At 43.4% G+C, this 65,635-nt stretch overlaps 2 protein-coding genes across 7 annotated transcripts; both read left to right on the top strand.

Annotated features, from left to right (window-relative positions):
- Window positions 1–7,465: 7,465 nt before the first annotated feature.
- Window positions 7,466–19,156, top strand: LOC311104288 (histone acetyltransferase KAT8-like). Its single transcript, XM_084146088.1, has 11 exons — window positions 7,466–7,826; window positions 8,356–8,430; window positions 8,578–8,756; window positions 8,949–9,002; window positions 9,121–9,285; window positions 9,495–9,584; window positions 9,825–9,965; window positions 10,522–10,615; window positions 11,010–11,160; window positions 12,620–12,774; window positions 17,775–19,156. The coding sequence occupies exons 1-11, from the start codon at window positions 7,496–7,498 to the stop codon at window positions 17,837–17,839; spliced, it is 1,500 nt and encodes a 499-aa protein (XP_084002214.1). The 5' UTR covers window positions 7,466–7,495; the 3' UTR covers window positions 17,840–19,156.
- Window positions 19,157–34,502: 15,346 nt separating this feature from the next.
- Window positions 34,503–64,810, top strand: LOC311103635 (RNA-binding protein EWS-like). 6 transcript variants are annotated; one of them, XM_084145237.1, is made up of 15 exons: window positions 34,503–34,645; window positions 39,239–39,263; window positions 39,571–39,734; window positions 39,968–40,127; window positions 40,291–40,535; window positions 40,657–40,840; window positions 47,124–47,158; window positions 56,442–56,477; window positions 58,385–58,494; window positions 58,833–58,962; window positions 59,229–59,339; window positions 61,643–61,760; window positions 61,858–61,961; window positions 62,338–62,476; window positions 64,472–64,810. In XM_084145237.1, the coding sequence occupies exons 1-15, from the start codon at window positions 34,633–34,635 to the stop codon at window positions 64,509–64,511; spliced, it is 1,614 nt and encodes a 537-aa protein (XP_084001363.1). In that variant the 5' UTR covers window positions 34,503–34,632; the 3' UTR covers window positions 64,512–64,810. The 6 variants fall into 6 exon arrangements, with proteins under 6 accessions (XP_084001363.1, XP_084001361.1, XP_084001366.1 ...); XM_084145235.1 differs by having other exon boundaries at window positions 59,229–59,357; XM_084145236.1 differs by having other exon boundaries at window positions 34,537–34,645; window positions 40,294–40,535; window positions 59,229–59,357.
- The last annotated feature ends 825 nt before the right edge of the window (window positions 64,811–65,635 follow it).

The raw sequence follows: 65,635 nt of genomic DNA, 5'->3' as shown, positions 1-65,635 counted from the left end.
CAGCCTCCCCTTGAGTTACCAAAAAGTGAACTAACATCCCCAAACCGGCACTTAAATACATTTGGCCACACCTATTCTTGGCGCGCAGGCCAGGTATATCTATGCACGCTAAAGCGTGCGCGTTCACGCAAAATTAAACATGATGAAGAAACCAGACACATGCTCTCCAACCAAAGACAATGAAGAAATTGACAGTAAACTGGTAAATGCAATTAAATAAACCAAAAGTTATTTATCACAAGTGTTGCGCAGTTTGCAAGCGCTCTAAACAACGTTTCCACTTGGAGAATGAGAATGGTATGAATGTATATTATATTTAATGAATTATCATTTCCGTAACCAAGCATTTTAAATTAATGGGGGGGATATGTTGGGATTAACAGAAACTTCACTGATGAATATATATTTCACGGAGCATTTATAAACATTGACACAATGAAACAAATAGTGTGCACGAATTGGCGGGAGTCGTGCCTATAGCACGTCTTCGCCACACACCCCTCCCCTTATCCTGTTTTCGACATTTTAAATTATGCTCGAGACACGTTCCTCACACAAACAGTAACCTCAAACATTTTCGGGACGTAACAGTGTTCATTTTCCCTTCAACTGAAATCTTTACAGTTCAGTATTTCTAACCACCCTCCTTAAACGCAGACACTACCCAAACTAATGGACATGTGACAACAAGGCATAATGGCACATTCCAAAAGGGCACTGGGTACATGATACATATTGACCAATATGGGTATGTCCATTTGGTGAATGTAGATTGGCTGAGCAAATAAAGGAACATCATAGCAGTTGCCCCGAGGCAGATGAACACTTTTCCCTCAACTCCATTAACCTTTTGGCGATGAGGGGGCACAAACTTCCCTCCATGGGCCTTTGATGAAGCAGGTAAGGGAGTATTCTGGGGTTGTCTCCCCCCCCCCCCCCTTTCCCCCCAGCAGTGACACAACTTCCCTGCCACACCCAGGAACATTTTGTGGTGGAGTCAATTTCTCTCCAAGCCTGGGGAAAGGGTCAGAGCACACCCTCTCCTCTTCAGGCTCCAGCTAGGTCATAATCAATTCAGTGTCAGTCAATGTCGGGATGAAAGGCGTTTCATGTTATTCTCTTAGCCTCACAGAGATTTTATCCCGCTTTTTATGGAAACCCAAAGGAGTCATACCTAACTGCCCCAGTGACTTTCCATAGCCCCCCTACACACACCACCGGGCGCTCCGTCCATTGTGCTGACAAAAGCGCAGCGGAGATACAGATTTATTTTGTGCTACCTGTAACTCAATCATTTTAACTTTTTTGCTATTTTTATATAGCAACATAAAACTAAAACAGAGGGGGCACAAGTTTGAACTGAAGGGGCTAAGCCCCCTTTAGCCCTCTCGTGGAGCCGGGTACGCTCATGATCCTCAAACCAAAGACTTGCCAAACTCGTGTTTCTAAAAGTGAATGACTGTGTTATGGAAATGTTATTGTGTGTATGAACGTATGTTTAGCACAATGCTGCTTTTCTAATAACCAACTTGGTTGGGTTCATGCGAGTGACTGATTGATTGTACAAAGGAGGAATCCACACTTTCACTGATAAGCAATTTGGCAGTACACCCAGAACATCGCTCTGTGAACTAGAAGGAGTGACGATACAATATCTCAGTATCAAGGTAAGGCTATGGTATCAGTCAAACTCATGCAGGAACCAACCATGCTTATATGACTTGTTTGTGTAGCAGTATAAAAGGACTGAACAGGGAACGCCCCTTTTCAGCCTTTCATCAGGCTTGTATTGAGTTTGTGAACCTCTCCGGCCGTGATAATAAAGATTGCTTCATTTACTTTGAATTTGAGTCCTTAGTGGTGAATTTCCACGACAACTGTATAGCCTAATAAGGCATTTTTCGTTTCAATTTTTTTACATTTCAGTTTATACAGCCTAAATGCGAAATGTATAGGCATGTTGTTGATGTGTTGTTGAAATCCTGCCAGCCTGTAGCTGTCACAAATACATCACCATTTATTTCTTAAATGGCAGGCTATATATAATTAATCTATAATTAATTTCCTTCTACCAGACTTTTTTTTTTTTGGGGGGGGGGGGGGGGGGGTGGATCAGCTTAATATTGCAGATAGATTGTAACTTCCATCAATGTAACATGTTTTTTTTATATATATACATACACACACACACACACACACACACACATACATACATACATATCCTTTAAAAATATATATATATTCCCCTTTATTACTTTCCAACCCCGCCACCCTTTTCCTTCTACCAGACTTGCTCCTGACTGATTTAGAGTTCGTATGGTGTTTAATAGCATGTTGAATGTAAAGTGATAGTCACAGAATCACACAATACTGAACTTCCCAAGCAAAGTACATTTTTTTGTCTCCTCGGCTATAGATGTTTGTAGCTCAGCCTCTGAATATCATAGACACAAACCAAAGCTATCCCATATGTATCAGTCATGTCTTTCCCCTGCATTTTACAGCTTGTTTCTAGCATAAAGCATTGTGGACTAAAGCATTGTTACAGATCACTTTATATAATCAGGTCCATTTAATTAAAAACAAATCTTAACCTAACAAGGGGTAGGGCCTATGATTTTAGCCATTTATCCTCAAATACATACCCCCTCAATTCGAACCCTGGTTTTAACTTAACACACCAAGCCCTTCACTGACACTGAGCTATTTAAGAAGTGCATGGTAACTGAAGGAATTGGCTGACAAAATCTATAGATAGTAGACTATAATTTCATCTGTCAAACAGGTAGGCCTACCTCTTATTTCTTGAATAGGAAGAAATAGGCTCCAACACAAAGCCCTCTTGTTGCTAGTAGCCTAAAGTCTAATTTAAATGAAGACTGTTTAAATGAATTAGGCCTTCTTGAATTAGCCTACTTTCAGCACCGATGCGCTGGCCATCTCCGCGGCTGCCGCTTCCTAGTAATGTAAGTTATGTAATTACTCGAATTGGCTTATTGTGAGGTTAATAACTCTGATAAATAGCTTCATTATGGGCAATGAAACATAGTGTTTTTATTAAAATAAATTATAGCAGTAGCAAGCGAAACCCCGGTCGTCCCTTCTCATCTTCGCGCTCCCTCTCTCAAACTGAACAGGACATCAGTAGGCCTAGTCCGCACGCACAGATATTGAATTTTTTGGACAAATACTTTTTTTTAGCGGAAGAAGCCTTTGACTTGCTTCCTGAAGTGCCACCGTATACAGCACAGCCATTGGTTAAGCAGCACCCAGGAATTTACATCAGCAAGAGCAGGGCAGGCCAGGGGTAGCCTAGTTTTATATACACAATCCTGTTACAGGAGGGGGTCGCAGTTCCGTAGCGACCCACTAGGTGTCATCCTCCGACAACCTTAGGCACCTCCTCACTCACAGTCTGGACTAATCAGTATCCTATTGGTGTCACCTTTGTCTACCTGTTCACCTGTGTATTTATGCCCTCACTTCCCTGTGTTCCCTTGCTCAGTTTTCTCTGCTAGTTTCACTATGTCCAGCAGTACTACGCAGTGTCTGATCGGAGACCTATGAACAGGTACTTGAGAAGTGTTCTCCCTGTTTTGTTATTTGTTTCAGTCTTAGGTAGTATTTCGTATTTTGGCTGTCAGCCGGTTTTTGGACACTTATTTGCTCTGCCTTACACGCTGCTACCAGCTCTTTTCTTAGTTACGTTCATGGTTATGTTACGTATGACGAAAGCGCGTAAGTGCAAGCCCTCCCGGAACCCATAGAGATTGTATTGAAAGCTCTGATATTTGAAAAAAAAAGATTTTACATGAGAGTCTATGAGAGACTTCTGGGGCGATTTTCAACCTGACTGAAATCGCCCCAAAAGGGGCGGGGCCATTTGAAGCACGACTTTAGCCTGATTGGACATTTAGTGGCAGATCAGACATCTAGATTAGAACACTGATAACTACTGTTGCCGTGATATAATTGATTAGAAAAAAAATCCCTTCCTTTTCCCGTTTGGCAGTGCGTCGCCCATATCGCCCTAATGAACACACCGCCCCTGGATTGGACTAAATTGTTTTTGGTATCTTTTAGTTGTCACTGTATTAGACTAAGCAGATGTGATTTGATGATGTTGAAATGTTGAAGTTGAAATAGTGGAGGCAGCTCTTGTTTTCTTTGTGACTTGCAGTAACTCTCTGTGGTTTTAAATCAATAGTTGTTTAGTGGTCCGAAAATGTCGGAAACGTTAACTTGCTTGACCATGCTGTAGGTCATGTAACTGTCTGTTACTGTACCTGCAATATGCTTTGTGGACATCACTGGACAGAGGTTACTATCCGGATTTGTGATAAAACAAAGGTGTGGTTGAATTAATTCTGCCACTGTGTCTTCTTATTGTCTCGGCCTTTAGGCCTATATATCACGGTCGCAAGGCATATGAATTAACAGGCTATACAGCAAACAACGCAATTATCACAACACATAGGTTGTAATATGGCTTTTTGAGGGGGGAGCTTGGCTTCCCCAGTGATTTTCACACGCACCGCTACTGCACACACACTCTCTCTCTCCAAGTAAAGTATCTCACCTCCATAGGGTATCTGACTGAATCCACTGTGTGCTCAGAGCCTGGGTGGCAGAGTGAGTCGCCTCCCCAGTGGAAATGCATCATGCCAGCCGTGTAGGCATGAGAGAGCCCCCCTCCTCTCACCTCCATCAGGCCCTCCTCTAACACACAGCTCATTGGGAGGACGAAAATAAGTTGCGGTATTACCGTAGTATAAGTTAATATGGTATTGTGTATTCTCTAACAACTGTTAATGAGAAAATGATACCTGTGTCCTGAGCTACTGAGATTACTTTAAAGAAGGCTAGACAACACGTCCTACAGACACACTATAAGGACAGGACCAAGGAGATTCAACACAAGAGTACCTGTGTGTCCATTGTTGGTGAGGAACTTGATGCTGTGTGGATTAGTGATGTCACTGAAGGTGAGGTTGCGGAGACTGGGGTCAAAGGTCATCTGGTTAGTATCAATGTTGATCGGCGACTGCCTGGCCCCCCCATACTGAGAGTTGGGAAGGGAGGGCCAGAAAGAGGGGCTGTCCTCTAAAGGAGAGAAAAAATACAAATAAAGCCTCTGTCAGTTGAAATGTTTGCTGGTCTGAACTGTGTTTGTGTGGGACAGCACAGCTATGAGATGACTGAAGAGTAATGGACTGAGGTGAAGTCAGAACTAGGGAAGTCTTACCACAACCATTGTGGCACCAGGGCTGGTCTAAAAGAAACACATTTGAAAATACATATAATTCATATACAGTCGTGGTCAAAAGTTGGTCTCAGGATGCTTTACTGTTGGCATGACACAGGACTGATGGTAGCGCTCACCTTGTCTTCTCCGGACAAGCTTTTCTCAGGATGCCCCAAACAATCGGAAAGGGGATTAATCAGAGAAAAGGACTTTACACCAGTCCTCAGCAGTCCAATCCCTGTACCTTTTGCAGAATATCAGTCTGTCCCCTGATGTTTTTCATGGAGAGAAGTTGCTTCCTCGCTGCCCTTCTTGACACCATACCATCCTCCAAAAGTCTTCGCCTCACTGTGCCTAGAGGTAGGTAAATGGTGGTTTCTTCCCCGTCTTCTCTCTGGTCGTGGCTACATGTGTGCATTGCGGAGGCCCTTTGGAGGCTTGACAACTTTGGCAAATCAGAAGGTCTAAAAAAATATTCTAAATTCACAATGTCTGCCTTGCTGTTCATAAAACTTCACCGACTCCCTCTTGCGCAGTGGAACCTAAAACGATATGTGACAACTTGGTTACGGCGACGTTCTGCCGAGGACACCCAAGACAGAGTGGCCACCGCAATGCCCAAGAGCCTGACCCTCTCTGGAAGTTGCCTACAGTATATTGGCTATTGGTTGAGACCCAGGGCCCGTTAGCTTGGTATGTCAGGATGGGAAATTGGAAATGTGAATTGGGCCAAGTTGGAGGTAATAATGCATTTAGGTTATAGTTTATTGAGATGCATTAATAAACTAAAAGCTTGATTTTATGGCTGTTTTAAAACGAATTATGCAAATACATGAATTGATAGTATTATTATTATTACAAATGGAAGATTCACTTCTCACAATGGTGCTCGTTTAGTAAAGTTTGATCAAATCTGAAACAATGTCTCGCCACATCACATAACTATTAACCAGTATTTTACATAACAGAACCGAATATAATAGCATAGCATAGTAGGCCTATAACGTTACTGTTCAACACTACTGTTACGCCAAAAACACCTAATTTCTAATGAGATTTTAAGATGGCTAGCTGAAGCTTAATAGTAAAAAAAAAAAAAATGTATCATGCGCCAAAACTCAACAGAGCCACTACGCAAGATGCTTTGATTGAAACAAAATACAAGAAAGACTAATAGTTTGATAACACCATCTACTCTAATTCGCTCATGAAACAGTAATTCAAGAAGATCAAAATGCATAGGCTATTCCCATTAAATTGATTGACATCAATTAAATGATTGGCATGCAGATGCGGTTTCATCGGTAAAACGTGAATCGGCCTAATTATCATTCACGATTGACAGTGATGATGGCCTATTTTGTAATTAGGTATGCCTAACTTGGTATTTGAGGGTATTAAAAATAGAACATGTTCTTGAGACAATATATGTGGGCATAGGCAGGTAGCTTAGTGGTTAAGAGCGTTGTGCCAGTAACCGAAAGGTCGCTGGTTCTAATCCCCGAGCCGACTAGGTGAAAAATCTGTCGATGTGCCCTTGAGCAAGGCACTTAACCCTAATTGCTCCTGTAAATCGCTCTGGATAAGAGCGTCTGCTAAATGACAAAAATGTAAAAATGAGTATGCGCTTGCATATTCTATAACAGTGATATCCAACCCTGTTCCTGGAGAGCTAACATCCTGTAGGTTTTCATTCCAACCCTAATCCAGCGCACCTGATTCTAATAATTAACTGGTTTATGAAATGAGTCAGGTTAGTTACAACTGGGGTTGGAGGGTAGCGCGCCAGGAACAGGGTTGGAGAGCGCTGTGATGATAGGCTAATCAATAGGCTACATCTCTCGGTACAAACTTTGACTGAGGAAATGATTACGTCATTTAAAAAAAAATTGCGCTCCCTCACCTAAAAAAATAGTACTGCACCACTGGTTATTACGGTTTTCCGGAGAACGTTTCCCTCCTACACAAATAACACATGTTTGTTTGATTGATTGAATGGTGGACTGATTGATTGAATGAATCAAATTGTTTGGCAAATTTGCCAGCACAGTGCACTTTTCCTCAGTCTAAGCACTGATACAGGGTCAGATTACTCCCCACCCCCCCCCCAATGTACGGCGAATGGGGGAAGATAATCTGATCCTAGATCTGCTAGAAGAGCAACGTGTTTAGAAAAGTGGAGAATGCCCCCCTCTGCACTGCGCAAACTCATATCGTCCGGGGGCATGCAGTGTTTTGAAATAAGACAAGATGTCTGCCGGAACAGTGCTAACGACGAACGAGCGTCATATTCGAGATAATAACTACAACAACAATCTTCCAGAGGACCGAATGGACGATGAAATCGACCCAGGACACAACGTAACGGACCGGGAAGACTTGGACAACAGAATACAAGCCCCTTGTTCATCTAATGGCAGTGGCGGGGAGGAGGACGAGTCGGAGGCCATTGATCGGGAAAGAGAAGCCGGGGACTCGATTCCTCAGCGCAACGGGGAAGGAGTGTTGTTGGGTAGGGAACAAGAGGTGTCAGTCGAAATCGGAGAGACGTATTTATGTCAGCGAGCCGACAAGACATGGCGTAAGTATTTGTTTATAAGCCAATAATAGTTAACTACGTTTGATAAGGCTGTAATGTAGCGGCAGAACACTAGTGTATTTATCAGTGCGTTCCGACTGGTTCACCATAATAATATAATATAATATAATATGCCATTTAGCAGACGCTTTTATCCAAAGCGACTTACAGTCGTGCGTGCATACATTTTTTGTGTATGGGTGGTCCCGGGGATCGAACCCACTACCTTGGCGTTACAAGCGCCGTGCTCTACCAGCTGAGCTACAGAGGACCACCATCTTCAGACTGATAGAGAACTTAGTCACGAAATGTTTAACTGTGCAGGTATTTTATCGACTTATTGTTGGTGATCTCAAGTTCAAGTTTGCTTCTTGGACATTAGATTTGTGAAATTGTGGTTTTGTTTATAGTGTACATTGAAGGCCATCAAGTTCTATGAGCTGTAAACTAGCTAGCTAGCTAGATGTGTTTTTTTTTTTTTTTACTGAGATCGCTACAGTTAATTCAGTAAAACTCAACCTCTTTCTTTCAGATTCTGCTGAAGTTATCCAGTCCAGGCTGAACGAACAGGAGGGCAGAGAGGAGTTCTACGTACACTATGTTGGATGTGAGTGGGACACACACACACACACAGTACTTCCATGCTCCTCTATCTTTTCATACACCTCTCCTTCTACTTTCCTCTACCTCCCTTTATCATGTCTTCCTTCTCCTCCTCCACCCCTCTCTCTCTACCTCTCCCCTGGCCCTGTAGTTAACAGACGTCTGGATGAGTGGGTGGGCAAGGCTCGCCTGGCACTGACCAAGACGGCGAAGGACGCAGTGACAAAAATCGCTGAGGGGGGAGGAGGGGGCGAGCTGGGGGAACAGCCTGAGAGGAAGATCACCCGCAACCAGAAACGCAAACATGATGAGATCAACCACGTGCAGAAGGTAGGCTAGTGCAGGAGGTTCTAGTGGTGAACACAGCAGCCTGAGCCTCTGGACTACATACCCCCACGGTGGGGGATCAAATCCACTTTGTACATTTCTAAACTGTTCTTCTGTCAGTCAGATGAGTTAGATTCAGATATTAAATGGGCTCCCTCTGTTCGGTTTTCTAATGGAAGTCCTCTCACCCTCCAGACGTACGCAGAGATGGACCCCACCACAGCTGCCCTGGAGAAGGAGCATGAGGCTGTAAGCGTGTGTAGTTCTAATGTTAGACACCATTTTGATAAATGTAGTAGTAAAACAATACAATTCCTAGAGCGGGGAGAAGTATAAATGTGTCCTTGCCTCGCTCCCTCTCACCCAGATCACTAAAGTGAAGTACGTGGACAAGATCCAGATTGGTAACTTTGAGATTGACGCCTGGTACTTCTCCCCATTCCCAGAGGACTACGGCAAGCAGCCCAAGCTGTGGATCTGCGAGTACTGCCTCAAGTACATGAAGTACGAGAAGACCTTCAGATACCACCTGGTCAGTGACTTTCAGCTTCAACAGTTTAAAAGCACTGTTAGCTTCAGCATTGCTGTTGGCTTTCATTACCATCTAGCATTGGAGACTAGCACTTCTATTTTACCAATATATAGTTGAAAAGCTTTGAACCACATACTCATGTTTCATCCTTCTCCACCTCTACTTCCTCTCTACCTTTCCTCTCTTCCTCACTGAATCTGATCCTCCAGTCCCAATGTCAGTGGAGGCAGCCTCCTGGGAAAGAGATCTACAGGCGGAGCAACATCTCTGTTTACGAAGTGGATGGACGCGACCACAAGGTAAGAACACAGGAGGCAGGACCAGACCACAGAGAATGATCCCAAACTGTGGCCTGAAAGCAACTGGGAACAATAACAACCTAGACCTCTCAACTTAGGTCTCGGGGGTACCCCTGGTTTGCATATGTTTGTTCCAGCCCAGCACTAACACACCCGACTCTACTTCATTGAGCATCTGCAAAATGTATTAAAATGAACAAACCCACTGATGGTAATACTGACCCTTGTCTCTTTCTGTAGATCTACTGTCAGAACCTGTGTCTACTGGCCAAGCTCTTCCTGGACCACAAGACCCTGTACTTTGACGTGGAGCCTTTTGTCTTTTACATCCTAACTGAAGTCAACAGGCAGGGAGCACACATAGTGGGATACTTCTCCAAAGTAAACACTGGTCCCAGTACAGGGATGGGGTTATATGGGAGCACACATAGTGGGATACTTCTCCAAAGTAAACACTGGTCCCAGTACAGGGATGGGGTTATATGGGAGCACAAATAGTGGGATACTTCTCCAAAGTAAACACTGGTCCCAGTACTGGGATGGGGATATCTGTGGCTGCTTGTCCAAAGTAAAAACTGATATCTGTAATGTAGCTGTTTTTTTTGGGGGGAGATTAGTAACAGATTTTTTTATTTTATTTTTTTGTATTTAGCAGACGCTCTTATCCAGAGCGACTTACATGAGCAATTAGGGTTAAGTGACTTGCTCAAGGGCACGTCGACAGATTTTTCACCTAGTCGGCTCGGGGATTAGAACCAGCGACCTTTCGGTTACTGGCGCAACACTCTTAACCACTAAGCTACCTGATTGTTATTCAAATGTCTCATGTCTTGAGGAAAGTCCCAAATCTGAAGGAAATTGTTAATTGTTTTAGGTGAACAGGTAACTGGTATAGTATTGGCCTATAAAAGCTGAGCCTGTTATGTGTGATCCACAGGAGAAAGAGTCGCCAGATGGGAATAACGTGGCGTGTATCCTCACCCTCCCGCCCTACCAGCGCAGAGGTTACGGAAAGTTCCTCATAGCCTTCAGTGAGTGGGATATACACACACACACACACACACTCTAGAGCTGGGTAATATGGACAAAAATCCGATAAATTGACTGAATTATAAGGTTAACGATAAATTGTACGATAAGTTAATACAATTATTATGCACCAGTTATTTTATTTTACCCTTTAAACTACTACTGCTACTTTGAATGTTAGCAATTGTCCCGTTAGAAATAGCTCATATTAGCAGGCTTAGGCTTATTCCATTTCAAACTCCACATTGCTCCCGTAAAGGCTACTTATCGTTATTATCGATATCAGTAAAATGTTGTCGCTAAATGGTCGGTTTGGTTGGTGACGATCATTTTCGGTTTATCGTCCCAGCTATAACACACACTATCACGTGCTCTCTCTCCTCTCTCTCCCTCTAGGTTATGAGCTGTCTAAATTGGAGAGTACAGTGGGTTCTCCAGAGAAGCCCCTGTCAGACCTGGGCAAGCTAAGCTACAGGAGCTACTGGTCCTGGGTGCTGCTTGAGATCCTCAGGGACTTCAGGGGCACGCTCTCCATCAAAGACCTAAGGTAAACACACACACACACAACCTTTTTCATTTCACCATTTCGGAAAGTATTCAGACCCCTTGACTTTTTCCACATTTTGTTACGTTACAGCCTTATTCTAAAATGGATACAATTGTTTTTCCCCCCTCATCAATCTACACACAATAGCCCATAATGACAAAGCAAAAACAGGTTTGTAGAAACTTTAGCTAAAAAAAAGTATTCAGACCCTTTACTCAGTACTTTGTTGAAGCACCATTGGCAGCGATTACGGCCTCAAATCTTCTTGGGTATGATGCTACAATCTTGGCAGACCTGTATTTGGGGAGTTTCTCCCATTCTTCTCTGCAGATCCTCTCAAGATCTGTCAGGTTGGATGGGGAGCTATTTTCAGGTCTCTCCAGAGATGTTGGATCGGGTTCAAGTCCGGGCTCTGGCTGGGCCACTCAAGGACATTCAGAGACTTGTCATGAAGCCACTCCTGCGTTGTCCTGTTGGAAGGTGAACCTTCGCCCCAGTCTGAGGTCCTGAGCACTCTGGAGCAGGTTTTCATCAAGGGTCTCTCTGTACTTTGCTCCGTTCATCTTTCCCTTGATCCTGACAAGGCTCCCAGTCCCTGCCGCTGAAAAACATCCCCACAGCATGATGCTGCCACCACCGTGATTCACCATAGGGATGGTGCCAGGGTTCCTCCAGACATGATAGTTGTCCTTCTGGAAGGTTCTCCCATATCCACAGAGGAACTCTGAAGCTTTGTCTGAGTGACCATCGGGTTCTTGGTCACCTCCCTGACCAAGGCCCTTCTCCCCCGATTGCTCAGTTTGGCCGGGCGGCCAGCTCTAGGAAGAGTCTTGGTGGTTCCAAACTTCTTCCATTTAAGAGTGATGGAGGCCACTGTGTTCTTGGGGACCTTCAATGCTGCAGACATTTTTTGGTACCCTTCCCCAGATCTGTGCCTCGACACAATCCTGTCTTGGAGCTCTATGGATAATTCCTTTGACCTCATGGCTTGGTTTTTGCTCTGACATGCACTGTCAACTGTGGGACCTTATATAGACAGGTGTGTACCTTTCCAAATCATGTCCAGTCAAGGTGTAGTAAACAGGATGCACCTGAGCTCAATTTCGAGTCTCATCGCAAAGGGTCTGAACACTTATGTAAATAAGGTATTTCTGTTTTTGCATTTTTTATAAATTTGCAGACATTTCTAAAACACTGTTTTCGCTTTGCCATTATGGGGTATTGTGTGTAGATTGATTTAATCAATTTTAGAATAAGTCTGTAACGTAACAATGTGGAAATACTTTCCGAATGCACTGTACATCCTCATGGATGTGAATATCCATCCACTTGCACATACACATCATAGGTACACTTGCATTCACTTGTACATATGCCAAGTACTTCCACGTCATACCTGTACACATATGACCTCACACACACTCAGCCCCAGATTCTCAATGCTCTTCCCCCTCCACAGTCAGATGACCAGTATCACCCAGGGTGACATCATCAGTACGCTGCAGTCCCTCAACATGGTGAAATACTGGAAGGGCCAGCACGTCATCTGTGTCACGCCCAAACTGGTTGAAGAACACCTCAAGAGTGCCCAGTACAAGAAGCCGCCAATCACAGGTAGACACGTTACCTTTTCACTTCCTAAATGGTACCTTATTCCCTATATAGTGCACTATTGACCAGAGCCCGAATGCCCCCCCCAGGGTGGCAGGTAGCCTAGCGGTTAAGAACGTTGGGCCAGTAATTGAAAGGTCGTTGGTTCGAATGCATAGTCACTTTACCCCTACCTACATGTACAAATTACCTCGACTAACCTGTATCCCCGCACATTGACTCGGTACCGGTACCCCCTGTATATAGCCTCGTTATTGTTATTTTATTGTTACTTTTTATTTTATACTTTAGTTTATTTAGTAAATATTATCTTAACTCTATTTCTTGAACTGCATTGTTAGTTAAGGGCTTGTGAGTAAGCATTTCACGGTAAGGTTGTATTCGGGCGCATGTGACAAATCAAAATAGATTTGAATCCCTGAGCCGACAAGGTGAACAATCTGTTGATGTACCCTTGAGCAAGGCATTTAACCCTAATTGCTTCAGGGTCGCAGTCAATAATGGCTGATCCCCGGCTCTGACCCCACTCTCCGAGGGTGTCTCAGGGATATGCAAAAAAACAAATGTCCAATTCACACGCGTATATTACACACTTGTACATGTGTGAAATAGAACAAATCTAAGCACCCACCTAATTATTATTATTCCCTATATAGTGCACTATATAGGGAATAGGGTGCCATTTGAGACAAACCCCCAGTCCTCTCCTTAGTGAGTTCTTATCTGAAGGACTTGATAAGTGAAAGCAAGAAGGAAAACACAGAATTTAAAGACTTGTGGGTCCCACCACAGCCACATCTCTCCTTCTTTCTCCCAGTCCCACTCTCTCCTGTTTCTCACGGTTCTCTTTGACTTGGCACAGCTGAAAGAAGGGTGTGTGTTGTGTGCATTAATGTGTATAAAGTAGTGCTGAGCTAATTGACAGATGTCGGTTCAATTATTTGAATTTCATTTCGTTCGGTTTTTTGTCTGTGAGCTCAATGCGCAGTTTCTCTAGAGATAAATCAGATCAAGCCCGAACTGTGCGACGTAGTAGGGAGTTGTAGTTTCCAACAGGCCAATATTCTACATAGTTTAGCGCAGAAAATGGGGTAATTAACTACAATGACCATAATTCATTGCGCGCCTACTTGTCCGGTCTATGTGGGGCAGATACGGAGAGGGAGGGAAGAGACAGACGGTGTTTTCCATTTTCCACTTCATATTAGCTAGGCAACTTTTCATTTAAGTTTAAATTCGCTAGTCCGTCGAGCCCTCTCCTGCTAGAATGAACGATATGCATCTTCTAGCGATCTGTTGATAGGATAGGTGCTTGTCCAGTGACAAATCGAGCGACGACAGGGAAGTGAAAAGAGAGGAAGAGGCGAAGCGAGAGGTTTCACTCTTGCCAAAATCTGTCCAAAATAAGCCCAATGTGTTTCTATGGGCTTATTTTGGAGCTAAGCTTGTTGCCTGCTATTGTTAGGGCGAAGACATGAGCATCTCCTCATTATATACAGATCTGTGGTTGCAGTCAAATATCTTTACACGGAGGAGGGAGAGAGCATGATGCTCTTTAATTTGCCCGACCAATGTAATGTAAGTGGTAACGATGAGTTGAAATCCACGACTTAGCCGAACTATTGTTTTCTGACAGTCAGTTATTTTCTTTCGCGTGTTTCACATAGCCAGCCACACAGAGTCATGACACATAGTAGATTATTTATTTTGCGTTGCTTGACAACTTAAGAGCAAGTGTTGACTAGTTTATAAAAGGTGTGGAACTGACTGAATAGGTGATCTCCTATATCCTTTGCCCATAGATCATGCGAAATGGTTATATGTCCATGGTATCACATCGGGACAAGTAAACCAAAGGGTTTCCTTTCCTAGGATGTCGGGGCTTGCCAGACAGTGACGCTAAAGTGAGTGACTCTCGTCTCGTCAGTCACTGTAGCCTATCGAATCGCATCGGTGAGAAAGCCGTTCATTTGGCTCCCTAATTTGGATAGGCTATTGGGAGGCCTAGTCTTTTTGGCGATTATCTACAGATACATTATGAAAACATTCGATGAAGATGTTTTCATCGAATGTTTTGACCGCAGCAATGGGTAGTGGAGAGCCTAATTCTGGCCAGAATATGGAATCCAGGCATTAAAATGGGATTCAACAATATTAAAACATGTATTGCCTTAGTAGAGAATCAACTAAATGTATTAATTAATTGCCCAAGTTTATCATAAGACATGAACAGAATGCATCAGTGATTTGTATTTCTTGCAACTTTCTGAATAAACAACGAGAATTCCCCTGTATGTGCGGTGTACGCATCTAACACTTTGTGTAGCCGTTAGCAATGATGCTAATGAAAAGTATTCTGGTAGATGGAAAGGCTTTCCCAAAAACTAATTAAATGGTAACTAGAAAGTAGCCTATACTTACCTGGCAGAATGATATCATGATTATTTTCATAAATCCAGTGGGTATTTGTTTCTACCATCACGTGCCCTACAAAAACACAGCTAAACAACAGCCTCTTGCTAGGTGCACACTTGAATTAAAGGGTAACTACACCCAGAAATAAAAATGGATGAGATTTTTTCCCAGACCTTAGAAGTGGTCTCCTGATGTGGTTTAAGCTTTGTAACATACAATTTAGTTGTTTTTCTATTAACAAAGTGTGACGTTAAGAGCGAAAACCTGAGTGGCGCAGCGGTCTAAGGCACTGCATCGCAGTGCTAGAGGAGTCGCTACAGACCAGGGTTCGATCCCGGGCTGTATCACAACTGGCCGTGATCGGGTGTCCGATAGGGCAGCACACAATTGGCCCAGCGTTGTCCAGGTTAGGGGAGGGTTTGGCTGGGGTCATTGTAAAAAAGAATTTGTTCTTAACTGACTTGCCTATTTAAATAAAGGTTAAATAAAAAATAAAAATTGTGGAAAAACTCAAATCTGGAAAAACACCTTTTTATTTTTCAAGATAATGTGAGCTATTTACTTCATTTTTCTGTTTTAATAAAATACATAATTTGAAGAACAAACATCATTGTGGCAATTCATACAGTAAAACTGTAAATAACACTTTAATCTCGAGATGACAGGTAAAATGTTAAACGCTAAATGTTATCTTACTTAGAAAATAGTCCTGATCATATAGGCCAAAACCTAGGCAATATCCAAAACAACTAACAATACACTGCCCCCTAACCCCCCAATCCAATCTGGGAGGTAAAGTAATCAGTAATTTTGCTGTGTATTTCAGATGGAATCAAGGCATTAGAATGTGCCATAGGCAAAAAAAAGTCTTACCCAGAGGTGCAACCTTATTCACATAAGTATTCAGACCATTTGCTATGAGACTTGAAATTGAGCTCCGGTGCATCCTGTTTTCATTGATCATCCTAGAGATGTTTCTACAACTTGATTTTGAGTCAACCTGTGGTAAATTCAATTGATTGGACATGATTTGGAAAGGCACACACCTGTCTATATAAGGTCCCACAGTTGACAGTGCATGTCAGCGCATAAACCAAGCCATGAGGTCGAAGGAATTGTCCGTAGAGCTCCGAGACAGGATTGTGTCGAGGCACAGATCTGGGGAAGGGTACCAAAACATTTCTGCAGCATTGAAGGTTCCCAAGAACACATTGGCCTCCATCTTTCTTAAATGGAAGAAGTTTGGAACCACCAAGACTCTTCCTAGAGCTGGCCGCCTGGCCAAACTGAGCAATCGGGGGAGAAGGGCCGTGGTCAGGGAGGTGACCAAGAACCCGATGGTCACTCTGACGGGGCTCCAGATTTCCTCTGTGGAGACGAGATAACCTTCCGGAAGGACAACCATCTCTGCAGCACCACCAATCAGACATTTATCGTAGAGTGGCCAGACGGAAGCAACTCTTCAGTAAAAGGCACATGACAGCCCGCTTGGAGTTTGCCAAAAGGCAACTAAAGGACTCTCAGACCATGAGAAACAAGATTCTCTGGTCTAATGAAACCAAGATTGAACTCTTTGGCCTGAATGCTAAGTGTCACGTCTGGAGGAAACCTGGCACCATCCCTACGGTGAAGCATGGTGGTGGCAGCATCATGTTGTGGGGATGTCTTTCAGTGGCAGGGACTGGGAGACTAGTCAGGATCGAGGGAAAGATGAACGCCGCAAAGTAAAGAGAGACCCTTGATGAAAACCTGCTCCAGAGTGCTCACGACCTCAGACTGGGGCGAAGGTTCACCTTCCAACAGGACAACGACCCTGAGCACACAGGCAAGACAACGCAGGAGTGGGTTCGGGAAGAGTCTCTGAATGTTCTTGAGTGGCCCAGCCAGAGCCCGGACTTGAACCCGATCTAACATCTCTGGAGAGACCTGAAAACAGCTGTGCAGCGACGCTCCCCATCCAACCTGACAGAGCTTGAGAGGATCTGCAGAGAAGAATGGGAGAAACTCCCCAAATAAAGGTGTGCCACACTTGTAGCGTCATACCCAAGAAGACTCAAGGCTGTAATCGCTGCCAAAGGTGCTTCAACAAAGTACTGAGTAAAGGGTCTGAATACTTATGTAAATATTATATATATATATTTTTTTTTATATTAATTTTGCTGAAATTTCTAAAAACCTGTTTTTGCTTTGTCATTATGGGGTATTGTGTGTAGATTGATGAGGGGTAAAAACAACAATGTAATCAATTTTAGAATAAGGCTGTAATGTAACAAAATGTGGAAAAAGTGAAGGGGTCTGAACACTTTCCGAATGCACTGTGTGATAAGCAGTAATGGGCAGTCACTACCATCATGGGACTTTTTATTAATTGTTTTATTCTGTGTTACAATATTCAACCCACAAATGCATAGTGCATTTTAATGTAAAAAATGAAAACAGGATTATTTTTAAAATAATTGTACCGAACCGACCTCAAAGCCGTAATCGCTCAGCACTAGTATACAGTATGCTGTTGTCTCATGAGGATGACGTCATAGTACCACTCTGTGTGTGTGTAAGCCTGACTAGTGTTTCTCTTGTCTCCTCAGTTGACACAGTGTGTCTGAAATGGGCCCCACCCAAACATAAGCAAGCCAAGTTCTCCAAGAAGTGAGGGGAGGAGCTGCTGACATCATGCCAGACCACCCAACCAACCCACACACGCATGGTATTCATTCTCCAAATCCCTCCTTCCCTCCACTTGTTCTATTTTTCCCCAGTTTAAACTATTTGTTGTAAAGAGGAACCAACATTATATATAGTATATTACTAGCATCCTTCAGTCTTTTTTCAGTTTTTTTAATAAACAAGAATAGTGATATTCACTTGGATGGTCTTTTCTCTTTCATTGAACCTAGTGATTTGTACTGACATGATTTCTACTCGACTCAATAGCAGTGTTTCTCCTAGATATATTTTCCCCTTGGCGGGGTGCAAAGGCACCTGAAGCAACTACTATGAAGACTGAGTGAAGACTACTCCTATATGCTTTAAAAATACCGCTAATAACAATCAGGGGATGCAATAAAAAAATGGCAAAATTGTTAAATAACAATGGTATTATATGGCACACAGTTGTTACTCAATTGTGTGAAGTGATATGACATGAAGTGAGAGAAAGCAGTTGGTATTAGATTTCACATGGAGGCATTAGGTATTTTCTCAACAAATTCCCGTAAGACACTTGTCTTAACGACTTTGCCTATAAAGTCATGGTGGTGATAAGAAGTTAAAGGAATTGAATGGGACGGCAGGGGTGGACAACACTCCTCCTAGTGTTAGGTTTGCAGACTTTTGCTCTAACATACCTGAATACCGGTACACTTACTTTACCTGGCTACTCACCCACATCGCTCCGGCCAACTAACGCTTCTTCTCCACCATGAGTCTGGATTTGCCTCCTCGACAATTTCTAGAATGCGAACACATTCAGACCGTTCTGATTGGTCCCAGAAACCGATGGGTTGGGCCAAAGCCGGCCTACATGATGATGTTATCAACTTTGATACTCTGATTGGTTAGATTTGTTAGACGATCCAATAGCTGATGAATTTGTTTTGTACAACGCCCCTCATTTTGAAGTCACAGTTTCAGATTGACTAAATGTATGTAGCGATCTATAGAGCAGCAGAATTAAAGTCAGGGTGAGTCGTCAGGCAAACACTTACTAGTCAGCTGAGCTGCACTGTTTCAGGACCGTCTTAAAGGGATACTTGTGGATACCATTTATTATGTCTCTGTGTCCAGTATGAAGAGTAAGAGGCAGTTTTGCCCCTTGATTTATTCCACCTTTTGTTACAGGCCAAATATTTTTTTTTTTTTTTTTTTTACCCATTTACACACTACCCTTTAATGACAAAGTGAAAACATGATTTTTGAAATGTTTGTAAATGTATTGAAAATAAAATCCAGAAATATCTCATACAATACATGTTAGAATCACCATTGTCAATAAGTACAGCTGTGAGTCTTTCTGGGTAAGTCTCTAAGAGCTTTGCACACCTGGATTGTACAATATTTGCACATTATGATTTTTTTATTCTTCAAGCTCTGTCATGTTGGTTGTTGATCATTGCTAGACAGCCATTTTCAAGTCTTGCCATAGATATTCATGCTGATTTAAGTCAAAACTGTAACTACACCTCTCAGGAACATTCAATGTCTTCTTGGTAAGCAACCAGTGTATATTTGGTCTTGTGTTTTTAGGTTATTGTCCAGCTGAAAGGTGAATTTGTCTCCCAGTGTCTGTTGGAAAGCAGACTGAACCAGGTTTTCCTCTAGGATTTTGCCTGTGCTTAGCTCTATTCCGTTTATTTTTATCCCTACAAAAAACTCCCTAGTCCTTGCCGATGACAAGCATACCCATAACATGATGCAGCCACCACCATGCTTGAAAATATGAAGAGTGGTACTAAGTGATGTGTTGTGTTGGATTTGCCCCAGACAAGGCTTTGTATTCAGGACACAAAGTTAATTTCTTTGCCAAATTTTTTGCAGTTTTACTTTAGTGCCTTATTGCAAACAGGATGCATGTTTTGGAATATTTATGTTCTGTATGGGCTTCCTTCTTTTCACTGTCATTTAGGTTAGTATTGTGGAGTAACTACAATGTTGTTGATCCATTTTCTCCTATCACAGCCATTAAACTCTTTAACAGTTTTTTAAAGTCACCATTGGTCTCGTGAAATCCATGAGCGGTTTCCTTCCTCTCTGGCAACTGAGTTAGGAGGACGCCTGTATATTTTGTAGTGACTGGGTGTATTGATACACCATCCAAAGTGTAATTAATAACTTAACCATGCTTCACATATTCAGTCAGCTTTTTTTTTTTTTTTTACCCATCTACCAATAGGTGCCCTTCTTTGCGTGGCATTGGAAAACCTCCCTGGTCTTTGTGGTTGAATCTATGTTTGAAATTCACTGCTCAACTGAGGGACCTTACAGATACTTGTATGTGTGGGGTACAGAGATGAGGTAGTCATTCAAAAATAATGTTAAACACTATTATTGCACACAGAGTGAGTCCATGCGACTTATTATGTGACTTAAGGACATTTTTACTCCTGAACTTAAGGCTTGCCATAAAGGGTTGAAGACATATTGACTCATATATTGACATATTGCTCAGCTGGTAGAGCACGGCGCTTGTAACGCCAAGGTAGTGGGTTCGATCCCCGGGACCACCCATACACAAAAATGTATGCACGCATGACTGTAAGTCGCTTTGGATAAAAGCGTCTGCTAAATGGCATATTATTATTATTATTATTAATTCGTAAAAATTTCAAAAAATATAATTCTACTTTGACATTATGGGGTATTGTGTGTAGGCCAGTGACACAATCTCAATTAACCCATTTTAATTTCAGGCTGTAACACAACAAATGTGGAAAAAGTCTAGGGGTGTAAATATTTTCTGAAGGCAGTGTTACCCATAGACTTCCAGTCATTGCGCTATCCGAAGTATCCCTTCAACTGGGTGTGGGTTGCACACAACTCTCCTAGCCTATAGGAAATGCACATAATTTAGAAACCTCTAGCACAGAATCAAAGTCAATATGACACAGGGAGACTAGTTACATTTCATGACATGTTTCGTTATCCTTAGGCCTGTATTTTTGTGTGTTTTGTATCGATAACCTCTGCTCTTAGCTAAGAGCAGTTAGGAGAGGGAGCAGCAAGTTCTGATTGGCTAACTTCGCTCAGGTAGAATATGCAGGTAATTACACACGTTTCCACCTTATCCCCTATTCCCCCCTCCTTCCCTGCCTCCTGTACTGGTCGACCACGTTCTTCTGAGATTCACCCTGAAACGGACTCAACTAGCGGGCACGGATAGTGCTCAGTTATTCTGAAATAAAACAATGTTTTGGTATCAACGCATTCCCTTAACAGCTCTTCTCAGTCGGTGCTGGTTCTGACTACTGCATTAGTTAACAAGTAAAAAAAAAAAAAAAAAAGTGTGTTTTGCAGCAGATTTTTCCTTTTATACAGTGGACACTACCTTCACCCAGGTAAGGACCAACGATTCCGTTCCGCTCGCTTTGACTCCCGAGTGGCGCAGTGCTAGCTGTGCCACTAGAGATCCTGGTTCGAGTCCAGGCTCTGTCGCAGCCGGCCGCGACCGGGAGACCCATGGGCGGCGCACAATTGGTCCAGCGTCATCCAAGGTAGGGGAGGGTTTGGCCGGCAGGGACGTGGGTTCGTTTCCCACGGGGCACCAGTATGAAAAAAACAACAAAAAACATGTATGCATTCACTAACTGTAAGTAGCTCTGGATAAGAGCGTCTGCTAAATGACTAAAATGTAAATGTAAGAACAATGGCTTGATTGTTCATGGCAACAACACTGAGTTGGAAATTTGAATAGGCTTTTACTCTATTCTATTTTACCTTGAACGTTTTTTCCTGATAATGTAATGACTATGAAACAGGATGGTGAATCCTGGCAACCAGTTCTTCATTGTTTTGTCAGCCACCAGTAAGGCTATTTTCTTTTCACTGCCTTTTAAGCTTGTAGATGCTAATAGGCGATTATAATAGGCTAAAACAGGGTTTCCCAAACGTTTCTTGTGTGTGACCCCAGTTTGACAAGGGAAAAAAAGTGATAACCCCATTTTCAAATCAGACGACCCCTAGTTTGGGAAACGCTGGGCTAATACCTTTTGTAACACATTGATTTGATGTACAATAGCAAGGTTGATCCGCTATACAGTGCCTTGCAAAAGTGTTCTTCCCCCTTGGCATTTTCCCTATTATATTATATCAAAATAGTCCAAATTGGTGAAGTGAAACTTAGTTTTAAAAATTTCAAAAAAATAAATAACGGAAAAGTGGTGCGTGCATATGTATTCACCCCCTTTGCTATGAAGCCCCTAAATAAGATCTGGTGCAACCAATTACATTCAGAAGTCACATAATTAGTTAAATAAAGTCCACCTGTGTGCAATCTAAGTGTCACATGATCTGTCACATGATTTCAGTATATATACACCTGTTCTGAAAGGCCCCAGAGTCTGCAACACCACTAAGCAAGCGGCACCATGAAGACCAAGGAGCTCTCCAAACAGGTCAGGGACAAAGTTGTGGAGAAGTACAGATCAGGGTTGGGTTATAAAAAAATATCAGAAACTTTGAACATCCCACGGAGCACCATTTCAATCCATTATTAAAAAATGGAAAGAATATGGCACCACAATAAACCTGCCAAGAGAGGGCCGCCCACCAAAACTCACAGACCAGGCAAGGAGGGCATTAATCAGAGAGGCAACAAAGAGACCAAAGATAACCCTGAAGGAGCTGCAAAGCTCCACAGCGGAGATTGGAGTATCTGTCCATAGGACCACTTTAAGCCGTATACTCCACAGAGCTGGGCTTTATGGAAGATTGGCCAGAAAAAAAGCCATTGCTTAAAGAAAAAAATAAGCAAACACGTTTGGTGTTCGTCAAAAGGCATGTGGGAGACTCCCCAAACATTTGGAAGAAGGTACTCTGGTCAGATGAGACTGAAATTGAGCTTTTTGGCCATCAAGGAAAACGCTATGTCTGGCACAAACCCAACACCTCTCATCATCCCGAGAACACCATCCCCACAGTGAAGCATGGTGGTGGCAGCGTCATGTTGTGGGGATGTTTTTCATCGGCAGGTACTGTGAATAGTTATGCACGCTCAAGGTCTTATTTCTTGTTTGTTTCACACAAAAAAATATTTTGCATCTTCAAAGTGGTAGGCACCTTGTGTAAATCAAATGATACAAACCCCCCCAAAAATCAATTTTAATTCCAGGTTTTAAGGCATCAAAATAGGAAAAATGCCAAGGGGGGGTGAATACTTTCGCAAGCCACTGTATATCCCCTCACCTTCAACTCTAAAACCACCTTAAAAAAAAGTTATAAAAATATTATACTTTTTCAATATCTCTTGGTAAAGAAACCCTTTTACTACAGAGCTGAACATCAAGAAATTCACATTTGCTTTCTTTCAATTCTCTTCCACAGGTTTGAGGACAGGTGAAGCTCAAGGTAAACATGTTACCATATGCTTAATGCTGTCTGGGCTTTGCTCTGTTATTATTGTAGAATAAAATATGCAGACGGAGCCATGACTGCCACTGGTATGTTGTGAGGAGAGAAGTATACCCTCAGCTGGCCCTGATCCGTTTGTAAATTATAGGCTCCTCTTAGCATTTGTATAAACTGTGTTGAAGGAATATTGGTGTTTTGTGTGTGACAAAAGGGGGACAAGCGGGGAGAGGTATGTTACCCCTAATCCCACCATACCCCACCTTCCCCTTGTACCAAAGTTCTGTCCCTTTCTGTCAGCGTGTGGACAGCCTCCCCTGAGGAAGTGCAGCTCGAGAAGGAGCATGGCCGTGGCAGGTGGACATTCAGATTGGGGCCAGTGGACATGTATGTGGGGGCTCCCTCATCACCAGGGACTGGGTGCTGTCCGCCGCTCACTGCTTCCCCAAGTAAGACTACTTACTGCCCGTGGGATCGGCAGAGGATCCAACCAGGGTTGTCTCTGAGCAGTTTGTCCTGGTTGAATCGCCTATTTTAGAAATATTGTCAGAATTATACAAAATAGTTACCTGTTATACTTCACATACTTCTGGTCATCTCATTCCAAAATCATGGGCATTAATATGGAGTTGGTCCCCCCTTTGCTGCTAGAACAGCCTCCACTCTTCTCTGAAGGCTTTCCACTAGATGTTGGAACATTGCTGCGGGGACTTGCTTCCATTCAGCCACGAGCATTAGTGAGGTCGGGCACTGATGTTGGGCGATTAGGCCTGGCTCGCAGTCGGCGTTCTAATTCATCCCAAAGGTGTTCGATGGGGTTGAGGTCAGGGCTCTGTGCAGGCCAGTCAAGTTCTTCCACACCGATCTCAACAAACAATTTCTGTATGGACCTCGGTTTGTGCACGGGGGGCATTGTCATACTGAAACCGGAAAGGGCCTTCCATAAACTGTTGACACAAAGTTGGTGATTTCTGGGCCAGTTGGGAGAGAAGAGGGTGATTTATATTTTAAATCATTTTAGTCATTAAGCAGACTCTCTTATCCAGAGAGACAAAGCCCCTATCAACTTTCACAGTAAATACTTTTGTTTATATGGTACATTTTATGCCAATGAATTATAGTTGAACATTGCCAAATGCGTCAATTTACTTAAATGTGCAATAAAAAAGTATTGTGCCTAGGCATAGTCCTATTTAATTCAACCCTGGCTGTTGATGTAGGCAATAGATCACAAAGCAGGGCTGTTATATCTATCTTAGCTGTTGAAGAACGCACGTCTGCATGGTTTCACATTGTACATCACACTGCCGTTTAATGACGTGCCACTCATTCTGACAACCCATTCATACCTAAAGCGGCACACTGTCGTAAACCATAACAACCACACAGTACGACGTACAGGACATCCCCCCCCCCCCTTCCCCCTTTTCAAAACCAGGGACTGGTACCATATAGAAAAAAGTCCATAGGGAAACAATGCAGAGTGATACCTGTAATAAGAAACATTAACCCTTAAACAGCAGAGGAGTAAACAACAACTCTCCAAAACTAAACAGTTCAGTCCATGAACCTGTTGGGTTAGCTAAGACGCCTAAGTGTGAAAGGAGGTTATGTAGTCGTCCAGATGAGCAGGGTGAGTCCGTTCCCGCACAGGCCGATCTTCAGCCGCCACCGCTTGTGGCTTTGGCCCTTGGGGTGCCCACAAAGGCTGGGGCTCGGGTGGTAGTGGTGGAGGAGGTCCATCAGGTGGTGTCTCTGGCCTGTATGTCCGTGTTGTACTGGCCTGTGAGAGAAGAGTGGGCATTTATATTCCATGAGGGGCAGGGACTTTCCTTAGGTGGCTGGCATGCCAGCATGATCGATTGCTCAGAATGAATGTGGTGGGCCTCAGTTGTCGAACAACCTGGAACCAGAATAAGGCCATTTTGTTGCACCGCTGAGGCCGACGGGCTCGGACCTAGTCTGACACTTGGATGATCGGCTTCTTCACACTGTGTGCCTTGTCGAAGCGCTGTTTCATTGCTCTTTGGTGCCTGGTGACTGCCTGCTTTGATTGGTTGCGCCTAGTCGCCAGTGTTACCACACCCTGTGTTTTGAGTCTGTCCAATGGCAGTTCCATCTCACGTCCTAGGATGAGAGATGCCGCTGAAACCTGTATTGTGTGTTTGCTTGCTCTGTAGTGCATTAGCGTTTGGTTCAGGGCGGTTTGGAACATGCACCCCTGGACCAGGTGTGCTCTGATGCCGTTCTTCAGCGTTTGGTTGAAGCATTCCACTCCTCCGTTAGCTTGTTGGTTGTAGTAGGCCGTGCAGATGTGTTTGATTCCCTTGTTGCTGAGGAAGGAGGAGAACTTGGCAGAGGTTAGCTGGAGCCCAGTCTGTGGTGAGGGGCAGACCCCACCTTGCAAACAGGCTGTCTAGGATGTCCACGGTGGTCGTATGCCACCACCAGGAAGCGCTGATGCTGAAGGACTGCTTGCCCATGGATCTCGCCACAGATGTCCAAATAGATCCCAGGGGCGGGACAGCCATGCGAGAGGCTGCAGGGGAGGGTGGGGAGGCACGCAGCCCAATCCCTGACCAGGGCTTCAATGTCGTGGTCGATGCCTACTCTCTCCTTCTCGTTCAATTCCCGGAATCCCGCTTAAGAGACAGGTTGAAGCCTGCTTGACAGAGACGCTAAGCTGCTAGCCATCAAGCTAACGAAGTTGGTACCAGATGAGTTTTGCAATGGAGCCCTCTTTGTCTGGAGAACTAAATGAACGGTTCCAGCGCTGTAGGAGCTGTATCTATTACGCTTTGTTTCGGGACAAACCGGATCACTCTGAGTTCCAATGCGGCAATTGTTTACTTGCCGAGGATTATAGGCCTGAGGTGGCTTCCTTGATCACGCAAGTCACCAGCCTACGTAAGAAACTGGGGAAAACGCAGAGTGGAATGTTTACATTTTCTACGCCGGTGGCTGGACGGCGTTCACGCTTGTTGGATGCATCTCTGCTTTGTAATTTGTCGTTATCCGACTGGCCGGTGTTGCACGGAGCTCCCCCAACTGATAGCGCCATCGAAGGAGCACAGCATGAGGAGAAAGGCAATCAACGATGGTCGCATGTCACAACCTGTGGAAGCCGAAGACAGCGACCTCCCGCAAAGCAGTCTACACTCCCAACGAGAGGCCCGGAGCGGATACAAACAACAAATAGTTTTGCCGTCCTGGAGCCTGATCTTCCTGCACCTTCGTCGCTGGGGGTGCCTGTGTCTGCAGCCGCAGTGCCTACTACTACGAATTCGAAGTCGACGTCGGCAACCTTCCGTCCCTGCACTGGATCGAGCAGGGCTTCTCCATCTGTTGGTGGCCTGCATCCTGTGAAGCGTGGGGGTGGGCGAATTTCCTCGTCCTTCTCGCCAGCCATGATTTTGGGCAGCTCCATGGTAAGAAATGTGACCGTTCCTGGTGCAAAAACAAATGTCCTATCCCGGAACTCAAGTAAATTACATTACTAAGCTGCTCCCGAATGTACTACGTCAGGACATGGAAATAATTTATATCATAGTCCATGTGGGTTTAAATGACATTATGAAGGGCAGCTCTAAACAGTTGAAACTGGATTTTAAAGAGCTGATTGACTCTCTGCTAGACACTAACAAAAAACCAATCATATCTAGCCCTGTGCCCTCTCTGAATCTTGGCAGGATTCTTGCTCTTCACAACTGACTACGTGATTATTGCAGCTCAATGGGTGTAACTTTTGGTGACAATTTCGATACCTTTTGGAAACAAAACACATTTTATAAGGAGGATGGGATCCACCCAAATCATCTGGGTTCCTGGATCCTTTCACAGCATTATAAGGCTGCGTTGAGACAATGACTTAGCAATGACCCAAGCCCAGCTTAGCTAATCCCTGCCATTGTGACGCAGAGTTGTCAAAATGCTTCAGCAAATGTACATTACATCAGGGGCGTCGGTAGGCACAATATAAGTAACCTAATTTATGTCCCACTAACTGCCCTGAATGCCTCTGCTGATCCTACAGCTATTGTGTGCAGTAATCATGTGCCTAAGAACCAGATGTATACTGTTAGCACTGAGCCGGTGTGCCCGAGGAGGCAGTCCACTGTGTGCAGCTCACCCTGCACTAACATAAAGAACATGAGCATATCTACTGCTGCTAAGCTTCCCAGTAAAGTAATAAAAACAAGTAAGCATCCCAGAAGAAAAGTGCTCAAACGTTAACATATGTAGCTTAAGAAACAAGGTTCATGAAATCAATAATTTGCTAGTAACAGATGACATTCATATTCTGACTATCTGTGAAACTCACTTAGATAATACCTTTGATGATACAGTGGTAGCAATACAAGGTTATAACATTTACAGAAAAGATAGAAATGCCAATGGTGGAGGTGTTGCTGTTTATATTCAGAACCACATTCCTGTGAAGATTAGAGAGGATCTCATGTTAAATACTGTTGAAGTAATATGGCTACAGGTTCATCTGCCTCACCTAAAGCCAATTCTGGTGGGAAGCTGCTATAGACCACCAAGTGCTAACAGTCAGTATCTGGATAACATGTGTGAAATGCTTGATAATGTATGTGATATCAATAGAGAGGTATACTTTCTGGGTGATTTAAATATTGACTGGCTTTCATCAGGCTGCCCACTCAAGAGAAAGCTTCAAACTGTAACCAGTGCCTGCAACCTGGTTCAGGTTATCAGTCAACCTACCAGGGTGGTTACAAACAGTATAGGAATTAAATCATCAACATGTATTGATCATATCTTTACTAATCCTGCAGAGATTTGTTTGAAAGCAGTATCCAAATCCATTGGATGTAGTGATCACAATACACACTGCTCAAAAAAATAAAGGGAACACTTAAACAACACAATGTAACTCCAAATCAATCACACTTCTGTGAAATCAAACTGTCCACTTAGGAAGCAACACTGATTGACAATACATTTCACATGCTGTTGTGCAAATGGAATAGACAACAGGTGGAAATTATAGGCAATTAGCAAGACACCCCCAATAAAGGACTGGTTTTGCAGGTGGTGACCACAGACCACTTCTCAGTTCCTATGCTTCCTGGCTGATGTTTTGGTCACTTTTGAATGCTGGCGGTACTTTCACTCTAGTGGTAGCATGAGACGGAGTCTACAACCCACACAAGTGGCTCAGGTAGTGCAGCTCATCCAGGATGGCACATCAATGCGAGCTGTGGCAAGAAGGTTTGCTGTGTCTGTCAGCGTAGTGTCCAGAGCATGGAGGCGCTACCAGGAGACAGGCCAGTACATCAGGAGGCCGTAGGAGGGCAACAACCCAGCAGCAGGACTGCTACCTCCGCCTTTGTGCAAGGAGGAGCAGGAGGAGCACTGCCAGAGCCCTGCAAAATGACCTCCAGCAGGCCACAAATGTGCATGTGTCTGCTCAAACGGTCAGAAACAGACTCCATGAGGGTGGTATGAGGGCCCGACGTCCACAGGTGGGGGTTGTGCTTACAGCCCAACACTGTGCAGGACGTTTGGCATTTGCCACTGGCGCCCTGTGCTCTTCACAGATGAAAGCAGGTTCACACTGAGCACGTGACAGATGTGACAGAGTCTGGAGACGCCGTGGAGAACGTTCTGCTGCCTGCAACATCCTCCAGCATGACCGGTTTGGCGGTGGGTCAGTCATGGTGTGGGGTGGCATTTCTTTGGGGGGCCGCACAGCCCTCCATGTGCTCGCCAGAGGTAGCCTGACTGCCATTAGGTACCGAGATGAGATCCTCAGACCCCTTGTGAGACCATATGCTGGTGCGGTTGGCCCTGGGTTCCTCCTAATGCAAGACAATGCTAGACCTCATGTGGCTGTAGTGTGTCAGCAGTTCCTGCAAGAGGAAGGCATTGATGCTATGGACTGGCCCGCCCGTTCCCCAGACCTGAATCCAATTGAGCACATCTGGGACATCATGTCTCGCTCCATCCACCAACGCCACGTTGCACCACAGACTGTCCAGGAGTTGGCGGATGCTTTAGTCCAGGTCTGGGAGGAGATCCCTCAGGAGACCATCCGCCACCTCATCAGGAGCATGCCCAGGCGTTGTAGGGAGGTCATACAGGCACGTGGAGGCCACACACACTACTGAGCCTCATTTTGACTTGTTTTAAGGACATTACATCAAAGTTGGATCAGCCTGTAGTGTGGTTTTCCACTTTAATTTTGAGGGTGACTCCAAATCCAGACCTCCATGGGTTGATAAATTTGATTTCCATTGATAATTTTTGTGTGATTTTGTTGTCAGCACATTCAACTATGTAAAGAAAAAAGTATTTAATAAGATTATTTCATTCATTCAGATCTAGGATGTGTTATTTTAGTGTTCCCTTTATTTTTTTGAGCAGTGTAGTAGCCATATCTAGGAAAAACAAAGTTCCAAAGGATGGGCCTAATATTGTGTATAAGAGGTCATACTAGAAGTTTTGTAGTGATTCCTGTGTTGTTGATGTAAAGAATATATGTTGGTCTGTGGTGTGTAATGAGGAGCAAACAGACACTGCACTTGACACATTAATGAAATTGCTTATTCCAGTTACTAATAAGCATGCACCCAATAAGAAAATGACTGTAAAAACTGTTAAATCCCTGTGGCTTGATGAGGAATTGAAAAATGGTATGGTTGAGAGGGATGAGGCAAAAGGAATGGCAAATAAGTCTGGCTGCACAACCGATTGGCAAATGTATTGCAAATTGAGAAATCACGGGAATAAACTTAATAAAAATAAGAAGAAACAACAATAAGAAACAAGGATAAATTATATAAAGAATGATAGTAAAAAGCTTTGGAGCACCTTAAATGAAATTTTGGGAAAAAAGGCAAACTCGGCTCCATCATTCATTGAATCAGATGGCTCATTCATCACAAAACCAACTGATATTGCCAACTACTTAAATACTTTTTTCATTGGCAAGATTAGCAAACTTAGACGACATGCCAGCAACAATTGTATATCTGACCAAATTATGAAAGACAAGCATTGTAATTTTGAATTCCGTAAAGTGAGTGTTGAATAGGTGAAAAAATGATTGTTGTCTATTAACAATGACAAGCCACCGGGGTCTGACAACTTGGATAGAAAATTGCTGAGGATAATAGCGGACGATATTGCCACTCCTATTTGCCATATTTTCAATTTAAGCCTACTAGAATGTGTGTGCCCCCAGGCTTGGAGGGAAGCAAAAGTAATTCCGCTACTTAAGAATAGTAAAGCCTCCTTTACTGGCTCAAATAGCCGACCAATTAGCCTGTTACCAACCCTTAGTAAACTATTGGAAAAAATTGTGTTTGACCAGATACAATACTATTTTACTGTAAACAAATTGACAACAAACTTTCAGCATGCTTATAGAAAAGGACATTCAACAAGCACAGCACTTACACAAATGACTGATGATTGGCTGAGAGAAATGGATGATAAAAAGATTGTGGGGGCTGTTTTGTTAGACTTATGTGCGGCTTTTGACATTATCGATCATAGTCTGCTGCTGGAAAAAACGAATGCGTTATGGCTTTACACCCCTTGCTATAATGTGGATAAAGAGTTACTTGTCTAACAGAACACAGAGGGTGTTCTTTAATGGAAGCCTCTCCAACATAATCCAGGTAGAATCAGGAATTCCCCAGGGCAGCTGTCTAGGCCCATTACTTTCTTCAATCTCTACTAATGACATGCCACTTGCTTTGAGTAGCTACGTCAGCTACTACAGCAACTGAAATAACTGCAACACTTAACAAAGAGTTGCAGTTAGTTTCGGAATGGGTGGCAAGGAATAAATTAGTACTGAATATTTCCAAAACTAAAAGCATTGTATTCGGGTCAAATCATTCACTAAACCCTAAACCTCAACTACATCTTGTAATGAATAATGTGGAAATTGAGCAAGTTGAGGTGACTAAACTGCTTGGAGTAACCCTGGATTGTAGACTGTCATGGTCAAAGCATATTGATACAACAGTAGCTAAGATGGGGAGAAGTATGTCCATAATTAAGCGCTGCTCTGCCTTCTTAACAACACTATCAACAAGGCAGGTCCTACAGGCCTTGTTTTGTTGCACCTAGACTACTGTTCAGTAGTGTGGTCAGGTGCCACAAAGAGGGACTTGGGAAAATTGCAGTTGGCTCAGAACAGGGCAGCACGGCTGGCCCTTAAAAGTACACGGAGCGCTAACATTAATGACATGCATGTCAGTCTCTCCTGGCTCAGAATGGAAGAGGTGTCGACAAGCTGAATGTACCGAGCTGTCTGTTTGGAATACTGGCACACAGCTCGGACACTCATGCATACCCCACAAGACATGCCACCAGAGGTCTCTTCACAGTCCCCAAGTCCAGAACAGACTATGGGAGGCGCACAGTACTACATAGGGCCATGACTACATGGAACTCTATTCCACATCAGGTAACTGCAAGCAGCAGAATCAGATTTTTTTTTTTAACAGGTAAAAATACACCTTATGGAACAACGGGGACTGTGAAGAGACACACACAAGGGTATAGACACATGCATACGCACACATTGTGATATTGTTGTATGGTGGTATTAAACATTTTGTATTGTAGATAGGTAGTGGTGTAATAATGTCATGATGTACTGTTTTATATTTTGTTTTATATGTATTGTAAATGCTTTAATATATGTTTGGACCCCAGGAAGAGCCTTGGCAGCAGCTAATGGGGATCCCTAATAAATACAAATACTCACCACACGAGGTCTCGACATCGCTGCTTGACCTTCCCAAGTGACCTTTGTGTGCCATGAATAGAACACGCGCACGCAGGCCACGAGACCACAGTGCAAAGCAAGAAAGTTAATGCTTCACCCTGGTGAAAGGCGCCAGCTCTTCCAGCACACGTGCTGGCCATCCAGTATATATGTAAATTAGGTGCGCAGGGTAGACAGTGTGGGGTCCTGTTCAGATGCTTGCTTCAGCTCCTCCAGTGAGGTGGCTGGCTGAAGGAGAGCGTGGAGCATTTGTACGAACTCTGTTTCATTGTCGTCTGGTGAGACGGTTGGAGTAGGAGCGTTGATGGAACGTGAGAGGAGGTCTGCTACCACGTTGTCCCTCCTCAGAGTGAACTTGAGCTGGTAGTCATACTGTCTGAGGTGGTCGGCCCATCGGTCAGGGCCCTCGAGGTGAATGCGACGGGCCTCAATGCCATTCTGCAGCTGTGCCCAGTGCTCCAGCTGAGGCATCACAGGTGACGATGGTGCGGCAGGCGGGGTCAAAGTGAGCCAAGATTGGGGCTGTGGTGAGCTGGCTCTTCAGTGAGGATGCGGTGGACAGGATGCGGTGGACAGCTTCGATGTTCGACATGAGTTGGGCAATGCCTTTGGCTGACAGGTGGAACCCCACAAACGACGACTGGAGCTGCAAAGGTGCACTTTTCTCCGTTCAGTGTCAGGTTGTTCTGCAGTAGAGCACTGAATACTCTGTGGAGTCGCTGGAAATGGATGTGGAGGTCTGGGCCGTGTACCACGATGTCGTCCAGATAGACCGCCACTCCGTGTATTCCAGCGAGTGTAACCGGTGTGAAATGGCTAGCTAGTTAGCGGTGCGCGCTAGTAGCGTTTCAATCGGTGACATCACTCGTTCTGAGACCTTGAAGTAGTTGTTTCCCTTGCTCTGCAAGGGCCGAGGCTTTTGTGGAGCGACGGGTAACAGTGCTTCGATAGACAGCCCATCCACCTGCACAAACACTTTCACACAAGTGTATATGCATACCTGTGGACAAACATCCAGACACACCTACCTAAGCATTCCAATTCCCTTGGCAAACACAGTCACACACATTTTGAGTCTCTAAACATGTTTTTGTTCTCCTCGGGTCTCAGGGGGACTCTGGAGGACCCTTGGTCTGCCCCATAGAAAACGGGACATGGATCCAAGCTGGGGTGGTGAGTTTTGGACTAGACTGTGCTCAGCGCAACCAGCCTGGAGTCTACGCCAAGGTGTCTGCCTTCGCTGATTTCATAAGAGCCATAGTCCCAGAGGCCCAGCTCATAGGTGGGGCCACACAGAGAGCAGCCGGTGGGGCCACACAGAGAGCAGCCAGTGGGGCTCTGGTACTAGGATACACCCTGGCTTCACTACTGCTGGCAAAACATCCCAGCCTACAGAAACCTGCAAAGATGCAGTAAATATGTAGATGTCTAGTGTATGTGCATACAACGGTGTTTGACAACCATAAGAATCACCTGTACAAGCACTAAACATCCACATTGATATAAACAAGATGCATGACATGTAGGCATAAGTATAAAACATGACATGTTTGAAGTAGTATGTAATTTAGCCTTAGTCTACTGTGTCATTATTGTGTCAAACAGCTCATAATATGAAAATGATTACATGAAGAAGCCATGAAGAAGCGCTCCATGTTCTGATTCAGTGCCAATAGCCTAAATGTTGGTCTTGTTAAACTACAATACCTGTTTAAACATACCTGACAAACAATAACTAAAAGGCCAATACCTAAAATGGCAATTAGACTTGACCGACACACTGAAAATCCACCTGAAACATAACGTGAGAATAAATTTTTATCTGGATGTGTAAAACTTGTTTGTTTTGACTGAGATAATTTCAAACTCCTGGGGATCCTTTGACACCCCTCCATTCAGCAATGTGCATGACTCAAGAAAAACACTGTATTACACTCCACCACAGCTATGGGCCTGCTCATCTCGACTGAAATATTTTGTATGTTACATGGTGGCGGTCAGTGATTGTGTGAGTCTTTCGAGTGTGTAAATGATTTTTCCTTGTTACCAAATCCATAGCATACACATATTGCCATTTCAAATAAAGGAGAAAATGTGTTTAATATGATTAGTGTTCTATAAAAAAAAAAAAAATTCTAACTGTCTACTTTTGTGGCACCTCAAGTATTTGACACATGGACTACTGAGCAGATGGAAATCCTAATTTCTTGCTTAATTAATAGGTGAGAATTAAATCAGACAAACCTTTGGCTATGGATAAATGTGGTCCTTGATGACGCTTGTATTACTTTATGATGGAGTCGTCATCTGACATATGACCAGTGCAATATTGCTGCATTCACGTACTAGTCGGAACTAGGAAACTCGGACATTTCCGACTTAATAACTGGTTGAACGCGGAACGTGTATAACTACAATCAGTTAGCAAGTCTGACATTCCCGAGTTTCAAATTTCCGAATAGTATGTGAACGCGGCATAAGACTGGAGGCTGAGAGAACCATTTTCTACCATTAGCAGCTGGTGCGACCTGCTGTGTTGAAGAATAGGCTAACGTTAGCTAACTAATCAACATCTGACAAGTTTGAACTCAGACTCGAAGGTTTTAAACGAGAAGATGGCGTCGAATGGTAAGAATACACTGGACAAGACAACGTTATATCTGAAATGGCCATTAAAAACAAAAAGCTAGCTAACGTCAGATGAAAAGTAGCTAGCTTGCAAGCTAACGTCAGTCAGCTAACTGTGTAACGTTATACATATGTTGTTTTAGATAGCTAGCTAGCAAAGGAAACATTTAAAATATTTGTAACTGTTGGCAAGTGAACTTGTCAAGTCAAACAAAAGTTAGCCAAAATAAAAGACTTAACTAGTTAGATAGGCAAATTCGACAACCACCATTTTGTTTAGCTGCAAGCTAATGCGTTACAGCAACCAACTGAACCAAGCAAGGAGACCGGTCTGTGCTAGCTACTGACCTAGTTTTGTAGATGTCATCTTATTAGCTTGGTCGCTTAGCTAACATATTCTAAATAGTCGGAATAAGATTACTTTTAGGCAGGGGTGAAAGTAGATTTAATTTATTATCGGTACGGGACACCCAAGTGCGCGCACGCATATATTTTTTTATAGCTTACACATAGAAGCCATATTCATTAAATACAGTGCATTCGGAAAGTATTCAGACCCCTTTACTTTTTCCACATTGTTACGTTACAGCCTTATTCTAAAATGGATTAAATAGTCCCCCCCCCCCCCCCCCCCAAAAAGAAAAAGGGTACAGGTCTGAATACTTTCCAAATGCACTGTATATGATGTCTGTGTGCCTAGGCCTAGTAGATATTTGCCATATCACTTTTAACATGCAATACCTTTTAACATAGGCGGCGCAAAGCTACATTTCACCATAAACATGGACCCTTATAATAAAGCATTCCATGCATCCTCGCATTTACAGACTTATATAAGATAGCCTACTATTACTAATGTGTTGATTAGATTGGATATTCATAATTTAGGCTAATATTATAACTCAATCACTGTTCGCAAAAATACTAAAATGCTGGAACCAATAAGATACTAGGCTACTGTTCACTCAATTAAGTTGAGAATTTTGATGACTAAAAGACAGATTGGATTATTTTCATTGTAATCTCTTTACAGCAACAGCCATTTGCTTTCCAAACTGTTTTTCCGTGATTGTATTTTTAAATATTGCGATATGTCTGGCTCGCTGCTTTTCAATGAGTCGCAACTCCACAATCTAGGCCTATTTGGAATTTGCCTGGCGCGCTGTCCAAATTGCAGGCCCTTCCGACTGTAGGCTATGCGATTTAAAATAATAATAAAAAAGAGGGAAAAAAAGAAGCTAATGATCCTCTGCTGCCAAATCATGCTTTCTGGTGTAGTAGCCTATTTTGAATGATTGTATTTATTTCTGTATAGACAGGAGTAAGCTACTTAGACTATCATTTTGGCAATTTAATTCAATTGACCTGCAATTTGATGAATGGAAAGAGACACCTACGTGTATTGTAGTGACATTCTGCGACTGTCATTAGGCTAACACTTGTAGCGTGAATTTATCCATCAACTTTTTTCTGCACGCGCTTCGTTCTCGGCCACTCATCTCTGTGTGTCTGGTGCATGTCTCCGCCACTCATCTCCACCTTGACAAAATGTAAGTGTTCTCATTGAACCACAATGCAATTTGGGGAGTGTATACCCCCTGTTTTCCAGTCAATTCATACATTTTTCATGCGGCTGACATGCAGTAGTGTTAAATAATGCTGTAATAGCCAATCGTTTTTTGGGCATGTTGTATTAATTGTGATAGGCTCACGTTTTACCAGTACGGCGTACCCCCACTATTTATTTTGCCGGAACGCCATTATCGCCTTACTTTCACCCCTGCTTTTAGGGAACAAATAGCTAGCTCCTAGGAACATACAGAGAAGGAACTGCCAGATGTGTCGTCATAGCCTGGAAGAAATGCTGCATTCAAAACCACTGGGAACTTGGAAAAATAGAAGGTCAAATCATGACGTCAGTGATCTTCAGGTCATCCGTTGAAATCGATTTTTCCCAGTCAGAGCTCGTTTTTTTTCAGAGTTCCCATTTGTTTTGAACACGGCATAAAGCTGCACTGGAAGCCACATTTGAAATGGAATACATTGAATACATGGAGCAGGGTGGAAGAAATTGCAGTAAAACACAATTTAAATGTATTTTCCGAAGGGCACCATTCAATTAATAGATGAAATGTACATTTTTAAAATGTTTAGTCATTTAGCAGACTCTTATTCAGAGCGATTTACAGGAGCAATTAGGGTTAATTGCCTTGCTCAAAGGCACATCGACAGATTTTTCACCTAGTCGGCTCGGAGATTAGAACCAGCGACCTTTCGGTTACTGGCACAACGCTCTTAACCACTAAGCTACCTGCCACCCCCTAACAGAGTGCATTTAAGTGTGTTCAGGGCCCTTCCCCTTTTCCAAATTTTGTTACATTACAGCCTTATTCTAAAATGGATTAAATAAATACAAATCCTCATCAATCTACACACTATACCCCATAATGACAAAGCAAAAAAAAAAGGTTTTTTAGAACATTTAGCAAATTTATAAAAAATTAAAAAACATACCTTATTTACATAAGTATTCAGACCCTTTGCTATAAGTCAATTGAGCTCAGGTGCATCCTGTTTCCATTGATCATCCTTGAGATGTTTCTACAACTTGATTGGGCCTCTGTAGCTCAGCTGTTAGAGCACGGCGCTTGTAACGCCAAGGTAGTGGGTTCAATCCCCGGGACCACCCATACACAAAAAATAAAATAAATGTATGCACGCATGACTGTAAGTCGCTTTGGATAAAAGCGTCTGCTAAATGGCATATTATATTATTGGAGTCCACCTGTGGTAAATTCAATTGATTGGACTTGATTTGGAAAGGCACACACCTGTCTATATAAGGTTCCACAATTGACAGTGCATGTCAAACCCAAGCCATGAGATCGAAGGAATTGTCCGTCAGGGAGGTGACCAAGAACCCGATGGGCACTCTGACAGAGCTCTAGAGTTCATCTGTGGAGATGGGAGAACCTTCCGGAAGGACAACCATCACTGCAGCACTCCACCAATCAGGCCTTTATGGTAGAGTAGCCAGACGGAAGCCACTCCTCAGTAAAAGGCACATGACAGCCTGTTTGGAGTTTGCCAAAAGGCACCTAAAGGACTCTCAGACCATGAGAAACAAGATTATCTGGTCTGATGAAACCAAGATTGAACTCTTTGGCCTGAATACCAATGGTCACGTCTGGAGGAAAGCTGGCACCATCCCTATGGTGAAGCATGGTGGTGGCAGCATCATGCTGGGGGGATGTTTTTCAGCGGCAGGGACTGGGAGACTAGTCAGGATCGAGGGGAAAGATGAACGGAGCAAAGTACAGAGAGACCCTTGATGAAAACCTGCTCCAAAGCGCTCAGTACCTGACTGGGGTGACGGTTCACCTTCCAACAGGACAACGACCTTAAGCATACAGCCAAGACAACGCAGGAGTGGCTTCGGGACAAGTCTTTGAATGTTCTTGAGTGGCCCAGCCAGAGCCCGTACTTGATCCTGATTGAACATCTCTGGAGAGACCTGAAAACAGCTGTACAGTGACGCTCCCCATCCAACCTGACAGCGCTTGAGAGGATCTGCAGAGAAGAATGGAAGAAACTCCCCAAATACAGGTGTGCCAAGCTTGTAGTGTCATACCCAAGAAGATTTGAGGCTGTAATCGCTGATAAAGGTGCTTCAACAAAGTACTGAGTAAAGGGTCTGAATACACATACTACTGTAAATGTGATATTTCAGGAAACTTTTTTTTTTATATATTTGCAAAAATGTCTAAACCTGTATTTGCTTTGTCATTATGGGGCATTGTGTGTAGATTGATGAACGGGGAAAAAACAATTTAATCCATTTTAGGCTGTAAGGTAACAAAGTGGAAAAAGTCAAGGGGTCTGAATACTTTCCGAATGCACTGTGTGTATATATATATATTTTTTATAAAATCACCTTTGAGAACTAACCAAAAATAAAAGTTAGACAGTCAGGGAGAATCTAAAACTCCTAATGATTCATTCAGAATTATTTTTGTCATGGCATGGGGCCCCCATTGATTTTGGTATAATGTTTAAGTCACTCAGATAGCATAAGCCATGGCAAAATGTTTTGATTTTCAGGAAACTCGCTTTAAAACTGCACATTTTCTCTAAGCCCCATGGGTAGATCTGTAGAATTGCAGTAAATTAGACTGCCTAGTCGGGCAGTCGGGCACTGCGCGTACCGCAAACCTTTTATTTTCAAAGGCTTTTACATTTCATTCATTTCGTGTCATGCATATTTAGCTTTTTACGACCCGCAGAAACAACTTTGCAGACGACCACCACAACATGTAAAATCCTCAAGTTACTGCGAGAAAAGCAGCAAAGCTCTGTCAATTATGTATTGGGTTATGAAATCCTACTTTTTGGATATAGTGTTAATGATATGTTAGAGAGGGACCCCACTGAACGATTCAGAACATGAAGAATCATATTTGTCTTGGTAAAATGTGTTTTATAACATTAAGTGGAATTTCATCGCCAAAGTTCGTTTTTACCCGCTAGGCAGAGTGGGTGGACACCCTACTATTAGGCTACCTCTACTGATCACATCCCTTTCTTGTTCCTCAGATTACCCTCCGACTGCAGCCCAGGGGTGAGTCAAAATATGTGTATGGTATCGTTTTATTGGTGGATGTTAAATTAATCCCAGATTGCTAAACTCAGAGCCATCTAAAGTTAAATACATGCCAGGAGAATATACTCTGGCTAAGCCCAGCCTACATTATGTTCTGCAAGCTTGATCAAGGTGTCTTCTGAATGTATGTGAAGTCCTATATAAGTTCAGTTTCTCACTGAAATTACTTTTCACACCAGTTTTGAAGTGACACATTTCTTATATTGAGATGAGATTGTATGTGCATGTTGTCACTCCATATAATATCTGCATTTGCTGCTTTCAGCTATGGGTCCTATGGTGGTGGCCAGGCCAGCCAGAGTGGCTACAGTCAATCGTCCGCCCAGCAGGGCTACGGCAGCGGTGGAAGCTACAACCAGAGCTCTGAGGGCAACTCTGCCTCCTATGGCCAGGGAGGCTACGGCTCTAACTACGGCCAGTCGCAGTCAGGTACGTGACCAGCGGCACCATAATAAATATTCATTCATCGTGCAGCTATAGGCATTGTGTTCCTGATGTAGTCTGGTCTCTAAGCATTGTCTCCTGTTGTCTTATCTAGGGATAGAGCTATTTATTGACAAACAGTTTTTTGATTCCATAATTGGTGCTTGGTAGCTTACGCCTGCAGATGCATATCCACCTCACATCCCCTCTCTGTCTCCCTTGCTGTGACCTTCCTTCAGGAGGATGTGGTTCTCAGCCTCCATCCCAGGGCGGTCAGTCCTACAGCTCTGGGGGCTACAACAGTAGTAGTAGCCAGCCACCACAGAGCGGCTACAACCAGCAGTCGTCCTACTCTGGATATGGACAACAGCAGTCTGCTGCTGCACAGTCTTCTACCAGGTGAGAGACTATGGAAGACTGTTTGGGAAGTTCTGCATTGTGGGATGAGCATACAAAATGTGTTGATAAACCATGAAATGTTGATGCATATCCTTAGTGTTCCTAAAAGTGGAAGCAGCTGGGCTTAAAATAACATTGCTGCTTTTTTGTCCCTTTTCCACAGTAGCTATGGCAACAACTCCCAGCCCTCTAACTATGGGCAGCAGCCACCGCAGAGTGGGGGTGGGGGAAGCTACGGGAGCCAGAGCGGAGGTGGAGGTGGCTATGGGGGCAGTGGCGGTGGACAGAGTGGGGCTTGCGGGGGCCAGCAGAAGCCCGGGGGGGCTCCCTACAGCCAGGCCCCCAGTTACAGCTCACCTCCACCCCAGAGCTACGGCCAGCAGACCAAGTACAGCCAGGGGGGTGGAGGTAAGGAATCCCCTCTGATATTAGAGGTCCAGTTGACGTTCATTCGAATACACCCACCCTTCTCTTTTTGAGCACCCACCCGGAATCTCAACCTCAATCTCCTCCATCTACTACTCCACAGGGTACAGAGGTAACTCGCCACCAATGGGAGGAGGTGGTGGAGGAGGGTATGGTGGCTCGGACGGAGGCTATGGAGATAGTGGCGTGCGAGGCCGTGGAGAAAGGGGAGGCGGCTTTAGAGGTCGTGGGGATGGTGACCGGGGATTCGACCGAGGTGTCGGACCTAGAGGCACAGGCGGCATGGGGTAAGGACTCAATAGCTCCGCTCCTACACAAACACACACACACACACACCCGCCTCAGTATTCACTTAGACGTCTTGCATCAGTCCCCCATAACATTTACCTGGACTCACCACAAAACAAAAGGACATACACACACTCAACTCTTGTATCTATGTTTGGATACATCCACACATCAGTCAAGTAAACACCTGTGTAGTGTAGCGGGTTGATACTCAATCCAAAGTGTCTGTGTTTGACGTTATTATTCCATTACTTGGAGAGAATTAGGGCTGTCCCCGACCCCCCCCCCCCCCAAAAAAAAATATATTTTCCAATCGATTGGTCAAAATTTTTTTGCGTGTATTTTTCCGTAAATGGACATGGTTGTCAATAAATGTGTTTTAATAAAATCAACTATAACAATTGAGCTTACGGTTTGATGAAATAAGACAAATGCCTCGAGGGCGCCAGAGATCTAGATAACCAGAAGGAAAAAACCTTAACCTGACCCAACTGTTCTCCTCCCGCTCCTGCTGGCTTTTACAGATTCTGCCATTACTCTCCTGAAGTTGCCGGTAATAGGCTACACGAGGAGTCCGCAACCTTTCTCATGTGGAATGCCAACGTATCTTACAATTTCTACCGATCTGCGTGCCAGTTATGGTTTTCATATGCAAATTTCCGTGAAACAATTTAATTTATAATAACTTCTTCATATTTTAAAATCAATGTTATGTGGTTAATGAAAATTCTATCCAAATCTAAATGAAATGATACAAACCTAAAAAGTAACTTCTATTGCCATGGCCAACTATGTAAAAATGGCCTACATAAAGCCAACCAGTAAAAACATTGCAGCCTGCAGGTAGAAAATATCCTGATTGGGAAAAAAAAGGAATATCCTATAAATCACATTGGCTACACATGGCCTGTCTGCAACGAACTTGAAACATTGTATCAACTATTAACTTGGGTCCGGCCCAAAGCCTGCGCTAGCGAATTTGCGACATTTTATAAAATAGTCTGGGCTCTCAGTTTCCCGCACCAGTGAGCTCGGGACAAACATAGCTGTAGGCTATTTGCGCAAGGGATAAGAAGCAGTGGTTGACCTGGGCAGGAGCTCACCGGAGCTGAGTATGGGCACCTCAAATGTTCTACTGCTTGAGTTCCCTTTCCTCTTATAGAATATTAGCTCAAAGGTATTGTGGAGCTCCTGCACCTAAATATAAACAGTACCAGCACCCAAAATGAGTACCGGAACCTTTTTCAGTCCAAGTCAAGCACTGATAAGAAGTAATCGGGTAGGCCTATTTTATGATGTTTTGACTGGATCAGAGCATGACATTTTTCCCTTTTCACTCTGAGTGGTTATTGAAAGGAAAGGTTTTTCAAATACATTGAGGAACTATTGTAATTCTCAATGGCTATAAAAACAGACTTTGTTTGTTGCTGTTTGAGGTGAAGAAAACATTACTTTGAGAAGCTCCACAGCTCATTAGTGGTGGTGCGTTAAGCCAATCAGAAATACTATCAGAACCCCAACTGGGCACATTTTATATGCCTACATTTATGCGCAGGCCAGGTAGCCTATTAGACTACTTCTATGAGTGTGTGTCCTAACTCAACATTGACAGGAGCGCGCCAAACAAAAGACAATGAATAAATTGACAAAACTCGTAAATTGAATGAAATTAACCTTGTGTTTCTCACAAGTGTAGCATAGGTTGTGCACTCTGCAAAAAATGTGTCCACTCTGACAATGATAATGGGAAGACTGGAATAATAGACTAATATTGAATGCATTAACAGAAATTATCGTAACAAACATTGTAGATTAGAAATTATAGGAATTAACAGTAAATGTACTACTGGTGATATGTCATGGGGAATTGATATACACTAACAATCAAATGCAAACAATTCACACAATTATGAAACAATGAATGTGCACAAATTGGCGGGAGAGAGCGCATTCTGGAGAGAGAAGTGCATCTGTGCGCATGGTTCTGACGTCTGCATTGGCCATGCAGCATTTACGGTGATACGGCCTCAGCAGAAGTCAGGGCATTCATATTTGTTGCGTTTCGTGGCACAGAGCTGTTGTCAAGGAAGTGAGTTTGTGTTTTCTACAGGATGTACCGCCTCCACCTACCGTCAACCAATCATGTCAATGCAGAGTTATACAGAGCCCTCCGCATTATTACAAAATTTGGGAGGCGCATGGCAATGCGGTAAGGAGCTCGATTTGGCTTCTGCATGCCTCTGGAGGCTCCGCAATTGCGTCACACCCTCCATATGGAGCCTCTGACCACATTTTCGGATCAAGCATGAGTTGGCTTTTAGTCTAGGCCTCCGCAATGGTTTAGTTCACTGAGATGGGCGCAAATATATACATAGATAGATAGAACACATATGGAATCATGTAGTAACCAAAAAAGTGTTAAACAAATATTTTATATTTGAGATTCTTCAAATAGCCACCCTTTGCCTTGATGATAGCTTTGCACACTCTTGGCATTCTCTCAACCAGCTTCACCTGGAATGCTTTTCCAACAGTCTTGAAGGAGTTCCCACATATGCTGAGCACTTGTTGGCTGCTTTTCCTTCACTCTGCGGTCCGACTCATCCCAAACCATCTCAATTTGGTTGAGGTCACGGGATTGTAGAGGCCAGGTCATCTGATGCAGCACTCCATCACTCTCCTTCTTGGTCAAATAGCCCTTACACAGCCTGGAGGTGTTGGGTCATTGTCCTGTTGAAAAACAAATGATAGTCCCACTAATCCCAAACCAGATGGGATGGCGTATCACTGCAGAATGCTGTGGTAGCCATGCTGGTTAAGTGTGCCTTGAATTCTAAATAAATCAGACAGTGTCACCAGTAAAGCACACCCACACCATAACACCAACACCTCCATGCTTTACGGTTGGAAATACATGCGGAGATCATCCGTTCACACAAACCGCGTCTCACAAAGACACGGCGGTTGGAACCAAAAATCTCAAATTTGGACTCATCAGACCAAAGGACCGATTTCCACCGGTGTAATGTCCATTGCTCGTGTTTCTTGGCCCAAGCAAGTAATAATAATAATATGCCATTTAGCAGACGCTTTTATCCAAAGCGACTTACAGTCATGCGTGCATACATTCTTTTGTGTATGGGTGGTCCCGGGGATCGAACCCACTACCTTGGCGTTACAAGCGCCGTGCTCTACCAGCTGAGCTACAGAGGACCACACCTCTTCTTGTTATTGGTGTCCTTTAGTAGTGGTTTCTTTGCAGCAATTTGACCGTTTAGGCCTGATTCACACAGTCTCCTCTGAACAGTTGATGTTGAGATGTCTGGTACTTGAACTCTGTGAAGCATTTATTTGGGCTGCAATTTCTGAGGCTGGTAACTCTAATGAACTTATCCTCTGCAGCAGAGGTAAATTTGGGTATTCTATTCCTGTGGCGGTCCTCATGAGAGCCAGTTTCATCATAACGCTAGATGGTTTTTGTGGCTGCTCTTAAAGAAAGTTTCAAAGTTCTTGAAATTTTCACAAATGACTGACCTTCATATCTTAAAGTAATGATGGACTGTCGTTTCTCTTTGCTTATTTTTATTTGAACTGTTCTTGCCATAATATGGACTTGGTCTTACTACATGATTCCATATGTGTTATTTCATAGTTTTGATGTCTTCACTATTATTCTACAATGTAGAAAATAGTAAAAATAAAGAAAAAACCCTTGAATGAGTAGGTGTTCTAAAACTTTTGACTGGTAGTGTGTGTGTTACTGTTCGACTAAAACGATCTCGGTCAACCAACAGCCTGACCAAACAATCGACCAGTCGACTAATTGGGGTCAGCCCTAGAGTATATATATATATATTTTTTTTTTTGTTGTTGTCTAAAATTAAATTATTTATGCGACATTGCTACATAGCCTACAAGGATAGATCATTACATTCCAAATGTGACCGTTTTTATAAGTGCGCCCCATTTAAAAAAGACTCACCGTTAGCCTAAACACGTTTCACACGTGTAGCTTGTTGTTATTGTTGGTCAATCAGAGTGGTGCTACAGTTAGAGGCTCCATGTGTAGCAGGTGATGTGGGAGATTTCTAATAAATTCAAAATGGAATTAAAATTACATAATGAAGTTGGCTAAATGAGGAGGAGTAGGCTGCAATGATCAACCAAAAGTCTCCATTTGAAGTTTTTCTTTAAAACATGCATTTCCACTATCCGGATATCCCCCAAAAATACTATTATCTGTCTGATGGTACAGAAACAACTCAGTGGTGAAATGATTGTCTTGGTGACATTGTCGGTTACCTGGAAATCCAATGGGGACAAGGAAAGATTGTCCACATGAAATGTTCAAAGCGCTTGTCAATTTGGTCAATGAAAAATGGCTGCACTGGTGTGCTAGTGCAGCTATGATAATGGAAAAACTTGAACTCAGTAGGGGTTGAATAGTTTGGAGTTCTATGTACATGCGACCCACGAGACATGACAAAGTAAGTGTTCTGGCTGGTTTTAGGGGTTGTTTGCGAAGGAAGTTTTTGAATGTGATAGACATCGGTCTTAGGTTCTCCCAGTTATTTGGTTGTTAAGTAATTACTTCAGTCCCCATGTTCTCCTCGCTGCCTGTTATCTATGGAACCTGAACTGAGTCTCATACTAGCGTTGTGCACTTTCACACTGACAACTGCCCATGCTCACTCACACAAGCAAACGCAATCCATGGCTATAGGAAAAATGCTGTGTAAAGTGCACATTTGTGTTTGTGGTTGCTTATGTGCAAATACAGCATCACCAAAGCCACTGTGATGAAGTAAGCAGAATCCTACTAGCATTAACTACCTAGCTGTGCAACTGACCCATAGTAACAGTTGTGTGGTTCTTTAAAAGCTAAACGCTGCTAAACGTCATCCATTTTAACTTTAAACATGCTACGTTGCTGAAATGTTACCAATAAGCAAGAGATTCAGATTAGACTGGTTGTGACAACGCAAAACCAAATCCTTACAGGTCTCTGTTGTGAGTGTCTATTCAAACTGCCTTGTCTATCGCTCACTAATCAGACCTAGTAGCCTTGAACTTTTTATTTGTTTGCTTCCCATCTACTAAATGTATTATGCAATATAGCAGGCTTTTTTTTTTATGCTCACCTTGCCATGGCGGAAATGAAATCCCTGAAGTGCCTTGAGTGACTTTGAAAGATCCAGAATACAAAGGTAGCACATGTTAGATTCTGGCACTCATCCACCCCTGTTTTTCTTAGCTAAAGCACTGTAGCCATTATCACATTTCATCAAGAGTTATCCTCTGCTTACATTTGCAGCCGTGTGACGATTTATTTATCTTAGTGAACTATTTGAAGGGTCTTACTGGCAAACCTTTATGTGCACACTGACACTGTCCACACACAAACACACCACATGACCTTGTCATCCACCCCACTCCACCCTCCTCTTCACCTCTATAACACCACTTTCCCACCCACCCTTTACTGTGTGATATGATGCTTTAATAAATCTCTGAATCTCCTCCTAGGCTCTCACCTCTCCATGGTGGGCTTCTGTTTCTCATTTAGTTTTTTCTCTTGAGGAAAGGGGGAATGGTAGAAAGAAGGAAGGACAGGCAGGAGACATTCACTGAGAAGACTATAGGCAGGGGTTAAAGAATAAGAGTTGCAAGTGCAACATGGACTGACTGATCAGTTAGAAAGGATGTCAAAGACCTACCTAGGAAGTGTGCTCTTCAGACAATGTCAAAGTCTCAAGACGGTCACCTATATAGAACATATCAAGGAAGGTTTCATTAAACTCCTTTCTGTAGGTGCTTAATTTATGTGTACTTGAATTCCGCAGCTGTTCTTGCAGTGTTATAGAACTGTGTACAACACAACACAGCAGTTCCAGGAAATAAGAACATTTGGTCTGAGTTGGTTTCAGAGATCAATGCAAAAGGAGTGTTAAATGATCTCTTGTACAAAGCAAGGAGAAGTGACTGTTGACAATTTTGATCTTCGGATTAAAACCCACTTGCAAACAAGATGCGAAGGTCTGAGGACTAGCGTACCAAACAGACAAGGTCATCAAAACTGACCTCCGACCATCCTCAGTTGTCAAGGAGAAGGGACACATCCTAGGGTGGTTCCAAAGAAGAGATAGGGGGTGAACAAAGTAAGAGAGGTGAAAGAGAGTAAAGAGGGGATGGGGTAAAAAGGGGGTGGAAACCCCCTCTTGAGAGAAATTTGGCTCCATCCACACCAGCCTTCAATGCGTGTCGCTTTTCTCTCCTCATCAGAATGGGCGATCGTGGAGGATTCAATAAGTTTGGTGGTAAGTGACAAAACTCTTTAAATAAGAGATTTGGTGGGTTTAAAGAGTCAAGCTTAAAGGGAGGGGGAAAAACAAGATATAAAAGGTTTAGATTATTGGCCCAAAAAAGAAACTGGCCCCGGACATTAAAACTATTATGTGATGTTTTTTTGATCGTGGGAAGAGGGAATTGATGTCGGAAGAACAACCAATATGGGAAGTATCATACAAAGTTAACCAACAAGGAAAGATTGGTCATGATTTTATCTTAGAAACAAAACGTACATTCAGGAGTTATGGGTAGACTAAAAAGAAAGCATAGCATATTGAGGTGAAAAAGGGGCATGATAGAAAAGTCAAACGTAATTAGGATTTAAGGTCTTCATTATTCTTGGTCCTGTTTTGCTCAGTTGATAGAGCACTGCGCTTGTAACACTAGGATTGTGTGGTTTGATTCCCGCTGGGCCCACACCCATACAATAAACGTAAGCACGCATGACTGTAGGGCTGGAGCTACATTGGGGCGTCAAGTGTTCAGCGTCGCGTTGACGCTGGAGAGGCGGGATAATTGATCTCGTCGTAATAAATGGAAGCAGCCACATTCCTGGCGTTGCGTTGTCCCCCAGCATCGAGCTGAAAAAATACGCTGGGTTTTATTTTCTACTGCTGATGCTCGAGCCATAGAAACCTATTATCATTGGTGGAAACATGACATACACTACATTACCAAAAGTATATGGACACCAGCTCGTCGAACATCTCATTCCATAATCATGGGCAGTAATATGGAGTTGGTCCCCCCTTTGCTGCTATAACAGCCCCCACTCTTCTGGGAAGGTTTTCCACTAGATGTTGGAACATTGCGGCGCTGACTTGCTTCCATTCAGCCACGACCATTAGTGAGGTCGGGCACTGATGTTAGGCGATTAGGCCTGGCTCACATTCGCCGTTCCAATTCATCCCAAAGGTGTTCGATGGGGTTGAGGTCAGGGCTCAGTGCAGGCCAGTCAAGTTCTTCCACACCGATCTTGACAAACCATTTCTGTATGGACTTCGCGTTGTGCATGGGGGGATTGTCATGCTGAAACATGAAAGGGCCTTCCCCAAACTGTAGCCACAAAATTCGAAGCACAGAATCCTTTAGAATGTCATTAAGATTTCCCTTCACTGGAACTAGGGGCCTAGCCCAAACCATGAAAAACAGCCCTAGACCATTATTCCTCCTCCACAAAACTTTACAATTGGCACCATGCATTGGGGCAGGTAGCGATCTCCTGGCATCCGCCAAACCCAGATTCGTCTGTCGGACTTCCACATGGTGAAGCGTGATTCATCACTTCAGAGAACGCATTTCCACTGCTCCAGAGTCCAATGGCGGCGAGCTTTACACCACTCCAGCCGACGCTTGGCATTGCACATGGTGATCTTAGGCTTGTGTGCTGCTGCTAGGCCGTGGAGACCCATTTCATGAAGCTCCCGACTAACAGTTCTTGTGCTGACGTTGCTTCCAGAGGCAGTTTGGAACTCGGTAGTGAGTGTTGCAACTGAGGACAGATGATTTTTTACGCACTATGCGCTTCAGCTCTCGGCGGTCTCGTTCTGTGAGCTTGTTTGGCCTACCACTTCGTGGCTGAGCCGTTGTTGCTCCTAGATGTTTCCACATCACAATAACAGCACTTACAGTTGACCGGGGCAGCTCTAGCAGGGCAGAAATTTAACGAACTGACTTGTTGGCAAGGTTGCATCCTATGACGATGCCACGTTGAAAGTCACTGAGCTCTTCAGTAAGGTCATTCTACTGCCAATGTTTGTCTATAGAGATTGCATGGTGTGTGCTCGATTTTATACACCTGTCAGCGACGGGTGTGGCTGAAATAGCCGAATCCACTCCTTCGATTATAACGTTTTTTTTTTTTTCTTCAAATTAAAGTGTGTTTGTCACTTTCACGAGGTTGAAGTAATAACATGTTCAATTACTTAAGACATTGGCTCTAATCTAGGTTGTGCCTTTTAGATTTCGAGAAAATAACAACTAAGGAAGAATTTTCTCAAACCCCAGCTTGGTCTGCTTGGTCTGTTTCGCCTGCGTTCCCGGAAGTCTTGCTTTCTTCATTTACTTGATGCTTTTTCAGTTGTTGTAAATTCAAATTATTAAATGGGCTACAAAGGAATTAGTTAAATTATACGTTTTTTGTTATATTTTTCACTTTCCTATATGCAACCTCGAGGCGTACCCCTTTTCAGCGATGACTCAGCTTTTCATCTTTTGTGATTTGGAGCTGATTGTTATATTTGTCAAGACTGTGGGTGCTTGTACTTACGCACACTTGATTTGTCCTTTCAAATTTAGATTTTGCATCCATGTGAGCTGATTTTCATTGACTGTATTGCTGTCTGAGTGCGTGTATGTAGCAACTTAAGTACTCAGGCAAAATGACGCTGACGCCATGCTTTAATGTAGCTCCAGAGTATGTCGCCTTGGATAAAAACCTGCTATTGGTATAATATTATATCTTAGTTGTCTTGTTTTTTTCATATGTAATACATCTACAACACCTCAATATGCTATGTTGCAGATTATGTATGTACTGCATGTTGTCACCTCAACAGGTAAGAATAATCAGTGTGAATGTTCCATATCAGAAATGTCACTGTCGTGTTTGGTACTGCGTAGGATAGCGTTTACACTGCACTCCAAAATCCTTAGCAGCAGAGGGAGCTGTACAGTAACTTCAATCTCTGTTGATTTGAAGTTATCTTGCTTTAATCCTCTGAATTTGAGTCACTGGGCTCTAAGATTATTTGAGTTGAGACGGAATGTTTTTCTAAGTGTCAAAGTTTTAATGTGACTACCGGGCTGATTGAATCTCAACAATGGATGTTGCCCCCCCCCCCCCCCCCGTCAAATAAGGTATTTCTACTTGCTTGAGAAGATTTTGACAAAAGAGGAGTTGTGCCCAGATAAATGGTCAGGGCTGTTACAGACGTCACAACGGTGTCAAGTGTTGCTGAAAAAAATTATCTAAGTTATATCCTCACAATAATCTGCAGTATCTGTGACGACATCAAATTTCAGGGTGAACTCTAAGGAAAGCAACTGACGTAGGGGTCATGTTTCTCCCTTTCCTTCTCCACTCCCACTGTTGTCTTGTTGGTGTGAGGAATTTGGCTCTGCACCTTCTGATTTCTAAATGCTGTTGAAGTTTACTGCCCAGACAGTCCACTTCAAAAATCATGGGTAATCATGGGTAGAAGTACTGATGATGGTAAAGTCTTCAATGGTGGTTTTTTAGTTACCATCTTGTGCTTACATGCTGACTACACCGGCGCCATCCACACCAGACGCGATAATGACATGCAGGTTAAAATGTCAAAACCAACAGTGAACCATCTATATTAATTTTGGGGCAGGTCGAAACATGCATGAAACATTCATGGACATTAGGTTATTTTATCTGACATGCATATGGTCCTCTTTTTAGCTGGTTCTTTGTCAAATTTTGACCCAGGGTCATACAAAATTGTGTGTTCCTCTACTCTGACAGTTTATCCACAGATAAAAACGGAAACCTAGTTAGTTTTTTTTCTTCATCTTTAATGAATCTCTCCTCGTTTTGTCTTTTCAAGCGTCCACGTGGGTTTGTATCTTCCTGTAAGGAAGGGACTTGCACCATGTGAAGTGGCAGGTAGCTTAGTGGTTAAGAGCGTTGTGCCAGTAACCGAAAGGTCGCTGGTTCTAATCCCCGAGCCAACTAGGTGAAAAATCTGTCGATGTGCCCTTGAGCAAGGCACTTAACCCTAATTGCTCCTGTAAGTCGCTCTGGATAAGAGCGTCTGCTAAATGACGTAAATGTAAGTGTCTCAAATAGAACCAAGTTCTATTTTAGCGCTTGGCTACGCAGACTCGTTCACGTGCGAAATTATTGAATAACATGTATATGTACATTTATTTTGCAATGCTTGCACACGCAACATAGCCAGTGTGGTTTGTATGTTAGTCATTCCTCCTTTGACAATGGAAGTCAAAAGTCAAGCATAGACAGATTAATGTATCACCTGTCCTGTGTAAACTTACAGTATGTAACTAAAGAAAATACTGAACCCTTACTCTGGTTACGTAACGGCATCGATCGGAGGGAAGGGAACAGAATGGGGAAATATGTATGAGGAAAAAACTGTTTTCTCCCAGATAGGTAGTGAACGGGAGTGGACAAAACACTAAAGGGTTATTGTGGTGTTGCAAGGGTGCACTAATGACTCCTCATCTTGTAACTGGTGTGGTCGACTAAAGAAATGAGGAAGTGTTTGTTGGTTCAATGTACAAACTGTTCTTGTACCAGATACCTGTTTATGTGGCAATCAGTGCTCCAGGGGAAAGTATTTTCTCAAACTGGTAAAGGAAGTGTTAAGACATTACTGGAAGGAAATAATGAATGCAGTCATGGTATTTTCCTAATGGTTGTGTTGCATGTGATATGTCATGCTGATATGTCAGAGGTGGGATCCATACACTATCAAAAAGTAATGTTAAACTCTTGGCGAGGCCTTGTTTTCTGTGAATGTCCTCAGTTGTTTGTGTTGACGTAGTTCAGCAGAATATTTGAAACGGGACTAAAGCATGATGAATTCTTGGTCCCCCCCCCAAAAAAAAAATGTATACGATAAATAGGTAGGTAGATATACAGTACCAGTCAAAAGTTTGGGGGGTGTAATACAGAAGATAGCCCTATTCGGTAAAAGACCAAGTCCATATTATGGCAAGAACAGCTCAAATAAGCAAAGAAAAATGACAGTCCATCATTACTTTAAGCCATGAAGGTCAGTCAATCTGGAAAATGTGAAGAACTTTGAGAGTTTCTTCAAGCGCTATGATGAAACTCAATCTCATGAGGACCTCCACAGGAAAGGAAGACCCAGAGCTACCTCTGCTGCAGAGGATAAGTTCATTAGAGTTACCAGCCTCAGAAATTGCAGGCCAAATAAATGCTTCACAGAGTTCAAGTAACAGACACATCTCAACATCAACTGTTGAGAGGAGACTGCGTGAATCAGGCCTTTATGGTCGAATTGCTGCAAATAAACCACTACTAAAGGACACCATTAAGAAAAAGAGACTTGCTTGGGCCAAGAAACACGAGCAATGGACATTAGACCGGTGGAAATCAGTCCTTTGGTCTGGAGTCCAAATTTGAGATTTGAGACGCGGTGTGGGTGAATGGATGATCTCCGCGTGTGTAGTTCCCACCGTTAAGCGAAGAGGAGGTGTTATGGTGTGGGGGTGCTTTGCTGGTGACACTGTCTGTGATTTATTTAGAATTCAAGGCACACTTAACAAGCATGGCTACCACAGCATTCTGCAGCGATACGCCATCCCATCTGGTTTGGGCTTAGTGGGATAATCGTGTTTTTCAACAGGACAATGACCCAACACACCTCCAGGCTGTATAAGGGCGATTTGGCCAAGAAGGAGAGTGATGGAGTGCTGCATCAGATGACCTGGCCTCCACAATCCCCTGACCGCAACCCAATTGAGATGGTTTGGGATGAGTTGGACTGCAGAGTGAAGGAAAAGCAGCCAACAAGTGCTCAGCATATGTGGGAACTCCTTCAAGACTGTTGGAAAAGCATTCCAGGTGAAGCTGGTTGAGAGAATGCCAAGAGTGTGCAAAGCTATCATCAAGGCAAAGGGTGGTATATAAAATATATTTTGATTTGTATAACACTTTTGTTTTGGTTACTACATGGTTCCATATGTGTTATTTCATAGTTTTGATATCTTCACTATTATTCTACAATTTAGAAAATAGTTTAAAGAAAAACCCTTGAATGAGTAAGTGTGTCCAAACTTTTGACTGGTAGTGTATATGGATGATTTATAAAGCCAGGCACATTTAACAGTTAGGCTATTGATTATAGACCTAATTAGGTTGGGGTTAACTCTCCTCACTTTTCTTATCCAATTAAGGTAAGGGCTGTTCTCGTCTCCTAACTCTTGCCTCTGCCGCATTGTTCTCAACACCAATATGCTGGTTAACTTTGCTATTATGCACATAGAAACATGGTCTAGGAAAAGGCGCCAATTGATCCACACTCTCCTTATTGTTCTCTACACATGAGATGAAAACAGTGAAATCAACATACAAGTCAAATCTTGTTCTCAGAAATGTTGTACAATGAGCAAAGTTGGTTATCTTGGCCACAAAGTAAGAGTACAGGTTCTGAAAGTAGCCACCGTGTGGGTAAATCAATAGCGGCAACACAACTGCATGGTAAAAGAGTTGGACTTTGTGAGTAAAGTATACTGAACAAAAATATAAAGTGTTGGTCCCATGTTTCATGAGCTGAAATAAAAGATCCCCTACATTTTCCATACGCATAAAAAGCTTATTTGTCTCATTTTGTGCGCACATTTGTTTACATCCCTATAAGTGTGGCATTTCAAAAAGCTGATTTAAACAGCATGATCATTACACAGGTGCACCTTGTGCTAGGGACAGTAAAAGGCCTCTCTAAAATGTGCAGTTTTGTCACACAACACAATCCCACAGCAGTCTCAAGTTGAGGGAGCATGCAATTGGCATGCTGACTGCAGGAATGTCCAGAAGAGCTGTTGCGAGAGAATTTAATGTTCATTTCACTACCATATGCCACCTCCAACATCATTTTAGAGAATTTGGCATTACATCCAACCGGCCTCACATCTGCACACCACGTGTAACCACACCAGACCAGGACCTCCACATCCGGCTTCTTCACCTGCGAGATGGTCTGAGACCAGCCACCCAGACAGCTGATTAAACTGTGGGTTTGCACAACCAAAGAAGTTCTGCACAAATTGGCAGAAACCGTCTCGGGAAGCTCATCTGCATGCCCGTCGTCCTCACCAGGGTCTTGACCTGACTGCAGTTCAGTGTCGTAACTGACTTCAGTGGCAAATGCTCACCTTTAACGGCCACTGGCATGCTGGAGAAAGTGTGCTCTTCACAGATGAATCCCGGTTTTCAACTGTTCCTTATGGCGTTGTGTGGGCAAGCGGTTTGCTGATGTGAACGTTGTGAACGGAGTGCCCCATGGTGGGGTTATGGTATGGGCAGGCAGGCACAAGCTACGGACAACAAACACAATTTCATTTTATCGATGGCAATTTGAATGCCCAGAGATACGTGACGAGATCCTGAGGCCCATTGTCGTGCCATTCATCCGCTGCCATCACCTCATGTTTCAGCATAATGCACAGCCCCATGTCGCAAGGATCTGTACACAATTCCTGAAAAGCTGTAAATGTCCCAGTTCTTCCATGGCCTGCATACTCACCAGACATGTGACCCAATGAGCATGTTTGGGATGCTCTGGATCGCTGTATACGATGGAGTGTTTCAGTTCCCACCAATATCCAGCAACTTCGCATAGCCATTGAAGAGGAGTGGGACATCATTCCACAGCCCACAATCAACAGCCTGATCAACTCTATGCAAAGGAGATGTGTCACGCTCTATGGGGTAAATCGTGGTCACACCAGATACTGACTGGTTTTCTGATCCACACCCCTTTTTTATTTATTTAAAGGTACAGTACATGACCCCCCCCCCCCTCCCCCCCCCTGCTGCTATAACAGCCTCCACTCTTCTGGGAAGGCTTTCCACTAGATGTTGGAACTATGCTGCGGGGACTTCCTTCCATTCAGCCACAAGCTGTAGTGAGGTCGGGCACTGTTGGGCGATTTGGCCTGGCTCGCAGTTGGCGTTCCAATTCATCCCAAATGTTTTAGATGGGGTTGAGGTCAGGGCTCTGTGCAGGACAGTCAAGTTCTTCCACGCCGATCAACAAACCATTTCTGTATGGACCTCGCTTTGTGCATGGGGGCATTGTCATGCTGAAACAGGAAAGGGCCTTCTCCAAACTGTTGCCACAAAGCACCGAATCGTCTAGAATGTCATTGTATGCTGTAGCATTAAGATTTCCCTTCACTGGAACGAAGGGGTCTAGCCCAAACCATGAAAAACAGCCCCAAACCATTATTCCTCCTCCACCAAACTTTACAGTTGGCACTATGCATTGGGCCAGGTAGCGTTGTCCTGGCATCCGCCAAGCCCAGATTTGTCCGTCAGACTGCCAGATGGTGAAGCGTGATTCATTACTCCAGAGAACCCATTTCCACTGCTCCAGAGTCCAATGGTGGCGAGCTTTACACCATTACAGCCAACGCTTGGCATTGCGCATGGCGATCTTAGGCTTGTGTGCTGACTTTGATTCCAGAGGCAGTTTGGAACTCGGTAGTGAGTGTTGCAACCGAGGACAGATAATTTTTATGCGCTTCAGCACTCGATGGTCCCGTTCTGTGAGCTTGTGTGGCCTACCACTTCGCTGCAGAGCCGTTGTTGCTCCTAGACGTTTCCGCTTCACACTAACAGCACTTACAGTTGACCGGGGCAGCTCTAGCAGGGCAGAAATTTGACGTACTGACTAGGTGGAAAGGTGGCATCCTATGACGGTGCCACGTTGAAAGTCACTGAGCTCTTCAGTAAGGCCATTCTACTGCCGATGTTTGTCTATGGAGATTGCATGGCTGTGTGCTACATTTTATACACCTGTCAGCAACGGGTGTGACTGGAATAGCCAAATCCACTAATTTGAAGGTGTCCACGTACTATAGGGTATCTGTGACCAACAGATGCATATCTGTATTCCGTCATGTGAAATCCATAGATTAGGGCCTAATCTAATTTATTTCAATTGACTTATTTCCTTAAATGAACTGTAACTCAGTAAAATGGTGGAGGTTCCTTGGTCGTATCGACCACTGGGTTCAAAGATCTCGTCGGTCCCTTGTGTTAAATGCATTAATTCCTAGTAATGCTGGTTGGTACATGTGGAACGGATGGATTATCAATGAAAACGTGTGATAAAGTGCAATGAAAGGTTTTATTTGATAATGGTGAGGAAAAAACAGGAAATGGATTCTATTTGTAACACATCTGATAAAGTGATAGGAAGGTTGTACAACGTACTCTATGGATGTCATGGGTCATTATTTCACTTCAATAGTGTCTCAAATCTGGAGTCTGGTCCATGTCGGGTATACACTGTAATGGTCCATGTCAGGTATAAACTATACACACTACCCAAAAGGCATGTAGAACGGTATACCAGTCGGTGTGTTTTTTGTGAGCGGTTTTGTAGGGATATGAGAATCGAAAGAATGCGTAGTTGTGCAAAGGTTGTGGGACTCTAGAGTAGTAGTATGTGTGGCAGCGCAAGCAGTGTCCACTTAAAAAATGTAATTATGTCATTTTTCTTCCTGAAGGACCAAGAGACCAGGGACCTGGTGGGCCCAGCTCCAGTAAGTACGGACCTCTGACAGTTCATAGTGCTACAATTAGAACTGATTACATTTCTTGCCATCATGTTATTAAGTTCATTAGTTTGTGTCACTATATTGCTCTAGATCAGCAGCAGTATGCATCCTGCTTTTCTTTGCTTTTCTGATCTGCTCCTACCTCTACAAATTGTGTATATTAATTCTGTTAAGAAGTATGTATTTTCTGGGATATAGATCAGAACCACCTTACATAATGAATGAATGTACAGTTGAAGTCGGAAGTTTACATACACTTAGGTTGGAGTCATTAAAACTCGTTTTTCAACCACTCCACACATTTTTGGTTAACAAACTATAGTTTTGGCAAGTCGGTTAGGACATCTACTTTGTGCATGACACAAGTAAGTTTTCCAACAATTGTTTACAGACAGATTATTTCACTTATAATTCACTGTATCACAATACCAGTGGGTCAGAAGTTTAAGTTGACTGTGCCTTTAAACAGCTTGGAAAATTCCTGAAAATGATGTCATGGCATTAGAAGCTTCTGATAGGCTAATTTACATAATTTGAGTCAATTCGAGGTGTACCTGTGGATGTATTTCAATCTCAGTGCCTCTTTGCTTGACATCATGGGAAAATCAAAAGAAATCAGCAAAGACCTCAGAAAAAAAATTGTAGACCTCCACAAGTTTGGTTCATCCTTGGGAGCAATTTCCAAACGCCTGAAGGTACCACGTTCATCTGTACAAACAATAGTACGCAAGTATAAACACCATGGGACCACGCAGCCGTCATACCGCTCAGGAAGGAGACGCGTTCTGTCTCCTAGAGATGAACGTACTTTGGTGCGAAAAGTGCTAATCAATCCCAGAACAACAGCAAAGGACCTTGTGAAGATGCTGGAGGAAACAGGTACAAAAGTATCTATATCCACAGTAAAACGAGTCCTATATCGACATAACCTGAAAGGCCGCTCAGCAAGGAAGAAGCCACTGCTCCAAAACCGCCATTAAAAAAAACAGACTACGGTTTGCAACTGCACATGGGGACAAAGATCGTACTTTTTGGAGAAATGTCCTCTGGTCTGATGAAACAAAAATAGAACTGTTTGGCCATAATGACCATTGTTATGTTTGGAGGAAAAAGGGGGTAGCTTGCTAGCCAAAGAACACCATCCCGACCGTGAAGCACGGGGGTGGCAGCATCATTCTGTGGGGGTGCTTTGCTGCAGGAGGGACTGGTGCACTTCACAAAATAGATGGCATCATAAAAAAATTAATGTGAAAATTATGTGGATATATTGAAGCAACATCTCAAGACATCAGTCAGGAAGTTAAAGCTTGGTCGCAAATGGGTCTTACAAATGGACAATGACCTCAAGCATACTTCCAAAGTTGTGGAAAAATGGCTTAAGGACAACAAAGTCAAGTTATTGGAGTGGCCATCACAAAGCCCCGACCTCAATCCTATAGAAAATGTGTGGACAGAACTGAAAAGTGTGTGCGAGCAAGGAGGCCTACAAACCTGACTCAGTTACACCAGCTCTGTCAGGAGGAATGGGCCAAAATTCACCCAACTTCTTGTGGGAAGCTTGTGGAAGGCTACCTGAAACGTTTGACCCAAGTTAAACAATTTAAAGGCAATGCTACCAAATACTAATTGAGTGTATGTAAACTTCTGACCCACTGGGCATGTGATGAAAGAAATAAAAGCTGAAATAAATCACTCTACTATTATTCTGACATTTCACATTCTTAAAATAAAGTGGGGATCCTAACTGACCTAAGACAGGGAATTTGTACTAGGATAAATGTCAGGATTGTGAAAAACTGAGTTTAAATGTATTTGGCTAAGGTGTATGTAAAATTCCGACTGTAACTATCACTGTGTATTAACCCTATGCTGACCTGACCACCTCCCTACAGTGGAAGATCAGGATAACTCTGACAACAACACGATCTTCGTGCAAGGCATGGGAGACGGCTACACCGTTGATTCTGTGGCTGACTTCTTCAAGCAGATAGGCATCATCAAGGTACCGACCTGCCTACCTACCTACTTATTTAATTATTTAACTCCCTTAACAACTCCCTCCATTGAATTATACCTGCCACAGCCATCACTGCCTTGACTTTGGTGCATGGGGTGGCATCTTTTCCTGAGGCTTTGCTATAGATTACTTACAGGCTATGTTTTGAGTGGTAGGCTACTGCCATTGTGTTTACCTATGCAATGCTTACATCTAATGCATTTTTCCTTCTGTATCTTAATGTTGCTTTTTTTCTCATTCCATCTCTCGTTTTCTACTCGTTCTCTCCCCCTCTCCCTCTCTCTCTCTTTGTCACACTCTCCCTCCCTTTCTCCATCTGTCAGATCAATAAGAAGACTGGTCTTCCCATGATCAACCTGTATACAGACAGAGAGACAGGGAAGCTGAAGGGCGAGGCCACCGTGTCCTTTGACGACCCCCCTTCTGCCAAAGCTGCCATCGACTGGTTTGATGGTGAGGGGATTACCTGAGGAGAAACTTCTGTTTTTAATTTTAAAAAAATTGGGGGAGGGATACAATATTTTACTGAAACGTACAACATTACATTTCTCCATTTGAATTATTTTCTATAACTTTAAGTGTAGTCTCTGAGCATTTTATTTGTCTAATGGGTTTGTTTAATCTTTTAGTCACTGAGGAGAATAGGTAGTCACTGATTTTCACTTGTTGACCTTCATATTTGTGTTTTATATCATATTATATTGTTTTCTCCATTGCAGGGAAGGACTTCAAAGGGAACCCCATCAAGGTGTCCTTTGCGACCCGCAGGGCGGATTTCGGAGTAGGCCGGGGTGGGGGTGGCGGCATGAGAGGTGGCCGAGGACGAGGAGGTGAGGCAGAGTTTGGTGGTGAGTTGGTCATTATAGGGTTGGGTCAATTGAGTTGGAGTCAATTCCACTTCATTTCAGTTAAGGTAGAATATGAATTTAGGATTTTCCGATTCTTTAATTAGAATTTCGTAAATTGATTGAATTGAAAGGGAACTGTTCCAGCAAACTGCTTGCTCCTCACACACACAAAATATACACTTACTGTATTCAGTTTAGGAAAGTTGCACCCTGCTGTATTTTGAGAAACACATGCGATCCAGCAGGAAATGTGGAATGGAATGGTCCAATGGAAATGCGAGCGCAAGGTAAGACGATGTCGTAGCTGAGGCGGTGTGTGAAAACAGCCTGGTGCAACTTTGCTAAACTGCGCACAGTACGTGTATCTTTTGATTCTTTCTCGCTTATATGAAAGTTACATTTCAAAGGTTTCCAAAACCGTATCGCTAGCGAGGATTAATAAAGTTCTAAATGTTAAAACAGAGCGTCGGGATTGTAGTTAATTGACGCAGCTGTGGTCCGTACCTTCAGTTGAGAACTCAAGGGCTGGGTATACCCCCCTTGGGTTCTCGAGAGCTACAGTTGAAGTCGGAAGTTTATATACACCATAGCCAAATACATTTAAACTCAGTTTTTCACAATTCCTGACATTTAATCCTAGTAAAAATTCCCTGTCTTAGGTCAGTTAGGATCACCACTTTATTTTAAGAATGTGAAATGTCAGAATAATAGTAGAGTGATTTATTTCAGCTTTTATTTCTTTCATCACATGCCCAGTGGGTCAGAAGTTTACATACACTCAATTAGTATTTGGTAGCATTGCCTTTAAATTGTTTAACTTGGGTCAAACGTTTCGGGTAGCCTTCCTTCAAGCTTCCCACAATAAGTTGGGTGAATTTTGGCCCATTCCTCTTCACAGAGCTGGTGTAACGGAGTCAGGGTTGTAGGCCTCCTTGCTCGCACACGCTTTTTCAGTTCTTCCCACAAATGTTCTATAGGATTGAGGTCAGGGCTTTGTGTTGGCCACTCCAATACCTTGACTTTGTTGTCCTTAAGCCATTTTGCCACAACTTTGGAAGTATACTTGTGGTCATTGTCCATTTGGAAGACCCATTTGCGACCAAGCTTTAACTTCCTGACTGATGTCTTGAGATGTTGCTTCAATATATCCACATAATTTTCCTTCCTCATGGTGCCATCTATTTTGTGAAGTGCACCAGTCCCACCTGCAGCAAAGCACTCCCACAGCATGATGCTGCCACCCCCGTGCTTCACGGTCGGGATGGTGTTCTTCGGCTTGCAAGTACCCCCCTTTTTCCTCCAAACATAACAATGGTCATTATGGCCAAACAGTTCTATTTCTGTTTCATCAGACCAGAGGACATTTCTCCAAAAAGTACGATCTTTGTCCCCATGTGCAGTTGCAAACCGTAGTCGGGCTTTTTAATGGCGGTTTTGGAGCAGTGGCTTCTTCCTTGCTGAGCGGCCTTTCAGGTTATGTCGATATAGGACTCGTTTAACTGTGGATATAGATACTTTTGTACCTGTTTCCTGCAGCATCTTCACAAGGTCCTTTGCTGTTGTTCTGGGATTGATTTGCACTTTTCGCACCTAAGTACGTTCATCTCTAGGAGACAGAACGCGTCTCCTTCCTGAGTGGTATGACAGCTGCGTGGTCCCATGGTGTGTTTACTTGCGTACTATTGTTGAACGTGGTACCTTCAGGTTGTTTGGAAATTGCTCCCAAGGATGAACCAGACTTGTGGAGGTCTACAATTTTGTTTCTGAGGTCTTGGCTGATTTCTTTTGATTTTCCCATGATGTCAAGCAAAGAGGCACTGAGTTTGAAGGTAGGCCTTGAAATACATCCACGGGTACACCTCCAATTGACTCAAATGATGTCAATTAGCCTATCAGAAGCTTCTAAAGTCATGACATCATTTTCTGGAATTTTCCAAGCTGTTTAAAGGCACAGGCAACTTTTTTTTTCTTTTTTTTTTTCTTTTTTTCACAAAATAGGCACAGTCAACTTAGTGTATGTAAACTTCTGGCCCACTGGAATTGTGATACAGTGAATTATAAGTGAAATAATCTGTCTGTAAACAATTGATGGAAAATTTACTTGTGTCATGCACAAAGTAGATGTCCTAACTGACTTGCCAAAACTATAGTTTGTTAACAAGAAATTTGCGGAGTGGTTGAAAAACGAGTTTTAATTACTCCAACCTAAGTGTATGTAAACTTCCGACTTCAACTGTAAGTATGATTGTACCTGTCCTGTATATTCTAACTCTTTGTCTCTGTAGGGCCGATGGGTCGTGGCGGGTTCGGAGGCGGTAGAGGTGGTGGTGGTTTCTCTGGCGACAACGGTGGCCGTGGCAATGGAGGACAGCAGAGAGCTGGAGACTGGAAGTGTTCCAACCCGTAAGTCAGGGAGGAGGTGTATATTTTGGGGGTGAGGATTGGGGTGAGCCGCTAGTTATTATGGTGTGTCTGAGATTCTCTGTCTCTTTCCTTTCAGGGTGTGTGGGAACATGAACTTTTCGTGGAGGAACGAGTGTAACCAGTGCAAATCCCCCAAACCAGAGGGGGCCGACGGTGGCATGTCTCCTATGGATGGAGGCAGTAAGTCTGAAACCAATGTTCTGCTTTTAGACTTCAGCCTAATGTTTTAGTCTAGCATTTTAGCCTAGTTTTTTAGCTCAGTGGCTGACTACTGCTCAGAGGCAGCTTTGTTGCTAACTCGACTGATACACGCTCACACAAAGGGAGCAGCCTAATGGCTACAGGAAGTCTGTGTACAGATAATTATTAGCTTATGTGCTAACAAAGACTAATGGGTGAGGTGGAGACTGCCTTTTATACTAGGCTGTTAGCCTAGTGGCCAAGGGCACAATGAAACTGGATGCAGCCCGTAGCTCTATGTTAACTTGTTTTAATGACATTTCCTCCTTTTTTTTCTGTCCCTCTCTGTATCTCTCTCTGTATTTCTGTCTGTCAGGAGGTTTCGGTGGAGACAGAGGGGGTCGTGGGGGTTTTGACCGCGGGGGATTCCGGGGCCGAGGGGGTGACAGAGGTGGGTTCCGAGGCGGACCCGGAGGCGACCGGGGTGGATTCGGACCGGGCAAGATGGATGGAAGGTAAGCAGGTGCACGTGTCCCAAGATTGTACCACACTATGACTTATTAATATATACAAAAGTATGTGGACACCCCTTCAAATTAGTGGATTCGGCTATTTCAGCCACACCCTTTGCTGACAGGTCTATAAAATCGAGCACACAGCCATGCAATCTCCATAGCCTAACATTGGCAGTATAATGGCCTTACTGAAGAGCTCAGTGACTTTCAATGTGGCACCGTCATAGGATGCCACCTTTCCAACAAGTCAGTTGGTCAAATTTCTGCCCTGCTAGATCTGCCCCGGTCAACTGTTATTGTGAAGTGGAAACGTTGTGGTAGCGAAGTGGTAGGCCACACAAGCTCACAGAACAGGTCCGCCGAGTGCTGAAGCGTGTAAAAAATGGTCTGTCCTCGGTTGCAACACTCACTACCAAGTTCCGAACTGCCTCCGGATGCAAAGTCAGCACAATAACTGTTTGTTGCGAGCTTAATGAAATGGGTTTCCATGGCCGAGCAGCCGTACACAAGCCTAAGATCACCATGCGCAATGCCAAGTGTCGGCTGGAATGGTGTAAAGCTCGCGCCATTGGACTCTGGAGCAGTGGAAACGCGTTCTCTGGAGTGATGAACCACGCTTCACCATCTGGCAGTCCGACGGACAAATCTGGGTTTGGCAGGTGCCAGGAGAACGCTACCTGCCCCAATGCATAGTGCCAACTGTAAAGTTTGGTGGAGGAGGAATAATATCTGCAGCTGTTTTTCATGGTTTGCTCTAGGCCTCTTAGTTCCCGTGAAGGGAAATCTTAACGCTCAGTATACAATGACATTCTTGATGATTCTGTGCTTCCAACTTTGTGGCAACAGTTTGGGGAAGGCCTTTTCCTGTTTTAACATGACAATGTCCCCGTGCACAAATCGAGGTCCATACAGAAATGGTTTGTCGAGATCGGTGTGGAAGAACTTGACTGGCCTGCATAGAGCCCTGATCTCAACCCCATCGAACACCTTTGGGATGAATTGGAACGCCGACTGCGAGCCAGGCCTAATCGCCCAACATCAGTGCCCGACCTCACTAATGCTCTTGTAGCTGAATGGAAGCAAGTCTCCAATATTCCAACATCTAGTGGAAAGCCTTCCCAGAAGTGGAGGCTGTTATAGCAGCAAAGGGGGAACCAACTCCATATGAATGCATGTGATTTTGGAATGAGATGTTCGACGAGCAGGTGTCCACATACTTTTTGTATTTGCGTACAAACACTCTGGTCCATACACAACAAACATATACAAATACCAGACTCGCACTCAAGTACACACCACGCCATTGTTTTTACGCATCTCACACACAACACATTTCAGAATACCCTACAATTGGACACACTAGTGCACCTGTCACTCATTCCACGGAGGGCTGAGTGTCTGCAGGTTTTCGCTCCTCCGGTTTACCTGATTGATGAATTAAGGTCACTAATTAGTAAAGGAGGCCCCTCAACTGGTTGTCTAGGTCTTAATTGAAAAGAAAAACCAAAAACCCACAGACACTAGGCCCTCCATGGAATGAGTTTGACACCGCTGCACTAGTGTCTTTGGTAAATGACCTCTTCCAAGAAGAATGTGCATGTTTATTGTTTTTATTTTATTTTTGTTTCCTGTGCTCCTACCTTGATGTAATTGTGTCACTAACTCCTTATTGTGTCATTTGTATTGCTTGCTGCTTTGTAATGCAGGGCCGCCTTGCAAAAGAGACCTTGGTCTCAATTGGAGTTCTCCTGCTTAAATAAAGAAATCATAACAATGTAATTGTAAACAAGCACAGTAAAACATGGTTAAAACTAGAATGTTGATAATATTGGTCAGTCCATAGCATAGTCTGTGAATTTGAGTGATTACATTTCTCCAGCCCCATCCCTTCGATTTTTATCAAAACAGTGGCGGGGGGGGAATTCCCTTTGTTATTTCTTTAAACTGCAGGTTTTTTAAACTCCTTTAACAATGTGACATATCTTTCTGTTGTAGGGGTGAACACAGACAGGACCGCAGAGACAGGCCCTACTAGGCCAAAGCCATTCCAAGCTGGGACTAGTTCTCCATCCTCCTCCTCTCCACACCTTCTCCTCCTACTTTCCTCCCAAACCCTCCTTTTATACAGTGTTACAAGTTGTTACTTTGACCATGTTTCCTGACTGTTTTGACAGATACACACACACACACACTTGCATACTCCCCATATTCTCCACTCCCTCAAGTTTGGTTAACTTGGTTTTATTTGTTCTTGAAGAGCTGTTGAAATGTTTTGTTGCTGTCTTGAGTTGTTTTGGAATCTTAATGTTTTTGTTTTAAGATTAAAGTATTTATAAAACTAAACGTTTTGTTTTGGAGTTGAGTGGAGGTTCAGGCATCGAACAATATCTCAGCACAATGATGAAGGGACTATTTCCAACTTTTGGTCGTAAGTTGATACACAAGATCTTACACCACTCAAACATGTACAGTGAGCTCCATAATTCACTGGACAGTGACCAGTTTTTTGTTATTTTGGTTCTGTACTCTAGCACTTTGAGTTTGAAAGGATACAATGAGGGTGAAGTGCAGACTGTCAGCTTTAATTTGAGGGTATTTTCATACATATCGGATGAACCGTTTAGGAATTATAGAAGCTTTTGTACATGGTCCCCCCCATTTTCGGGCATCAAAAAACATTGGACAGTTTAACATAATGTAGAATAAAGTAATCATTGTTAATATTTGGTCGCATATCCTTTGCATACAATGACTGCTTGAAGTCTGCGATGCATCGCCATCACCAGACGCTGGGTATCTTCCCTGGTGATGCTCTGCCAGGCCTGTACTGCAGCCATCTTCAGTTCTTGCTTGTTTCGGGGACTTATTGCCTTCAGTCTCCTCTTCAGCATGTAAAATGCATGTTCAATTGGATTCAGATCCGGTGATTGACTCGGCCAGTCAAGGATTTTCCACTTTTTGGCCATCAAAAACCCCTTTGTTGCTCTAGCAGTATGTTTAGGGTCATTGTCTTGTTGCATGATGAAGTGCCGTCCAATGAGTTTGGAGGCATTTGGTTTTATCTGAGCAGATAAAATATTTCTGTAGACTTCAGAATTCATTGTTCTACTTCTGTCTGCAGTCACATCATCGATGAAGACAAGTGAGCCTGTTCCACTG

This window comes from Coregonus lavaretus (genome assembly GCF_964263955.1).
Source record: "Coregonus lavaretus genome assembly, chromosome: 28".
Classification (NCBI taxonomy): Eukaryota; Metazoa; Chordata; class Actinopteri; order Salmoniformes; family Salmonidae; genus Coregonus; species Coregonus lavaretus.
The sequence above is the reverse complement of the archived record's forward strand: the minus strand, read 5'-3'. Positions and strand labels throughout refer to the sequence as shown.

Bases quoted from the DNA above. Each gene is read 5' to 3' on its own strand.
- LOC311104288 (XM_084146088.1), top strand. From the start codon at position 7,496: ATGTCTGCCGGAACAGTGCTAACGACGAACGAGCGTCATATTCGAGAT. The intron at 9,966-10,521 runs GTAAACACTGGT...TGTGATCCACAG, and splicing joins TAGTGGGATACTTCTCCAAA to GAGAAAGAGTCGCCAGATGG. The intron at 11,161-12,619 runs GTAAACACACAC...CCCCCTCCACAG, and splicing joins CTCTCCATCAAAGACCTAAG to TCAGATGACCAGTATCACCC.
- LOC311103635 (XM_084145235.1), top strand. The intron at 39,264-39,570 runs GTGAGTCAAAAT...TGCTGCTTTCAG, and splicing joins CCTCCGACTGCAGCCCAGGG to CTATGGGTCCTATGGTGGTG. The intron at 59,358-61,642 runs GTGAGTTGGTCA...TTGTCTCTGTAG, and splicing joins AGGTGAGGCAGAGTTTGGTG to GGCCGATGGGTCGTGGCGGG.